Consider the following 70,886-nt stretch of genomic DNA (forward strand, 5'->3'; position numbering starts at 1 on the left):
CACCAAGTCACCAACTATAACATGTTCTATCCATTTTCTTTATTTATCTAATAAATAGACGTACAAGGTCCTGGGTTCAATTTTCAGCATAAAACCAAATAAACAACAACAAAAACCTAACAGAACTTCAGTGAACAAGTTAAAGAACAAATTCGATGGATTGAAAGACAAAAAGCAAAAGACCAAATGATTTAGTTTGAAATCGGTTCTTACAGAATGTCTGTCATTGATCATTCCAGACACAATGGATAAATTTAGCTCACTGCACCTCTTAGAGGTATTCTCTTTGTTCAATTTCTATTAACTTTTGGATAATCCCAGCTTTCATTTGCCCATTCTTGTTAATTTTGCCAATGACACCCTTCTATGGCTACCTGGAACTAACCCCTTAACAGCCTGGCACATAAGAACACAGGCCAAGTCGGGCAGTGGTGGCACACACCTTTAATCACAGCACTTGGGAGGCAGAGGCAGGTGGATTTCTGAGTTCGAGGCCAGCCTGGTCTACAAAGTGAGTTCCAGGACAGCCAGGGCTACACAGGCTAAACCCTGTCTCGAAAAACAACAACAACAACAAAAATCTGAGGCTGCTTATTTTATTAAGTTTGTATTTTGTTCTTTCTAACCTGTTCTTTATCTTGTTCACTGAAATTCTCTTAGGTTGTTTTTACTGTTGTTTATTTATTTTTGTGCTGACAATTGACCCAGGTCTTTGAATATCTTATGCATGCTAGGTGTGCATTCTACCACCAAGTCACACCTCAGTCTGCCCCCTCCACTGAAGGTATGTGTGTGTATGTGTGTGTGTTCCAAATTGTCAAAACCACAATCCGAGTGATGTTATGAGGACGTCAGTTCTTTTGAGGATTCAGACCCTTCACTAAGCACCCACGTGGGGGAGTGTCCTGAAGCCATAGTCCTGATACAGTGGAACAACTTAACCGCAGCTTCGAGGGTGTCTAGCCACTAAGGAGCGTCCTGACCTTCAAAACACGGACACCAAGACACGGCTGGAGCTTCCCTGGTTCCTTTGTATCTAACTTGCCGTCTGTAGATGACTATTCACCATGCCTGACAACCTGAGGTTCATCCCTGGGACCACAGAGCAAGAAGAGAGAACAGATTCCTGACACTTGTCCTCTGACCTCCACTCGGACACTGTGGTATATGCTCTATGGGTGTGAGTGCATGCACACACAAACACGTGAGGGAGGGAGGGAGGGAGGGAGGGAGGGAGGGAGGGAGGGAGGGAGAGGGAAGGAGAAATGGGCGAGGGATAGGGAGGGATAGGGGAGGAGGGAGGGAGGAAATGGCTCTTTAAGCAACAGCTCTAACTCACAGTTTAGTCGGCTGCAATTAGAGGCTCTAGAGGAAGATATGAAAAGGCCACAGGGACTTGCTCATGTTCCTCGGTTGGCTTGGCGGATGCCTTCTGAGGCTTTTACCAGCTTATTTCTTTTCCAGAGCCCTGTCATTCTCTTGTCTGGTCATCTTGGATGTCTGATACCCAGCTGTGAGCTTTCTTATTTACCTTCCTCAGTGTTTCTGACCTCATCATTTTAACCCTAACTTAAAATACTTTAAATTTTACTTTTATTTATTTATTTATTTATTTATTTATTTATTGTGCGCACATGCGGATGTTCAAGGTCATTGGTAGCTATGCAAAACCATGTCTAAAAGCAGAAAAGAGAGGCCATTGAGAGCACTTGATGTTCTTTCAGAGGGCCTAGGTTTGGTTCCCAGCATCTGCATGACCACCTGAGACTCCAGTTCCAGGGGATCAGACACAGTTTTCTGCTTTCCTCAGACACACATGCAGGCAAAACACCCATACACATAAAACACTAATTTTAATTTTTTAAAAAAGAAAGAAGAAAGAATAAATGAAAGAAAGAACGAAGAGAAGAAAGAAAGAAAGAAAAAGAAAGAAAGAAAGAAAGAAAGAAAGAAAGAAAGAAAGAAAGAAAGAAAGAAAGAAAGAATTGTCATGACATGAATCAGATAATTTCTAGTGTTCATATCCCCCCGGAGCCCTTTCTGAGCCCACATGCTCCAGCAGATGCAGATCAGGTGGTCAAATGCCTGTGCTTTTAGATTACTTCTCTGGATAAAACCTCAGAAAACTGAGTGTGCTTGCATATGCCTATAGTCCCAATACTTCTGAGGCAGAGGGTGGGGTGGGATTGGGGGAAGAGGAGCGAGAATTACATGCAGGATTAGATATATAGTGAGCTCAAGGTCAGCCTGGAATACAAGGTGAGAACTTATCTGAAAAAAATATTTTTAGACCCTGATTCATATAGGATGTATCATCCCTAGGGAGTATTTGCAGCTAGGTGTGATGGTGAATGCCTGTGATCCCAGGACTCAAGAGATTGAGGCCTGTGGGTGTCTCTGAGTTCCACATCAGACTGGGTACAGAGTGATTTCCCATTGCAATGAAATGAAAGAGGTGTCTGAAGACAGGAGGTCAGTGCTAAATCTTTCAATAGTCAGGAAGAGAGAGAGAGAGAGAGAGATACTAGAGACCCTTAGGTCTGTCTCCTTCTAGCTAATTCTCCTGCATGGCGAAGTCTTGTGGTGTCTGACACACACTGCAAATGTTGAGTGCTTTGTGAGTCAGTCTGTCACAAGATATCGCCTCGAATTTCTGTGATAAGCTTCCCTTTATGTTGGTGTTACTAATTCCCAACCCAGTGTTGAGGACTACCGTCATTAAAACCCGGATGCAGAGAAGCTGTGAGGGGTGACTCACATTTGCAATCCTGCAACTCAGGAGTCTGAGGCAGGAGGATTGCCAGGAATTTGAAGACAGCCTGGGCTATAGAGAGAGATCCTGTTTTAAACCAACAACAGGTGGCTGGCTGGTGAGATGGATCAGCAGGTAAAGGCGCCGGCTAATCTGAGTTTGATCCCCAGGACTAAGAGCATAGAGGAGAGAACCAACAAACTTGTGTTGTCACACATGTGTGTCCACACACACACACACACACACATCCACACGCACGCATGCACACCCAGAGTCAATTTAAATGATAATAGTGTAATGATAATAATGACCTAGTAAAATGTCTCAGTGAATGAAGGCACTTATCACATTACTGACAATTTGACTTTCATTGCTAAGCCCCAGAAAAAGAGAACTGGCTCCCAAAAGTTGTTCTCTGACCTACACACACACGGTGACACACACTCACACTTGTGTAAGTAAACAACACACACACACAAATTCAGTTTCCAGCTACCCTCACAACAGCTCACAACCACCTGTAAACCCATTTCCAGAGGGGATCCAACATCTTCTTCTGGCCTCTGTAGGCATCAGAAACACAAGTGGTGCACAGACATACATATAGGCAAAATACCCAGATATATAAAATAAAAATTAAATTTAAAAGCGAACATTCTGTTTTGCCTTTTATTTTCATAGTAGTAATTTAAGAAATTGGTACACTCTTAATCATTACACACTTTACAACTGAACAACCTGACCTCTGAGAAAAGAAAGCCATCTCTTGTAAAACAGGTTTTTTAAATGTCCAAACCAGGTTTGTCGTCCTTTATGACAGTACAATCTGTGTTCCTGTTGCTCCGATAACTTGATGGTCCATGTCTGCAAAGCCTTCCCACTGGGAAGAATTCTCTGCCCAACAATAAACGGGTTCTTCCCTGGGAAAGCCTCAGTCCCCTATAAATGCCTAGGTTCCAGGAAGCAGGGAGGTCTAAGCTGGTCCCTGACCCCCTTGGATCTAGTAGAAGTGCCTTGGCCCCCCCAGACTGCTGGAGCCTCAGTGTACATGAGTAGATGGGTCTCCCCAAGATTAGTGCTGCTTGCTGACTAGTTAGTTCTTTCTGGGAAGGGGTGACTCAGAAGGAAACTGCCTTGAAAGGCCAGACCTCTGCCTGCCTCATCTATACTCCCCAGTGAGATGTGGAGGCAGGGAGGGGCTGGGCCACACAGCAGTCCTGCTGTGGGGCAGAGGCAGGAGGGGTGACTTGACATGAGGCGGGCATGTTTGCAGGTAATTTGGAGGGAATTGGCCTAAAACTACCTCTTTTCAGGCCATTAAGTAGACTATAGGGCTCCCTTAAATATTATCTCCATTAGTCTCAAAATTCAGGGTGACTCCACTTTTCCCAAGGACAGGCACAGGCAACCTGTGGTAGAGCCCCTAAGGTTAGTGAAGATTACAAACTCCTACAGTGTAGTACAGTCTTGTCTAATTTCCCCCAGGCCAACAAGGAGGCAGTGTGTGTGTGACTGGCATCTGTTTGCAGGGTAGGGACCTGTGGCTGCCACAGGGAAATGAGTGGGCAGGAAGCAGGTGAAAGGTCCCTCTTCAGCTTAGCCTCCACCTGAACCCATGAGGTCAGCAAGCAGACTGTGGGCTAGGCAGGCAGAGCCACAATGACTGACTCTTTCCCAAAAGCGGTGGAGGGCAGAGGTCTTGCCCTGGTCACAAGTGACTCAAAGACTGAGTTTCCTGTTCTGGGGATTCTTTGAAGTGTCTCTAGGCGGGTGGGGACACCAATTCCTGTCTTCATAAATTTTGCTTTTATTTTTATGTATCTTTTCACATTTACTTCTTTATTTGTGTGTGTGGGTGTTAGATGGCTCACACAAGTGGCTCACATTCAGAGCTCCGAGGACTGCTTCTTGGGTTTGGCTCTCCTCTTGAATCTGGCTCTGAGGATCAGCCTCAGGTGGTCAGGATTGCCTGTCAAATACCTTTACCGTCTCAGCCATTTCACCACCTGAGGTTTGTTTGTTTTTTTATTGACACACTGTCTCCCTGCACAGCCCTAGCTGTTCTGAAACTCACAAGAGATCCTCCTACACCTGCCTCTCAGGGACACCAGTTTTAACCAGATTCTTGTCGGGTAGCCTTGGCTGGTATAGAACTTACTACAAGGACCAGGCTAGCCTCAAACCTGCTGAGCCCTCTCTTGCTTCTGTCTCCCTGAGTGCTGAGATAACCAACAGGTGCCACTGCACCAGGCTATCAGCTTTGCTTTTAAGCAGGGTTTGTTTTTGTTTTAAGATGGGGTTTATCTTGGCTTGCAGGTTCACGGGGATAGAGTCCATCTCTAGTGGGAAAGGGTATGGAAATGTCAGTGTGAGAAAGCGCGGCAGCAGGAGTAGGCTGGTCATATTTGTCCACACAGGAAGTAGAGCTCAGTGCTTAAAAGGCAGTGATGCTGATGCTTTGCATTAGGAAACCTGAGGTCACGGGTGAGGGGACGAGGAAGGGAGTGAGTGCCAGGAGTGGCCTGTGATATCCTGTTCTGATGTCATGTCACCATGTGCCCATTAGACAGCAAGCAATGTAAGAGTGGCTTTCTAACACTGCCCACAGCCACCTCTTAATTTTCACAATCTGGGTGTCCACAGGCTTAAGTGGAACAAGCCAAATGCTGCCCTCGGGTGTGCTCAGAGTTCTAGGGGCTGCACTAAAGGTACAAAGCAAATATCACCTGGCTCTCTCTCTCTGATCCCAAACTACTGATAGAAGTGGTGAGATATTTCCAGAATGCTTGGACACAGAGAACAGTTACGACATCTGTGCTATGAGGCTTCACCTCTGACCTGTAGCCCTAGGTGGCTGAGAGGTTGATATGAGCCCCACCCAGGACTCTGACTTTCTCATTAAGGCCACTGGAATCCAAAGCATGTCATAGTGAGAACATTTGACAACTAAGACTCAGACTAGTACTGCCGTGTAGCTAGGATGCTGGCTGGGACCATCTGACTACTGAGAAGGTGTGCCTTGGTATGCCAGCCTTGGAAATGAGGGTGGGGCTCAGACTGTTCCAGATGCAGGTGCCCTTAGGCACTGGCCACACAAAGCAGAGGTTCTTGACCCATGGAGGGGCTCAGCTGCTAAGGTTTTGTTGTTGCTGCTGGTTTCCCCCTGCCCCAAGTTTGGTGGGGCAGACCTGTAATGCCAGCATTAAGAAACTGAGGCAGGGGGATTAGTATTAGTTCAAGGGACAGCTGGAAAAAAAACAAAAACAAAAAGAAAAGAGAAAAAAAAGAGAAAGAGAGAAAAGAAAAAAGAAAGACTAAAACCGTGGGACAGTTTAAAATAATCAAACCATTAAAATAAATAAATAAATAAATAAATACGAATAAATAAATCACTAAATCTAGACTTAAAAAAAAAAAAAAACAAAAACAAAAACATCGTAACCATGCAAATGTAAGATATCCAAGACTCGTAAACCAAGTGCTTTTGTCCCTGGGTGAGTCAGCTCCTGTGCCAACCGTTCTTTCTCAGTGGATAGCTTCAGTGGATAACTGATAGCCTCTCACTACTGTATGAGTCGAGCATCTCCCTTTTTTTTCTTTTAAGATTTATTTATTTAATGCATGAGTGCTTTATCTATATGTACACCTGTGTGCCAGAAGTGGGCACCAGATCCCATTATAGAGCTGTGAGCCACCATGTGGTCACTGGGAATTGAACTCAGGACCGCTGGAAGGGCAGCCAGGGCTCTTAACTGCTAAGCCACCTCTCCACCCAACATCATCATTTTTAAATCACTATTTTTCTTCTGGCAATGCTCTCATGTTTAGTTGTTCTTTTTAAATTACACTTGTGTGTGTGTGTTATAGAGCATTTGTGGAAGTCAGAAGATAACACAACTTCATTCTTTCTCCTACCACTTGGGGTGTGGGCATAGACCTCAGGTTGTCAGGCTCGGCAGCAAGCGGCTTTACCTACTGAGTCATTCCATCCACCACCACCTCCCCTTTTGTTATTAAAGACAAGGTCTTACTCTGTGACTCCGGCTGGCCTGGGATTGGGGAAGATCCTCCTTGCCTCAATCTCTCTGGGTTCTGGGATTGCAGGTGCAAACCACTATGCCCCGCCTTCCTCCTTTCAATTTCCAAATAAATACCAAATAAATGTCACTTCTTCCGGGAAGTCTTTGCTGACCCGGAGCAAGGGTTGGCTTTTCTCCATGTGTTAGCACAGATCCCAGGAGATGTGTAATTGTTTGTCTCTTGGCCCTTCATTAGACCATAAGCCTTGGGGGCAGTGGTTGAGTCTTGCTGTGGCCTCCACCCAGCACACATCGATGCTCACTGGATGTTTATGGGATGCATGTGTTAGGGACACTGCTGCTGCTTCCCCTTCCTCCTTAATAGTTGACCTGGGGTTCAAACCACCTGCCAGGGAAGACATAACAGCTGCCCTAGGTCTAGAGATATAACTCAGGGGTACAGCTCTTATCTAGCATTCAGAAAGCCATAGGTGCAATCATCAGGAATAGGGAGAGGTTGCCTCTTGCAGAGGAAAGCCTTAAAGCCCAAAGAGGACCTTAGAAATGGCTCACTGGCTAAGTGCACCTGTGGAAGCAAACGACCTGAGTTCAACTCCCTGAGATCCCAGAAAAAGCCTGTTAAAACAACATCTGGACAGCTGGAAACTGAGACGAATGGTGTTGTGTTTTATAAAAAGATAAGAGAAGCCAGGAATATGTTTGGTGGAGGCACGGTAATGGTGTGGGGGAAGGGGGTGCCTCTGTAGGGGGCCCATGCTAAAGCATCCCTCCCCCCCCCACCCCCGTGAGGTACCAGCCAGATGACAAATAGAGTTTATTCAGGGAATGGAGAGGGGAGTTGAGGAAGGAGAGAGACAGAGACAGAGACAGAGAGGAAGAGAGCACACCTGGCTATTGCCAGGTAACTGTGGAGTGGAGCCTAGATGAAATACCAACAGATGGGCTTCCTTTGTCTATACAGCCCTGAGTTCTGTGCCTACTGAGGGTCTCTACCATGGAGAAGGGGCAGTAAGTTCAGGACAGGATCCCATTGGATTTGGTTTGTCAGTTTGTCCTGTGCCAAGTTACCCGGCATGTAAGTGTGTGCACAGACATGACGTCCTTGAAGTAGGGACTAGAGAGACGCTGGTGGCCAGTGTGTTTGTGTGTGTGCACTTACATGCCCTTCATGCATCTGTGCCATAGTGTCCCTGTGTCCCGGCTGTGGAAATGAGGAAGGGCAGAGGGGGTGAGGAAACATTCTCCGTGTAGCCCTAGCTGTCCTGGAACTTGTTCCATAGACCAGGCTGGCCTTGAACTCAGAGATCCAGCAGCCTCTGCCTGGGACCCAAGGACATCGTGCAACTTGCCAGAGAAAATGGCAATAATTTGTCACCCTGGTTTGATTTAATTTAACTGAACTTAACTTTATGTATGTATGTTACTGAGGCAGGAGCTGGCTGAATAGCTCAGGCAGATCTTGAATTCACAGTCCTCTTGCCTCATCTGCCTCAGTGAGCTGTCCCAACCTGCCTGCAGACCTGCTGTGACCATTTGAACGTCACAGATGTGACTTGAATCACATTTGCTCTGTCATGTCCTGTGGATCCTGAAATCTGTGCTTAGGGTGTGGCATGCAGGCCGGAACACTGAAGAAGAGCACAGGTTGGGCCTATCCTTATTCCCAGTGTCACAGTGACCAAATCCAGTTTGCCCCCGCCCCTCTATTTTTAGGCATAGGCATTAGGAGGGCCTTTATGGCGTCAGTGCTTTGTTTGAAAAACAAAACGAACATAACCTTGGCTTGATTAGGTAGTTGGAGCAGACAGCTAAGTAAGTGTGTCCTAACAACTTGGCCTTTTTATAAATTATATATTATTTATTTATTTATTTAACTTTTAAAAAAAGATTTATTTATTTTATGTATATGAGTACACTGTGGCTGTCTTCAGACATACCACAAGAGGGCGCCAGATCACATTATAGATGTTTGTGAGCCACCATGTAGTTGCTGAGAATGGAACTCAGGACCTCTGGAAGAGCAGTCAGTGCTCTTAACCACTGAGCCATCTCTCCAGCCCTATATTTTTATTTTTAAAGACATTTAGAGTGGGGTGTGGAACTTATATTGTCAGGCTTAGTAGCAAACACCTTTCCTGCTGAGCCATCTTGCCAGCCCCAGTTATATATGTATAATATATATATATATATATATATCCTTTGTTTTTTCTTGTTTTTGTTTGATGCAGGGTCTTATGTTACAGTGTTACAGCATTACAGTGCTACATTAACACTGGCAGGCCTGGAACTCACAGAGATCTGCCTGTCTCTGTCTCCTGATTACTGGGACTGAAGTTGTGTGTTGCCACACTTGGCCTTTATTTTGTTCAGAAGTTACCAAAGTGGCTTACATAGCACAGCATCTGTGATTGTTGGGCATGGAACACTTCTTGGGCTTTGTGATCAGATTGGAGGACCCTGTCACACTCAGTTCTTCTTCCACATTGATTTTTCTGGCTGAAAAAAATTCAGTTTGGGGGGCGGGGAGGGGGGAGGAGCGGCACTGGGAGTAATTTAGTGCCATCTACTGTAGAAATAGTGAATTACTGTAGCTCACTGACGATAGCAGGTAGGAATAAAGAAGTCCCAGTTGGTGACTTGGAGAGTGTTAGTCAATAGTTTGGAAGTCTTGTCTGTCTATCATCCATCCATCCATCCATCCATCCATCCATCCATCCATCCATCTATCATCTATTTTATTTTTAGCCACCAGGGAAGACACTTCCAGCTCCGCTCCTCCTTGATTCTCTATGCCCTGTGATTAGAGCATATGGTGTCTTCGGCAATAGGGTCTTACCATCTAGTCCTGGTGGGAAACTAAGAGCAATGGAAACTTCCTGTAGTGCTTTGAGGGCCCCAGTCAGCAATTCATAGGGAGGCAGCCCACCCCTGGTGCTGGGATTCTCATTTAATAACATGACTCCCTGGAGCAGTTTCATCCCAGAGTACCTCTGTTCAAACCCTCTTTTAAAAAGCTCTTTATTTTTAATTAGGGTACCAAGTGTCAAATTTCCTTATAGCCCTTTTAAAAAAGATTTATTTATCATGTATACAACAGGCCAGAAGAGGGCACCAGATCTGATTATAGATGTTTGTGAGCTACACCATGTGGTTGCTGGGATTTGAACTCAGGACCTCTGGAAGAGCAATCAGTGCTTTTAACTACTGAGCCATCTCACCAGCCCCCAAACTATTCTTTAAACTGTACCAACGTGAGGCATTGATGGGGCCCCGTAAACCATGTGGTCTGGCCATACAAAATGAAATTCAGAGAGGTTTCTAAATGCCCAGGAAACATGAGGACCACTGTCCTGTGGTGGTCTGTACACCGCACAGAAGCCCATTCACTCACAGTTGTGTAAACGGAGATGGCTAGGGTTTACCCAGAGCCCCCTCCCCACCAAGAACCTGTTTACATAAGGAGTTACTGCAGTACTAAGAAGTTCCAGAAGGGGGCAGCCTACTCTCAGCCCCACCATGGGTTTGTATATAACTACCTAAAGCCAATTTGTTAGCTTCCCTCCTTTCCCCTCCTAATCTCCTCCTCTCTCCTTCTCCTCCTTCCACTCCTCCTCCTTTCTTTCTTCCTCCCCCTCTTCCTCTTCCTCTTCTTCCTTTTCCTCTCCCTCTTTGAGATAGATTCTTCTATGGGGCCCTGGCTGGTCTTGAACTTTTTTTCAACATTAGTTCCATTTTAAAAGCAAAACAAGGGCTGGTGAGATGGCTCAGTGGGTAAGAGCACCCGACTGCTCTTCCGAAGGTCCAGAGTTCAAATCCCAGCAACCACATGGTGGCTCACAACCATCCGTAACGAGATCTGGTGCCCTCTTCTGGAGTGTCTGAAGACAGCTACAGTGTACTTACATATAATAAATAAATAAATCTAAAAAAAAACAAAAACAAAAAAAAACATTTCTTTGTTTTTATTTTACATGTGTGCGGATTTGCCTGCATTATATGCATGTATGGTGCCCTCTGAGGTAAGAAGAAGGCACTAGATCCCCTGGAGCTGGAGTTATAGACATCTATGAGCTGCCATGGGGTTGCTAGGAACCAAATGTCGGTGCTCTAGATTAGCATCAAGTACTCTTTTTTAAAAAACTATTTCCTAAAATTTTATTTTATATATGTGAGGACAGTGTCACTTTCTTCAGCCACACCAGAAGAGGGCATCAGATCCCATTATAGATGGTTATGAGCCACCATGTGATTGCTGGGAACTGAACTCAGGACCTCTGGAAGAACAGCCAGTGCTCTTAACCTCTAAGCCATCTCTCCAGCCCCTGCAACAAGTACTCTTTTTAAAAATTATTTATTTATTCGTGTGTGTGTTTCTGTGTGTATGTCACTGCACAGGTGGAGGTCAGAGTTCAGCTTGTAGAAGTCAGTTCTCTCCTTTCACCTCATGGGTCCTGGGAGCGGAACTTAGGTCACCAGGCCTGGGGGTAAGTGCCTTTACCCTCTGACCGGCCTCACCAGCCCAGGACCCAGTGCTCTTAACTACTGAGCCATGCCTCTTTTCAGTTTACTGTATCCAGTTATACTAATCCAAGTTAAAAGTGAATCCCCAAAAGTGGATCACACTATACAACCTGTGAGGTTTTAAAACTTGTGACAAGGGACAGAAAGGAAATCCTACTAATTGTCACAAGATCCTCACTGAAACTTCAGAAAGCCACAGCATTAAAAAAAAAAAAAAAAAAAAAAAAAAAAAAACCTCACGAACCTTCAACTTAGACTTCACGCTTGGACAATCCAGTCACTGTCAGGAGCTGTCATGTCATGTACTGCACATCCTGCAGCTAAATTACTTCTCCTTGTTCCACAGGCTCATTTATGGTGCCATCACAGGCAAATACCTTCTTAAACGCCTCCACTAGTGCCTTTTTTACTGTAGCTGTCCATGTTCCATGGGCAGCAGTAGTATGGGTCTTCCTGTCCTTTCTCGCCTGGCTTCTTCCATGGATGCCCTCAGTGCCATTAGGAACAGTCATCACTTCCCTTGCATCAGTGAAGGGATCAAAAGACCAAGAGTCCCAGGGGGACCTAGTGCTGGTTACTCCCCTGCTGTTGACAGAGAGACTCTCTAAGGTCTAGTTCAAGGGCTCTGGGAAGTCTGTAGGTACCTTTCACTGCAGATCTCTGTTCCACCCGAGGTGATCTACCGTACAGCTCTATGACATACTGAATTAATGGGAACCGATGAGAATTAATGGGGACTAGAGGTCAAAGAGTGGAGGTTCTGAATGGTGGACATGCAATCCTTTTCCTCCGTGGACGTGGCCTATGGGAGGTGGCTCCTGGAGGAGCGGGGACTGGGCCAGGATAGGGTGGGAAGGGCACGACGTTGAGTCTGGGGAAGTAGGGAAGTGATGGACGCAGCAGAGTACTTGAGAGTGGCTCAGCTGTTGGATGGCCTCAAGCTTCTCAAAAATTAAATTAAATTAAAACTAACTTTTCATTTGGGGGGGGGGAGCACATGTGTGAAGATCAGAGGACAATTTGCAGAAGTGGCTACTTTCTTCCACTGTGATCCCAGAGACCAAACTCATATCCTCAGACTTGGCCGAAAGCCTCTGTCTTTAGTCATTAAGCCATCTTGCCAGCTTGGGTCACTTGAACTTCTGATCCTCCTGCCTCTGTCTCCCAAAAGCTGCCCTTATAGGTACTTACTGCAATGCCAGAGTGTTTGTGTTGAAAGTTAAAACATCTGTGCTTTTATTTTACTTTCTAGAATCTATTGATTATTGTTTTTATTAGGGTGGCGGGGATGTGTGTCACGTTGCCTGTGTGGAGATAAAAGAACAGCTCTGTGGAGTTGGTTCTCTTCTTTCATGGTATGTGGATTCTGCAGTTCAAACTCAGGTTGTTGGGCTTGCCCAGCAAGCGTTTTTACCTGCTGATCAGTCTTATGCCAGGTGTTTCCTTTACAAATTGCTGTTCCTTGTGTTGTGTTAACAAAGGTCTCTCGTAGACTAGAGAGATGGCTGAGAGGTCAAGAGCACTGGCTGTTCTTTCAGAGGTCCTGAGTTCAATTCCCAGCAACCACTTGGTAGCTCATAAATATCCGTAATGAGATCTGGTGCCCTCTTCTGGTGTGTAGGCAGAACACTTTGTACACAGTAAATAAGTAAATCTTTCCAAACAAAACAAAAACTAACAAAGGTCTCTGTCACCTTTGTTTCCAAGAAGATGTGCCTCAGAATGCCCGTCCATGGTCACACAGCTGATAGTGGAGAGAACTGTGGGCTCTGGCCAGACCTTCTGTCTAGCAAGTTCAGGACGTTCTGTGAAGGAGAGCCTCTCTGAGATCAGGCTCAAGGACTCTGGAAAGTCTGCACTCTGTTCCATCCCATGTGATCTACCCAATAGCTTCTCGGTGTGCTAAATTAATGAGAACTATATTTACAAACCACATAGGCTCTTCCTGAAGCTAGGGAAAGGGGCAGCTCAGGGTAATTGCTGAATTTCTGCATCCGGTTGCCATAGCAACTGGACGGAGGGAATTGAAAATCTTCAACAACACTCGTCTTTGCAATAATACCATCTTAGTCATAGTTCTATTGTTGTGAAGAGGCACAACATGCCCATAACTTATAAAGAAAAGGACTTAACTGGGAGCTTGCTTACAGTCTCAGAGGTTTAGTCCATTATCATCATGGTGGGGAGCATGGTGGCCTGCAGGCAGACATGGTGGTGCTAGAGCAGTTTTTGAGAGCTTTACATCCTGATCTGTGGATGCAGAGAGAAAGAAGTGCTGGGTCTGGTGTAGGCTATTTGTTTTTTGTTGGTGTTTTGGTTTTTTAAAAGATTTATTTATTTATTTATTTAATGTGCACGAGTGCTCTGTTATGTATAGCTCTTCTGCATGCCAGAAGATGACATCAGATTCCAGTATAGACAGTTTTTTGTTTGTTTGTTTTGTTTTGTTTTTTGAGACGGTTTCTCTGTGTAGCCCTGGCTATCCTGGAACTCACTTTGTAGACCAGGCTGGCCTCTGCCTCCTGAGTGCTGGGATTAAAGATGTGCGCCACCACGCCTGGCTTCCAGTATAGATAGTTGTGAGTCACCACATGATTGTTGAAAATTGAAGTCAGGACCGCTGGAAGAGCAGACAGTGCTCTTAACCCCTGAGCCGTGGTGTAGGCTATTTGAAATCTCAAAGTCCAACCCCACACCACACTTCCTCCAACAAGACCACACCTCCTAAGTCTTCTAATCCGTCTCAAGCAGTGCCACTCCCTGATGACTAAGCAAGCATTCAGATATCTGAGCCTATGGGGGACCATGCATATTCAACCCACCACAAATACTATCCTTTCTTAGGGTTCCACTTCCTGCACCATTGCCCATCTCTTTAAAGTAATCAATTTTGTACCTGGGAAACATTAGAACTCTTCACCAAGTGGGGTGTGGCACTGTAAAACCAGCATTCAGGAGGTGGGGCTAGGAGGATTGCTTTATGTTACAGGCCAACCTGGGCTACAGTCGTAAATACCAAGTCGGCCAAAGTTGCACGTCAAGACCCTCACTGAAACAAAACAGACGCATTAGCACGAGTTCTCTCCCTTCCGCCTCTAGCCCCTGGTTAGATTGCGCTCCTTGGCTCCTGGTCCCTCGGAATTGAGTGTGGCACATGGAAGCGTTGCAGAGTTCTTCCATGTATGACGGGCTGTGGATAGCGAGGACCATCGCTCTCCGGACTGCATAACCCAACGCAAGCGTCAAAAGAAGTGTTTATCTGTTCCCTGCATTGTGCTGAGTGAAGGTGGGGCACTTGGATTGTTTAAGGAGCCGTGTGTGGTAGGGGGAGAATGGATATTTTAAGACCGATAAGCAACAATTAAATATCAGCTCTGTCACTATGAGCATGGATTTTAGCAAAAGTTTATGTTTATGTTTTGAGACAGTCTCACCTTGTAGCCCAGGCTGGCCTCAAACTCATGGCAATTCCTGGCTCAGTCTCCAAGTTTTGGGGTACAAGTGTGAACCACCATACTAAGCTGATTAAAAAAAAAAAACATATTGGTTCATTGTGAATTTTTACATCATGCAGCCGAGTCTCACCCTCTTGTACCTGCCCTACACCTTTGCAACCTCCCTCTCAACAGAAAGAAAAATCTTGTTGAGGAAGCTGTAGTGTGTCACAGTGTGTCCACAGTATACCCTGTAGTCCACACTTCTTTGCTCACAAATGCTCATTGCAATGAGTCATTGGTCTGGTGCAAGGCCTCTGGCTTCTGCTACTCTATCAATACTGGGACCTCACTTGGACTCCTCTCCTATCCTGTTGGTGCTCTGTGTCATGGAGATCCTGTATTGGATCTGTAGGACCAGCCCCTTCCTGCACTCCAGCAGTTCATCCATGGGGTAGGTGATGGGGTGGGCCAATGCAAAGCCCTGGATCTGGGCCTAAGAGGTATCAGAGCTGGGCAGCCCACTGGCTCTCCCATTCTCATGCCCTTGGGCCTGGCTCACTGGCTCCTCTCTCCCCCTGAGCAGGCAAGGTGCAAGGCCCCATCTCCTGAGTACTGTAGCTGGCTAGGGCTCGGGTCAGCTCTCCCACAATGCCCAGGTGAGGGGTGTGGCCAGTTCTGCACGGCCCTCGGATATCAATATGTTCCTGAGGCAGCAGCCCAGACCAGGGACATCTGCCTGGCCTTTGGTGGTGACAAACCCATGTTGCTGAGGGCCTCAGACCTAGATGTGGCTCCTGGTGGTGACAACACAGGTTAGGATCCCATCCTGGTCCAGGTGGCATCCTTGGCTACTCACATCAGGCTGTCCCTCACTACCCTCGAGTCTCCAGCTCTGCCCCTCTTCATTGTGCCTACATGCTTCTATTTCTCTTTCTCTTCCATTTCTTCATCACTCAATTGCTCCTCTTAGTGGCACCCAGAGTCTCTGAGCATCTGGGGTCATCTCAGGAGTGGTCTCAGGAGTGCTAGGTCCCACTTGTGCATTATGGCACCAGGCGGGGGTCATCTTGGGCATGGTCTGTCCTCCCAAGCCTGCATGGCACTGGACTGGTGGTCATCTCATGCTAGCTCCATGTCTGGGCTAGTCTGGTGGCCGTCTCAGGCTGACTCCTTGCCTGACCCACCCAAATGGCCCCTTGCAAGGGTCCTCTGTCCCAGGCTTACCCGGGAGCCCTCTGGTCCCAGGTAGGGTTCTTCTAGTCTCTGGCTTGTTCCCTGTCCTGGAAGTCTATCCAGGCCTATCTGGAACAGGACTGGTGGTCATCTCGGCGAGTCCCCTGCGCATGCAGGACTGGTTGTCATCGTCTTGGGCTTGCCTTTTACAGGGAATGTTAGGTTACTAATCGAATCATTCAGATGCTCATAAGTCAGAACAGAGTGTAGCTTCTCTCCTCCTGCTGCCACCTACTGATGCACATGTGACACAGCAGCCACACCTGCAACACTCTGGAGGCAGGGGTGAAGCTGCTTTCAAAGCACACCCTCCCTCCCCCGACATAACATCTATCTGAATGGCAAAGATCAAATGACCAACCTAACTCTGTGAAATGGCTGGAAATAGGCAGAGCTGCTGGAACGGGACGCTCGGGAGCTTCCTGTACGACTCTGGGAAGCACGTTAGCACTTTTCTATAAGATCAACCATAGGTTTACCACGTCCCTCATCAATTCCTCTCTGGTCTAAGAGAAATGATCACTTCGTTCATACAGGAATCTTTATTTGAGCGAATAGAGCGTCTCTATTCATAACTGTCTCACACTAGAAGCAAACCAAATGTCCTGATGATGAGAGAATGTGAGAGAATGGATAACCAATGGTACATCTGTACACTGGATGCTACTCAACAAGAATGAGCAGGTGCAATAGAAAGTGTGAGTGAGCGTGCACACACACACACACACACACACACACGGGCAGAGACAGAAAGACAGAGAATTTTTAAAACCCAGCCAATCCTGGTGCCACACGCCATTAATCCCAGCCCTTAGGAGGCAGAGGCAGGTGGATCTCTGACTTTGAGACCAGCCTGGTTTATATAATGAGTTCCAGGACAGCCAGGACTTCATAGAGAGAAAGACCTTGTCTCAGCAAGCAAGCAAACAAACAATAACAAAAACCTTTCCTTGCCTGGGTATGGTGGCTCAGACACATCACCCCAACAGGTGGGAGACCCAGGCAAGAGAACTACCTTGCCTCCAGGGATATGAAATGAAACCATGGATTTTTTATTTTTTGGTTTTTCTGCTGTTGGTTGTTGTTGTTGTTTATTGGTGTTTAAATCCTTTCTCAGTTTCTTTATCTATAAAATGACTATGCCTTTTTCATCATAGCTGCTGGGTGGATGGACTATGCCCATTGGATTCTGGGTGAATGGTTAGCCATCTCCCTGGATTCCCGGTCTGGTCTCATTGCTCTATATGGCCCCAGAATACCCTTTTATTTTGTTGAGTCTCACATCTCCCCTCAAAACTGAGAGCTGTCAATTAGATTAGCTCAGATACTGCCTGCTCTGACAACCTCAACGGCTCTCCTTGCTTTATGAAAACCCTACTCATGTCTGCATAATTCTTGATGTTTTTAGAGCACTTTTAAAAATATGCCTCCTTCATTTGTTACTGCATCCAGGATTTAATATATGCTATCACGGTGAGAGCCAGACTTCAGAATAACGGACAAAACCCACAAGACCGTTGAGGGCATGGTCTGGCCAAGCAGGGGGTGCCTATACACTTGTACGGATGACCAACTGCATCCGGCTGCTACAGAGGCTTCATCTGCTCACGAGCCTTGTCCTCCTGGCCAGGACATGTATGTGAGGGCCTTATTCCCATGCCAGTCCTCAGGGGGACTGTGGCAGAGCCACCAGGCCCTCAGTGGGCTTGTCACAAACCCCCCTCCCTGAACTGACTCCGGATGCTGGGGCCCACAGAGGCCTCCTCTGCTGCAGGTGAGGAACAGTGAGGGATTCTTTTCAAACCACTTCCTGGATCTGCTTCGGGTCTTGGTTAAGTTCTCGATTTCTTTGGTTGGAAGGCAAACATGACAGCCTCTGAGTTTCCATGCTGTGGATGCGACATCCTTTTCTCCTTCGTTCTGTATGTGTAGCTGGCAGAAGGAGACCAGGACATTTATTCCCATCTTCTCCTCCTCCTCTTCCTTTCTCCGCCCCCACACCAACCCCTGACAGAGGTTGACTTTTCTGTAAAGCAAGGAGTGTGTTGTAGCAAAGATTCCTGGGCTAGGCTGTCAGACTCTCGTCACTTTTATTTTATTTTAATGGAATTTATTGCAAACAGGGTCTCACTCTGGGTCCCACGCTAGCCTACAACTTACTGTGTGGCCTATGCTGGGATGATTACAGATATGACTGGAGGCCTGAGAGGGTGGCACTGTCGCATCTCTAAGCCACAGCTGCCACTTCCTGGCATGTGGAACTACAGCCTCCCCTGGAGCCTCTGGGCTGCACTTCAGCACACCTAAGGGAAGGTAATGCTGTGCGTGGTACAGCTTCAGGCTCCAGGTGCCCAGGAGGGACAGGGCTGAGGCAAGGAAAGCACGAGAGGATTGGAAGCAGGATGGCATCTGGAGGGGGAGGGGCTGAGTGGTTGGAGTAGGAACCACCAATACCAGTGACACTGGCTGGATTGATCAGAGGCACCTGATTGGGCAAGGATGAGACAAAGCCCTGGGGCTTGAAGGAGGGTTGGAGAAGTAAGTTTACCTAAGACTATCTCTCTCTGGTGACTGAAATCTATTCTCTCCTCCTTCCTTCCCAACATCCATGCCTTCTAAGCCTTCATACCAGGTCACTTCTTTTCCTTTACTCAAAAAACACAGGAGGCCACAGTGCCCTGTAACCTGACAGGAGAGGACAGCTTGGCTTTAGCAGGTAGAATGGACATTACAAACTTGGGTACTCATTACAAACTTGGGGACAAATTGTATCTCCAGCCCTTTCTTTTTCTTCTTTATTTATTTCTTCCTCCCTTGCTTTCGTTCAAGGCAAGATCCCACTAAGTTACTCAATTCTACTCTTGAGCTTCCTCTGTAGCCCAGTCAGGCCTTGAACTCACGATTCCCCAACTTCAGCCTCACAAGTAGCTGAGATTATAGATCTGACCCATCAGGTCTTCCCCTGGTTCCAATGACATGTTGTGACCTGACCTAGACGGCCTTCCCTTTCCTGCCTTCAGACACCCTTTGAAGTAGTAAGTCCCCACAGTAGCATGCTCCCAGGCCAGGGCATGCAGTGAGCAGAGAGGGACCTGCTCCGGGGCCTTGGTCCCACACTACAGCAAGCGCACTTTGTATTCCTTTGCTTCTGAGCTCTAGGCGAGAGGCAGGACTGGGGGTAAAGGATAAACTTTTAAAACTCAGTTAATGTCAGGGCCACCCAGGAAAGAGAAAAGTCTAAAAGTCTAATCTGTTCGCTCTCTCTCTCTCTCTCTCTCTCTCCCTCTCTCCTCTCCTCTCCTCTCCTCTCCTCTCCTCTCCTCTCCTCTCCTCTCCTCTCCTCTCCTCTCCTCTCCTCTCCTCTCCTCTCCTCTCCTCTCCTCTCCTCTCCTCTCCTCTTTCTCCTCTTGATATCTCTCTCTCTCTCTCTCTCTCTCTCATTTATTTTGTTGTTTGTTTTGTTTTGCGACAGGGTTGCTCTGTGTAGCCCTGGCTGTCCTGGAACTCTGCTGGGATTAAAGGCATGTGCCACCACCTCCTGGCTTTTGATGTAGTTCTTTTGGGGCCTGGTTGGGAATGGTTGGAGATAATAGCAAGAGAATATGGGCAGGCAGGCAGACCTTTAAGGAGGCTCCTGATGCTTCCTCTGCCCCTGCGGTGAAGGAAAGGGCATCTCAGTGGGGGTCCCATGCAGAGGACCTGTAGCCACCTTGAAGCAGCTGCCACAGTCTTGGTCTTGAATCCAGACTCTAGACACATTCCGTGCCACCAAACAGACTTCACAGAGATGGAAGTCATGCACATCTGGGTGAAGCAGGGTACAGCTTGCAGTCTATTCTGTAGTGCAGTGTAGTGTAGTATAGTTCAGGGTGTCAGGGTAGGGACATGGAGTAGGATGATAAGTCATGGGGCTGGGTGCCTGGGTCCTGGCGTTGCATACCTATGTGGTCTGATCTCTGACCCTCTCCTCCTCAATGTCTGGTGGAAGCAGATAACCTCTTGACTTTGGGGTACTTGGGGAGAGGGTAGCCTATGGTAACCTGCCTGTTGTTTTTCACTCACACCTACTCCTACCGCCATCTAGTCTGCCCTAAAAGACTTGCAGTTCCTCTCCCTTACTTTTGTTTTGTTTGAAACATGGGCTCAGCCTGTAACTAAGGCTCTCCTGGAAGTCCCCGTGTGGCCCAGGGTACATTCAACTCGAGGCTACCATCCTGTCTTAGCCTTCCAGTATCAGGATTATAGGACTTGATCACCATGCCTGACACTCTTTCTGGTTTTGTCTTCTCTCTTCTGGCAGCACTCTAAGATACCTCACCTCAAGATCCCTTAGTGTAGGGTGAAGCTGAGTGTAGGATAGTGTAATGCAGTGTAGTGAGTGTAGTGTAGTCCAGTGCAGTGCAGTGCAGTATAGTGTACTGTAGTACAGTGTGCTATCAGGCAGAGCAGTATACTGTAGTACAGTGCAGTGTAGTGTCGTACAGTGAGTGCAATGCTGTACTGCAGTGTAATGTAGTATGGTATAGTGCAGTATACTGTAGCGTAGTGCACTATAGTATAGTATACTGTAATGCAGTGCAAAGCAGTGTACTGTAGGGTAGTGCAGTGTATTGTAGTGTACTGTAGTGCAGTGCAGTACAGTGCAGTAGGATGAATCTTATCAGTCCAATAGACCTGCAGTTGTGTAACAGTTCTGTGCAGGTTCTTGGCTGCTTCTGAGAGTTTGCCACCCATCTCCTGTCTTCCTCCACTCTACTGTGTGAGAGTCATCTCCATGCTCCCCTTTCTGGTGATACCGCACACACTCCCCTACACTTCCTGGCTTCTTACCTCACCCTGGCCTTGCCTCAGCAGGCCAGAGCTATTCCATCGTTATTGCAACTGCAGAGCCTCCCTCTCCTTTCACTGAGTCTCTGTGCTTTCTCCACTGACACTCAACACCAATTGCATGTCTGTACTCTGAAGTGTGGTTCCATTTTCTCCAGCCTCTCCACTTCTTGCTTGAGTGGATAGGTTAGTACAGGTGTCCTTTCAGATAAGAGGACAGATGTTCCAAAGTAGGTCAGCTGGATATGGCCAGCTGGATCTGAAACAGCAGAAACGCTGAATTGGGTGATGGCCCTGAAGGTTCCATTTGGTTCCTGGTGGTATCTAGAGATACATAGCCCAGGGGCGTCGGTTACACTGGACCAAGGCTGAGGTCTGGGCAATGGACTGGCTTCAAGTTCAGCTCAGAAATGACCACGGGCTGATCCTCTCTCCAGCTTTTAGCACTTAGGTTCCACTGCCCCCCACTCCACCCCCCCTCCCCGAGTTAGAGAGATGCGAGCTTCCTGACCCACCCTATGGATTGTGGAGTTGAGGTGATTCTCACTGACAGGTACTAAGGGAAAGGGTGCCATGGTAAGAACTACCAGTTCCTTGCTTATGTTACAGTTGGAATGCGTGTTATTAGAGTGTAAAAGAGTTACAAGGCCAGGAACACTACGAATAAGAGATAACAAAGCTTTTAGCTAGGTGTGCACCAAGCAGATCTGATGAGAAATGAGTAGGGAGGAGATGGTAAGGAGAAAGCCCAGTGTTAGAGGGATGGCTAGCAAACTCCTGTGGGACCTCTTCCTCTTCCTCCTTCTCCTCTTTTTTTGGGGGGTGGGGATATGGTAGTAGGGTACAGGGTATCATGTATCCTAGGCTAGCCTTGAACTCGCTGTGTAGCTGACATTGGCTTTGGACTCCCTGATTTCCCTGCCTCCACCTCCCAACTGGTGAAAGTATAGCCATGTACCACCATGCCAGGCTTGAACATGATCAGGATCTCCAAACAGCACTACAAAGACAGCTAGTTCTTTCTTGTGGTGAGTTACCCTATGCGGGTCTGGATATGTGTGGCCTGTATTGACTAGATGGAGATGAGATGCTCATTTCTCTCTGATCATAACATCGAAAATATCTACAGATACAGATATAGCACAGCTGATAGAGGCCTTGTCTAGGATGCATGGAGTGGCTCTGAGTTCAATTTCTAGTTACCACAAAGCCGGACGTGGTGGAGCACGCCTGGATCCCCAAATATGAGAGGCAGAACTAGGAGCAACAGAGTCCAAAGTCATCCTTAGCTACATAGGGAGCTTGAAGCCAGTCTGGGATACCTGGGGTCCTGTCTCAAAAGAGGGGGCTAGGTATCTCCCATAGAGAATCACTGCTCTGGGCATTGTTGTGAGTCTCTTTCCTATGCCATTTTGATGGCCTCTGGCTAAGCCATCCAATGTGATTATTTTAATGAATAGTTTGATAGCAAATTACATTTGTAGCCAACAAGCCCTGGAGAGATAAGGCAGAAACACTCCTCAGTGAGTCCTGGTCTTGGTCCTGCTCACTCGTTAGGCATTTCTCTGTGTGTGTCATTCATTCATTCATTCATTCATTCATTCATTTTGTCCTTATGCTCTGTCTTATACTCTGGCCCCAGTTCATTTCCTTCTCAGCGAATTTGGCTCTTGCTGCCCAGCCGTGCCTCTATGTCAGAGCTCACCTTGCTCTGCATGCTGGTTAGTAGTTTGTTCTCTGTCCACTAGACTCGAAGGGCCATGACTGCCCAGTCAAAGACCATCCTCTCCATTTCGTTCCCAGCCTGTCAGGAACATGTGAGGTTCTTAGTATACTAAGCCCAGTGAACATGTAACAGAAGGAAGTAAACATGGTGTTTACTGTGGGTCAGAATTAAACAAAGACTTATGTCTTAGTCAGGGTTTCTATTCCTGCACAAAACATCATGACCAAGAAGCAAGTTGGGGAGGAAAGGATTTATCCAGCTTATAGTTCCACATTGCTGTTCATCACCAAAGGAAGTCAGGACAGGAACTCAAGCAGGTCAGGAAGCAGGAGCTGATGCAGAGGCCATGGAGGGATGTTACTTACTGGCTTGCTTCCCCTGGCTTGCCCAGCTTGCTTTCTTATAGACCCCAAGACTACCAGCCCAGAGATGATACCACCCACAACGGCCCTACCCCCTTGATCACTAATTGAGAAAATGCCCCATAGCTGGATCTGGTGGAGGCATTTCCCCAACTGAAGCTCCTTTCTCTGTGATAACTCCAGCCTGTGTCAAGTTGACACACAAAGGCAGCCAGCACAGCTTATGACTTTGCAGTAGCCTTTGCCTGGGCTTATTAACAGTTTATGCTGCAGTCAGGAACTTTACACATGTTCATTCATTAATTACAAAGGAAACTCATGAGACAGAATTCATCCCTTTTTTAAGATGAGGAAATGAGGGCCCCTCTCAGCAAGAAGAATTGGGGGAGCAAGTGGACCCAAGACTATCTCTTGGTGACTAGAGTCTACCCTCCCCACCCCTCTCTCCAACCCAATATGCACTGTTTATATCCAGTGACATGGGTGGCGATGTAGTAAGAAGCCCAGACATCCACATGACTGCAGGCTCTGGTTTAGTCTGCCTTATGTTGCCTTTTTCCCTTTACACCCAGAAACCTGTATATTGTCTCTTTTCACATAAGGAATAATCATTTAATGGGTTGGGACCAGAAAGATGGCTTTATTGTTATGTTACAATTTAGATCAGTTTATCTTTCTTTCTTTGAGGGGTCCTGCAGAGCTATGGAAACTGTCAGATTATACAAAATCTTGTCTCTAATTACATCCTTTTAAAAAGGTGCTTTTAGATTTATTTTAGTTTTATGTTTCTGAGTATTTGCCTGTATGAATGTGCACCATGTTTGTGCCTAGTACCTGTAGCAATCAGAAGGTGTCAAACACCCTCGATTCGGAGCGACAGATGGTTGTGGACCAGCATGTTGGTGCTGGGAACCAAATCCAGGCCCTCGATAAGAGCAACAAGTGCTCTTAACTGCAGATCAGGATGTAAAGCTCTCAGGTACTGCTCCAGAGCCATGCCTGTCTGCTTCCCATTACGATGATAATGAACTAACTCTCTAAAACTATATGCATGACCCCCACCCCAGTTAAATGCTTTCTTTTATACATATGTCTTTGGTCATGGTGTCTCTTTACAGAAATAGTAGCTAAATAAGCCACCATATTCTCTCTCTCTCTCTCTCTCTCTCTCTCTCTCTCTCTCTCTCTCTCTGTATAGAAAAGGTAGTAAGAAGGATTGGAACAGCAAGATGGTTCATCAGGTAAAGACACTTGTTGTCAATCCTGATGACTTTAGTTTATTTAGTCCCTACATAGAGAAAGAATGAACTCCCAAAATTTGTTCTCTGACCGCCACATGAGTGCTGTGGTATGAGCATGCATGAGTGCACAGGACATACACACACACACACACACACACACACACACACACAGAGAGAGAGAGAGAGAGAGAGAGAGAGAGAGAGAGAGTAAACAAATGTAAAAAAGGAGGGAGAAAGAAGAAAAAGGAAAAGAAGTTGTTTAAGAGATGGGAGAGATGGCTCAGAGGCTAAGAGCACTGGATGCACTTCCAGAGGTCCTGAGTTCAAGTCTCAGTAACCACAAGGCTTACAACCATTTATAATGTAATCTGGTGCCTTCTGGCCTGCACACATACATATAGGCATAATACTGTATAAGAAAGAATGAAAGACCAAAAAAAAAAGAAAGAAAGAATGAAAGAAAGAAAGAAAGAAAGAAAGAAAGGAAGAAAGGAAGGAAGGAAGAAAGAAAGAAAGAGAGAAAGAAAGAGAGAAAGAGGTGGGAGTGTAGCTCAGTTGGTAGAGTGCTTGCTTAGCATGTTCAACAGCCCAGGTTTTGATTTCTATACAATATAAACCAAGCACAATGATACAGACGTGTATCCTCAGCACCCAAGGAACAGGAAGATCAGAAGTTCAGGGTTATCCTCAACTATGTAGCGTACTTAACTACCAGCCTGGGATACATGAGACCCTGTCTCAAAAAACACATACTACTACTACTACTACTACTACTACTACTACTACTAATAATAATAATAATAAAGCAAGACAAAAACATTAAGTAAAATAAGCCAGAATCAGAAATACAAATACCTATATAGTTTTCTCTCCTATGCAGATCTAGGCTAAATGTATATGTGTGTCTATATATAGGATACTTTGTATCCTAACTTAACAAATTCTAAAACTGACCATGCACACATCTCTTTTGTGGAACAGACCCAGAGTATCTGCTTTAGACAGGCATGTTCCTGCATGCCTGTAATCATTGCACTTTGGGGAGGCTGAGGCAGAAGGATTGCCAAGTTTAAGGTTGTTTTCTTCCTTTGTCTTTTGTGGCATTGGATCCCACAGGCTAGGCAAGCACCCTTCCACAGCATCTCCAAATCTCTTCTCTCTCTCTTTTTGTTTTGTTTGTTTTGGTTTTTTGAGACAGAGTTTCTCTGGCTATCCTGGAACTAGCTGTGTAGACTAGGCTGGCCTCAAATACTCAGAGATCTGCCTGGCTCCTGAGTGTTGGGATTAAAGGCATGAACCACCATAGCCTGGCTCTTCTCACTTTTTATTTTGAGACAGGATTGCTATCTTAGCTAGGGTTTCCATCGCTGTAAAGACACACCATGACCTGTAAGGGTTTATGATTCACTAAAAAAGGATACCCTGGATTCAAATAGTATATAAATGCAAAGAGGGTTTTGTTCTGTAGAAGTCCAGCATGTTGGGTTCTCTTATTACCAAGATAGAAAGACAACCAAGTGAGCTTGCAGGCTCGATTTAAAGCACATTAGGGAATTCTGGGGCAGATGGGCTTTATCTTAGGCTACCTAGGCATTCCGGAACCATTATCAGGGCCTGGGGGCTGGAGCCTGCGTTTTTCCTAGTAACTGACTTGCCTGGGCCTGTCAAGTTCTTAGGTCTAGTGCCCTAGACTGTCAGCTTGAAGCCTGTCATGGAGTCAGTCTAGCCTTTTCATTTCCCTCTTCATATTTGGGCCACCTCGAATCCTAGAGATGTATCTATGGACTAGTATTGTTGTTTGGGAATAAATCCGTTCCTTAACAAACCTAACTAAAACATTGATTATGTAAGGGGACCACAAGGCAAAGTTAATGTATTTTTTTTGTCTTGTAGTCTCTGACTAGAAACAATATTTCTGTTGTACCTAAGGCTGTACAGAGTCCTCTCTGCTGGAGGAACATCAAGCCTCGGCCTCTTCTGTTCTGTAGGATAACTTCTGCCAGGGAGGGCAGGGAATCCTGCAGGACTGTGATAGGCTTTTTCATCTCCTGTATATCTGTATCTATCGCCATCCGTAGGGCCTTGTAATTTTTATCTTGGAGTATTAGGACTGAGGCTCCTACATTAGCAGCTCTGACCAGCCTTATGTCAAGGAGAGAACCTAGTAACACAGCAGAAATGGCCACCCTTTTAACTCCACTGTTTGGAGTTTTGGCTGGTTGAAGATATCCTCCCCAGAGTAATAAGTCATTCTGGGTACAAGCTGTGCTAGAACATAAAAGTCCTCAGCCATATTTACAACCAGGCCATGGATGCACGGAGAAAGCCCCGAGGTATAAGCCCACTAAGCATCCTTGGGGGCAGCACGTATCCTGCAACAGTAGGGGGTACAGTGTGGTTGCAGAGGGTACCTTGTTTCCAATGCAGAGTCCCTGTCCGGTAACCAACAGTTCTGTTCAATTCCCAGCAACCGCATGCTGGCTCACAACCATCTGTAATGAGATCCAACACCCTCTTCTGGTGTGTCTGAGGACAGCTACAGTGTACTCACATACATAAAATAAATAAAATCTTTTTTAAAAATTAAAAAAAAATCCCTAGCTCTTTCACACACAAAGAAGCCAAGACTTCAGTTAGCCGTGCATTTTATCTTGTGCATTATTTCTTACCCAAAGCAGGCTTCTCAGAAGGAATAGCGTTAGATCTAATGCATAAGTCCTGTAGTTTCAATATTGGTACTTGGAGGGTCTGAATGATAAACTTTCATTCATTCATGAATTAATCCACTCCCTTAAAATTATTTGTTGAAGACTCAAAATATATCAGGTGATGATAATAAAAAGTCAGAGAAGGAAACAAACCATGAATATTTGATATGCAGAGGAAAGGCAAGCAGATACACACCATAAACATCACAGGATATAAATTACCATTTCAAAATGACATAGTGTGGAAATACTGGACTAAACAAAACCAAAAACCAGCTGGGCAAACTCCAAACTCTTCATCTCCATGTCTAAAGTCAAAGCATTCTTCAGATTTCCAACTCCTTTCATCTTTGTTGACTGCAACAAACTTTTCTCTCGGGCTGGTTCCACTCCCTGTTAGCAGGCTCTCTTTGGCAGATATCTCACGCTCTGGAATCTCGAACATCTTGGGGTCTCCAAGATAATTTCAACTTTACAACTTTTGTTCCAATGTCTAAGATCCACACAAGATCATCTGGGTTCCTCCAAAGGGTTTAGGTCACATCTTCAGCTCTGCCCTCTGTAGCACTCTAGGCTCTGGTTGACCTCACTCCACTGCTGCTGTTGTTCTTGGTGATCATCCCATGGTACTGGCATCTCCAATATGCTGGGGTCTTTCGCTGCAAGTAGGCTTCACCAACAGCCTCTCATAGGCTCCTTTTATGGAGCAAAGCCTTAACTTTTTTGCATGGCCCCTTCAGTCCTGGGTCATCAACTGCAGCTGAGGCTGCACCTTCACCAATGGCCTTCTGTGGCTTCTCACAGTGCTAAGCCTTAGCTATTCCCATGACTCCTTTATGCCTTCAGAACCAGTATCACCTGAGTGACTCTTTCATACTACCAAGTACAGCTGCAGCACAAGGTACAACCTTGGCTCTCACCTCAGTGATGCTGGTCTCCTCCTCCTCCTCCTCCTTCTTCTTCTTCTGTTTTTTGTTTTTTTGTTTTTCAAGACATGGTTTCTCTGTGTAGCACTGGCTGTCCTGGAACTCACTCTGTAGACCAGGCTGGCCTCGAACTCAGAAATCCGCCTGCCTCTGCCTCCCGAGTGCTGGGATTAAAGGCGTGCGCCACCACGCCCGGCTTTTGGTCTCTTCTTAATCACCACTAATTTCTTAGCTCCAGCTAACCAGCATTAGTTGTCCCTGCAGCCTCTTCTATTCTTGACTCTAAAACCAGAGACACATGGCCTCAACTGTTGAGTTCTGCTGCTTGCTGGGGCTGGAACATGATCCCTTTGTTCTATTACATTATCATTAGCTTTCTGCTTTCCAGCTCCTTCATTGCCTAAGCTTGGCTGTCCTGGAACTTGCCCTGTGAACTCACCTTGAACTCAGATCTGTATGCCTCTGCCTCCTGAGTTCTGGGATTAAAGGCGTGTACTACTGTGTCTGGACCTAAATTACTCTCTTCTTGGAACTTGTGCCAGGCTGGCCTCGAACTCAGAGATCTGCTTGCCTCCATCTCCTGGGATTAAAGGTGTGCACCACCATGCCTCGGCCTAAGTTTATCATGGCCACTATTCTGCATGATCCAGAAAAAGCCTGTGTCTTCCAGCTTCAAGATCTGGATCACACTGTGCTCTCCAGTTCTGGATTGTAGTTCATTTCACATTAAAAGTCCAAATGAAAACAATAACCAAGTCCCTTGTTCAAAATGGAAAAGCATAGACAATAAGCTTAGCAGGGTGGGTTCTTGCTTCGAGATCACTACTTTCTTAATCTGTTTATCTTCTTGAAGACAGGACACTGCTTCATTCTATTTCCTGCTGCCCCTTTATTCTTTGAGCCACACATTTTGCATTTTTTTTCCTTTCTATGCTTACTCTGCTTCATCAAAAAGCTCCTTTTAAGAGCAAACTAGAGGACAATTCTATGCTGGACTTTTCTGAGGCTTCCTTTGTCAATTCAATTAATTGAAATCTCTTTACCTTAGCTTCAGGCAGACACTTCAGACAAGGGCAAAAAGCAGCCACATTCTTCGCCAAAATATCACAAGAACAGTTTCTAGGCCACATACTAAAATTCTTCGCCACTGAAACCTCTTGGGTCGAAGGTCTACACAATCAAGTCACCCTCAGCAGCACCATCTTCCACATTCCTACTAGGATGGTCCATTAAGCATTCCACTGCTTCCCAAATCCGAAGTCCTAAAATCCACATTCCTCCAAACAAAAACATGGTCAGGCCTATCACAGCAGTACCCCAGTTCATGGTACCAACTTCTGTCTTAGTTAAGGTTTCCATTGCTGTGAAGACATACCATGACCAAGGCAACTCTTATAAAGCCAACATTTAATTGAGACTAGCTTACAGATTGGGAGGTTCAATTCATTATCATCCAGGCAGGAGGATGGTAACATCCAGGCAGATGTGGGACTGGAGGAACCAAAATTTCTATACCTTGATCCAAAGACAGACAGGAGAAGACTGGCCCTCATGTGGCTAGGAGGAGGGTCTCAAAGCCCACTTCCTCAGTGACACACTTCTGCTGACAAGGCCACACCTACTACAATAAAGCTATACCTCCTAATAGTGCCACTCCCTGGGCCAAGCATATACAAAACACCACAATTGTTGTGTTCCTATTACCTCAACCTCTGGGGTAGCTGAGATTACTTACAATCCTGCACCACCTAGTGTGGCCTAATTCTGTCTTTTCTTTCTTTCTTTCTTTCTTTCTTTCTTTCTTTCTTTCTTTCTTTCTTTCTGTCTGTCTCTCTGTCTGTCTTTGCTTGCTTATTTATTTATTTATTTATTTATTTATTTATTTATTTATTTATTTGAGATAGGTTTAACTGTGCATCCCTGGCTGGATTGGAGCTTGCTATGTAGTCCAGACTGGCCTTGAGCTCACAGAGATCATTCTAGCTCCGCCTTCTGAGTGTTTGGATTAATGGCTGTCCTATTTAGAGTTATTATTGCTGTGATGAAACACCATGAACAAAAGCATATTGGGGAGGAAAGGGTTTATTTGGCTTATACTTCACACTGTGGTTCATCATTGAAGGAAGTTGGAACAGGAACTCAAGCAGGGCTGGAATCTGGAGGCAGGAGCTGACTGATGCAGAGGCCATGGGGAGGTGCCATGATCTTCATGGCTTGCTCAGCTTACTTTCTTATAGAACCCAGGACCACCTGCCCAGGGATGGCATCACCCACAGTAGGCTGGGGCCTCCCAACCACTAAGCAAATGCTCTACAGCCTGATCTTAGAGAGTCATTTTATCATTTTCTCAATTGATGTTTCCTTGGTTCAGATGGGGGGGGGTGCCCACGACAGAGTCTGGTACCAAGGGTAGAGTTAACTTCTGTCAAGTTGACATCAAACTAGCCAACACAAAGGCCATAATTTTGGGTTCTTGAAATGGATCTTAGTGCCAGCAGATCATCCAACTTTATTTATTTTATGTGTGTAGGTGTTTTTCTACATGCATATCTGTGCAGCATGTTCATGCAGTGCCTGTAGAACCCAGAAGAAGGCAATGAAGCACCTGTTACAACCTGACAGTTGTAAGCTGCCATGTGGGCGCTAGGAATTGAAGCAGGGTCCTATGGAAGAGCAACCGTGCTCTTAATCACTGAGCCATCTTTCCAGCCCCAGATCACTAAGCGTCTATTATTTATTCCTGAGATTGTCAGATTTTTTTTTCTTTTAAAAAGTATTCAGTGTAAGAATTGTCAGTTGTTTGTTTTCTTTCTACTCGGCTCTGTTTTCTATCTACTCGGCCTCCTCAAATAAATTGCCCGAAGGCAATAACTCTTCTCTTGCTTTCCCAGAGAGTTGCTTTATGAAAGCTGACAATAGTAACAAAGCTGAAATAGAAAGTGTTTTCTAGGCAGCAGATGAGCGTGTGTGTGTGTGTGTGTGTGTGTGTGTGTGTGTGTGTGTGCTCAGCCCTACTTCCCTGTAAAGGAAGACTGCAAGCAGGGCAAGACTAGGGTCTTTTCCTTCAGGAGCCAGTAGCCTGTTTGTCTTCTCTGGGTAGCAGTATAAAGAAATGGTGAGGGTTGTTGAATAGGTAGGGCTTGATGGAGTGTCCCACCTCTCTTGCCCAGGACTGGAAGCACTCCAAGAGGCCATGCAATAATAGTTCATTACCCTGGTGTTTGCGCTCCTTTTCCTCAGATGAAACCAGGAGAAACTCGAAGGTGCACGAGACAGGGTACAGCGGAGGTCCTCTTCAGTTGGGTCCTTGAAGAACACAAATCTCGCTCCACCTCACCATCTGCTCATCTGCTTACTTTTCAGCCTGAGTGGCGTCTCATCGGGGCGGAACAGAGCGTAGTGCCAAGGACGGAGCTCTATTGACTCCAGGACCCCAAACCAGCTCTTCCAGAGCCCCGCCTCCAAACACCCAGCCCCGCCCCTAGTAGTAGACCCCGCCCACTACCCCGCCCCCTCCCGGAGCGGACTGGGGCTCTTATTGCCTACCCCGGTTCGGGAGCCTCCACGCGGAGAGGCTCCCGCCGCCCAGAGCTGCGGCCTCCGCATGGCATGGAGGAACGGCTCTCACCCCCACCGGAGTCCGGGCTGCTCTCGCCGCTGCTGCAGGGAGGCGGAGCGGCTGCCGCTCCAGAGCCCGGAGCCCGGCAACACCCGGGACATGAGACCGCGGCGCAGCGGTACAGCGCCCGCCTGCTGCAGGCCGGCTACGAGCCGGAGAGGTGACGCCCAGGGCAAGGCGCGCGGGCGCATCCGGGGCGGGCGGCAGAGAAGGGCGCGGCAACGCCGGGAGACCGGGTAGCGCTGCTGGGGAGGCCAGGGGCAGGTCCCCTCTACTGCCATTGCACTTCCCCAGACGCAGTTAGACTGTCATACACCTGATTCTTGGCTGGCGGATGCAGGCGGGCACTGTGCAAACAGTTCAGTGCCGCGTTACTCCGGGGAGCTGGGGAGAGGGCGCAGGTTGTAATATCGCTCCCTAACATTTTATCTAAGATCCGACCTATACTACACACTCAGCGACGCTTGGTACAAGTGGCTCCGACCTCTGGGGTACAAAAAGTGCTTGTTGGAGTCCCGGTCCAACGTTGCTTTCTCCTCAGCTTTCTTCTTCCTACAACTGTATTCAATAGGTGTGGGTGTCCGGATTGAGTGTCTCCCTAGGACCAGGGGAAGGTACTTGCACTTCCTCACCAGGCACTGAGATCCAGTGAGGCTGCTGCTGTTCACTCCTTGGAAAGACTTGTACCCCAATGCAGGGGTTCTGGAAGGCAATGAATGAGGGTCGCTGGAGAAAGAGTTGGGGCAGTGAACTGGGCCTCAAGGGAACGAGCTGAAAAAAGAGACAGCGGCTAATCTCTGGATTGTATCGCAGTTTGAAATGCAATCCTACTGTCCTTCCGGTCCAGGGGATTTGGACTTCTTTCTCTACCCCATCTGCTGGTGCTCAGCAGCTTGGGGAGGTGACCTGGCAGCTGGGCTTTGAGGGGAGGGTGGTCTGGGGAATTAGCCAGGTAGTTCTTCTGCCCAGGGTCTGGCCGCTTATGTAAGAACTTTTAACGGCTTTAGGGGCTACGAAGCCCAGCCCCTCCTGCCGTTGCTGGCTGTCTCTTTAGAACTGACTTAGGCTTAAGCAACCTGCCATCCGTTTTTCTATAATAGAAATCTAGGTTGGAGGGCTTGGGGTTTTAGAGAGGTGCCACTATATGGGAGGAAGCGGGCCACGGCACTTGTGAGCACGAAGGAAACTAGAACTGTAGAATCTCAGAGTTCAGGCGGGTGCATCTCTTTTTCAGATGTACTGCTGCATCAAAGGGACAGTGCCAACCCCACACTTCCCGCCCCCACTTAGGCTCAGAATGGCCTGTGTAAACTTGGACCCCAGCCAGGCCAGTATAAAATCCAAAACCTGCCGGCTAAGACCTCCATCTGCCTCCACCAACCTGAAGTTGTAGGAAGAGGCAAGGGTTCTCTGAGAAGCTTGAGTCCAGCACCGTTACTGGTCTCTCTGGCTTGAACTTGGGTGAGCCCTGCCCACTTATCCCGGTTTAACAATGCTAATGTTGTCTTTACCTTTTCCCCCCTAAAAGTGTTGTTTTGAAATCTTGTTCCTCTAAACAACCTCAGATCAGATAGAGTCCTCTGGGCTGCTTGCCTGAACTTTAGTGCCCTGGTGGACACTATTCCCCTATTCCCCTGAGCAGCTGCCTTGGGCCTGCCCCCTGCCCTTGAAGCTGTGAGGAGGGGAGTCTCAGGGGACCAGCTGCCCTTCCTTGCGTTAAAGAGGCCCACTGGTTGCCTGGTGTCTCCTCCCTATGGAGGAAGCAGCTGGGGAATTGCAGGAAGAGGGAGGGGGGAAGCCAGGGGGATGGATTAAGTCTCTAGAAAAGGACAGCCTAACTCAGCCTTGAGCCCAGCAGCTTAGAGTAATGAAGAGCTCTGACATAGGTCAAAGCAGGAGGGAGAATGGGGCCCTGAAGTCTGTAATCACTGGCAAGGTGACCCTCCCCATAGCTGCCAGTCTCCTCTCTTGGGACCCAAAGTCCTAGGCTGAGGCAGATGACACATTAAAGTTGCCTGAGGTGATGGGGTCTAGCTGTTCTGGGCACCACCAGCCTTGGCTGAACCAGAGCCAGTCTTGACTCATGATGTAGGGAATAGTGACCCATAGTAGGCTCCTTAGAAACCCAGAGAGACCACTGGGACAGGCCATGCTCAGAGCCTATTATTGATATGGTGGCTATTTCTTCTGTGTCCAGGAAGGGTGGTTCAGAATAACCAGGGTGTGTCTTCTGGCTAGTCTCGCTGTTCTGACTATAAGTAACAAGCAAGAGGTTCTAGTGCTGGCTCCCCATCTGGCCTGGGCTTCTAGAATGAAGCCCTGAGGGTTGGAGAACCCGAGAGGATCCCTGGCAAGCAGATACCAATCCCTGCTTTGCCAAGGACTCCGACACTCTCCTTCCTTTCCCATGCTCCAGGGTCTTCGGGGCTCACACCAGGCCCTATCCTTTGGGCTCCACTGGTGCCCACCTCCCAAGAGCCAAGAAGACATCTGTAAATCCTCTGTAATGCTGAGCTCCATGGGAGACTTGCCTTTCCCTTTGCACATGCATGGAATAGCCTCTGTTTTCCTGGCAGAGTCCCGGGGGTACCATTGGGGAGGTTGGGCACCCCAGAGAGCCTGGTGACTTGGAAGCCAAGGCTCCCCTGGGCCTGGCTGTCACCACACTGTGAGAGGTAAACAAACCCAGCCTTCCTGGGATGGGGAGAAAAGGAGACACAGCAGCTCTCAAGGCAGGGAGGGAGAAGAGTGTCCCCAGGACACCTGGTTTTCTCCCCAAATGTGTGGGAACGTCAGGAGGGCAGGCTAGTGGCTGGGGGAAAGGGTAATGGTCTGGGATAACCCTTCTGGCCACCTCCACCTTTCTCCACGTGTGAATGGGTTTGCTACCTAATCTTCTTGTCTCTCAGATTGAAATCTAGGTCTTGCTAGTTGCTCAGAACTGGCCACTTAGGTTCTCCTAAAGGGAAAAAACTTTAAAATTGCCTGCTTCTGTCCTTGTTTGTATGTATACTTGTTTATGCCACTGCCCCAAACCTTTGAGTTTTCCCCAGTTTTTAACCTGACATTATTATCCCTACTCAAAACAAATGTTCTTCTTTAGACTCCTTCCTGGTCTCTAGATCTTTCAGGAGCTGAGAATGAAGGCTCTTCCCTCCCTCCCTCCACTCCCCTTCTCTCTCTGTGTGTGTGTGTGTGTGTGTGTGTGTGTGTGTGTGTAGTCTGGGACTGGGAATAGCCCTTCCCCTTCTGCACCTATGCATGAGGAGGGCCAATAACTGCCAATTAATAGATTGTAGAATATATGTGCTCATTTATGAAAAATGCTTTGAGGATGGCAGATGACTCTAAGGCTTCTCAAATGTCAAGCATTGCTGAAAGAAAGAAAGAAAGAAAGAAAGAAAGAAAGAAAGAAAGAAAGAAAGAAAGAAAGAAGGAGAGAGAGATAGAGAGAGAGAGATAGAGAGAGAGAGGGAGAGGGAGAGGGAGAGGGAGAGAGAGAGAGAGAGAGAGAGAGAGAGAGAGAGAGAGAGAGAGAGAGAAATGCTTGTGCCTTAGGAATTGCGTGGGGTCCGGGCAAGAATAGTGATCCAAGGCCCATCTCCTGTGTGTTGGGGAATTTTGAGTTCAGACTGATATTTCAGAGCTCTGGGGCTTTTATTAGAGTTGGGAGAATAATTACTGGAAAAAGACAGGGCCATGTTAGAGGTACCCCTAGGGGAGGTAATGGGAGACTAAGGGGCACAGTGGCCTAAGGAATCTTAGGGGTGAGCCCTGTGAGGTCCACTGCTGGGGTTCCGGGGAGCACGTTGAAGAGCAGCGAAGGGGGCGTGTCTACGCTTGGCTCTTTCTCTGGTCACACATCCTGCCCTCAACCCCCGGCCTGGTCGCCAGAGTCGAGGTGCCATTGCGGGTGATCGGGGCGTGAGTGCAGCAGTGGCAGCAGGGCGAGCCGGGCAGGGCCTTTGTGCGACGAGGGGCGGAGGCAGAGATCCCCGAAGGAGGGGCTGGAGGAGAGGGCGGCGCCCGGGGCCTCCCTCCGTAGCCGCAGCCCCCGCCCCCGGCCCACAGCGGCAGCTTGGCCTCGGTGCGCGTCAGCAGCAGCGGCGGCGGCGGAGGCAGTGGCAGCGGGGCGGCCCGCGCGGGTGTTTATGTCGGGTCGCGGTGTCTCCCAGCAGCATGGCGGACTACCTGATCAGCGGCGGCACCGGCTACGTTCCCGAGGATGGGCTCACCGCGCAGCAGCTCTTCGCCAACGCGGATGGCCTCACCTACAAGTAAGCGCCGAGATTAGCCCTACCTGGGTGAGCACGCCGCCGCCTGGCGGCCCCTGGCCCCCGCCCCGCACGTGCACGGCTGCTCCTCGCTGACGCCCGAATGCCCTCGCCCAATAAGAGTGACTTGGGGCCAGTGGGGGCTGGGCAAGGGAAGGAAGGAGGCTTGCACCGAGAATAGAGAGGGACGTGGCACAGCGACATCACTGCCCAGGGAGCCTTGACTGATAACTGGCTAAAATCCGAGGCCAGCCTGCCCCCTTGTTATTCTCCTGGGTGTCTTGGCCATCCTGGAGAGGCCTTGGGACATGTAGGAAAACGAGAAGTGGCTATTCTAGGGGGTCTTTAACCACATGATCCATGCCTCACCGTGAAAGCAGGGAGGTCCCAGGATCCCATCTCAGGCAGCTGGTTGAATAATAATCCCCAGGAAGGGGCCCATTTGGCAGTAATGTGGCCCTTGTCTCTCCATATCTAGTCCAGCCCCCCCCCCTTCCACTTGTGCGGCTTCCTGCCCATAGGTTGGGACTGATGCCCTCCATGAATATTCTGTGCCAACCTTTCAAGCCCACTCCACGTGGCCTTTTGGAGAAAGGTAGAGACTTACCTGTCTGCCTCAAGCTTAGTTTGCATTTTCCTGTGGGCCCTCGGCCAGTTCTCCCTGCAGGCCTGGCACTAGCTGTGTCTCCTGGCTGCAGGACGACATCCCTGCCAGGAAGGAGCATCAGAACCCTCGATTAGGGCAGAGTAGCTGCTGGAGAGTCAATAGCATCTGTGGCCTGTCACCTGTCATCTCTACCCTGGCTCATAAATAGTCCTGTTTGTCTGTCAGCTTTCCGGTTGTTCTGAGGAGGGCGCCCTCCTGCCGACCCACGGGTGAAGGGTGATTTTTATCTAGAAAATGCCAATGGGCCCAGACTCGGGTGTTTCTTCTCTGGCCTCTAAGTGTACCACAGAAGGAAATAGGCTGCCAGGGGAGGTCAAGGTGGGGTAAAAGTTCTTTGCTGCCTTGGTGGTCTTTGATGACTAAAAGGGGCTCTATCTTTGATAGGAGTTTTACTGCACTCCTAGGGAAGTTTGAAGGCGAACCATTAAATTTTCTTTTAGGCCTGGTGGCAAGTTAGTCACAGCACTCCTATCTGCCCTGTGGCTTTTGTTTCCTACATGAGAAGTGCCTCCTGCTTTGCCTAGCTGGGCTCAGAGTGTATTTGAACTTGGGTCGTTTGCTTCTGAGTGTGTCCATCTAGGCTCACTGTGACTTCGGGTAGACTGTGCCCGTAGCATCCCTGGCCTTGTGGCAGTGTATACCTAGAATTACCATGCAGGCCTGCTCTTTCTTCCTAGGCTGCACTTGACTGTTAACCTCACTCACGCTGACAGCTGCTATGCTCTGGCAGGTCCTAATTGTTAGGACTTCTGGCTGTCCTTCCCATGTATGTTGGTTGCTCCTGCCCCAGTGCCTGCTCTGTCAGAACATGTCCTGAGCTCAGGTCTCTGGGGTCCCTCCAGCTGCTTTGAACCTTGTGTGACTCAGCAGCCCCAGCCTTGGGCTGTGCTGGGCTGTGCTTGGGTCATGTTGCATTGCAAACTCATTTTCAGATTCTGTGTTTTCTTTTCTCTCTTGCAGTGCTGAGAATCCAACCCAGAACCTCGTACACAATAGGCAAAGCTTTATTACTAAGTTAACCTAGAACCTTGTACACAATAGGCAAAGCTTTATTACTAAGTTACAATAGGCAATGCTTTATTACTAAGTTACATCCTTAACCCGGATTCTCTGTTGTTCTGCTATTGTTTTGTTCTTCTGAAGCAGGATCTTGTAGCACAAACTGGCTTCAACCCCAATCCTTCTGTCTCTACCTCCCTAAGTACTGGGATTATAGAGATGAGCCCCCCCCCCCTGCAGTGTAGCTTCTGTTTTTTGTGTTGAGTTATTCTTTGCTTTTGTTAGGACTAAGGATTTTTTTTTTTTCTGAGACAGGGTCTCTTTATATACTATTGGCTGGCCTGGAACCCACTCTCTATAGACTAGCCTGGCCTCAAACTCACAGAGATCCCTTTGCCTCTGTGTGAATGCTGGATGCTGGGATTAAAGGTATGCACCACCACACCTGTCAAGACAGAAATCTCAAGCCAGGCACGGTGGCACATACCTGTAATCTCAGCACTCTGAGCCAAGAAGATGAATTCAAGGTCATTTTAGATGACAGTAAAATACAGGTTTCATAATCACATCACTTGAAGCAAGAGGTTGAGTTCAGTATTATCCCTGGCTATATAGCAGATAACCCGGCCCATCTGGGTTACACGAGACCTATCTATAAAACTAACTAACTAAAAACAACAGACTGAGAAGTCCTCAGAGGTGTGCATTGTATGTACTGTGTGTGACCATATAGGAAACTTCTATGTCCTTTCACAAACTGGGTGGTCTCCAGATCTGTAGACCCTCCATCTGCCATATTTTGGCTATAGTTCCTGAGGTTGAAGCTACATTATGGGGGTTGTGGTGGTGGTGAGGAAGACCTCTCATGGGACCACAGGGTCAGTGGATTCCATCCTTTCTGCTCCTCTACCCCCCGCCCCCTGCTGCCAACCCTAGGATAGCAGACCCCAATGCTTTTGGACACCCTACCCACTGGTCACTCTCATTCTGTCTTTCCAGCGACTTCCTGATCCTCCCAGGATTCATAGACTTCATAGCTGATGAAGTGGTAAGTGCCTCTTCCTTTGGCTCAGGGAAGGGGCTGACTTCTTGTTCCAGGGAAGGTTGTGGGAGAGGCTTGCCTTGGGAATGCTCTTTTGCCTATTACCCTTATTGTTGTGGGAGGGACAGGCACACAGTCAAGGGCAGAGGCACCTGGGGTTGGGGGAGATCCTGGTGAGTCTTGAGTGGCAGCCTCTGAGTTTAGAGGATGCTCTGTCACTGAAGAAGTTGGAGGGTTGGCTCAGAAAAAGGTCCTGTGAGGAGACGGTTTGGGCGTGGCTGCTTTATTATATAGACAATAAGGATTAGCTGTTGTCTGAAATGCTGAGCCAGGGCTATGCTCTAAAATTATGATCACTTTGAATACAGTGTTCAGTGATTGGGCACTGACCCATAATGGACAAGAACTGGCAAGAGGGGTTGAGGGGGTAGGACTGGGCTGGGGGGATGGTCAGGGAGGACTTTGGACTGATACAGAGGAACACAATGCTTTCCTTTCCATGAGGGGCTAGCACTGAGCCAAATCGACGAATAATTAGAAGGCTGAGAAGAGTAGAGACGATGGTGTAAGACGATTCAGGGAACGGCAGCCATCTGTCTTGAACTCATGCCTCCTTAAAAGACCCATGGCTGTGGTTATTTCTGTTTATTCTTTCCACCCTCACAAAAGGCCTGAGAGCCTGCACGTGCACAGCCCTAGATCACTTATATATTAAGGAAACTCAGGTTTAGCCTGTGTGTACAAAGCTGACCCAGACAAGATTTTTAGGGGGTGGGGGAAATTTGGGCTATTCTGGTTGTTCCCTTTTGATAGCAATCAGGAAGGCTTCTTGTTTTAGCCACTTAGTTTAACAAAGTTTATTGCACATCCTGGGCTGGGCATCCTGGTTCTATGCCAAACTCTGGTCTGACTGCTAGGAAGAGAGGGACTAGAAAGATATCTGCCTAGTCATGAGGGATCTCCTTGTCCTATGCTGGCTGCTTGGGGCCTGACAGGAGAGGAGGCAGTGTGATTAGGTGTGGGCCCAGAGCTCTGCTCGCATGTCCTGCAGGGGCCTGTGAGTCTGAAAGGTTTCATTTAGAGTTTGTTTGGAGAATTTGGGGGCTAGATTAGTATTTATCAGCCTGATTCTCAGAAGGGTCCAGGGTCTAGCCATGTACAAACAGACAACCCACAAATGTATTTAGGAGAAATGTCTCTTATTCAAAATACTCAAGACCAAAATGCTTGCAGATTTGTAGACTTGATTTTTGGGGAATATTTGCATATATATAGTGTGAAATCAGGAACGGGTCAAAATCTAAACCAAAATTAATTTACATTGTATATCCATCTTACACGCTGCCTGAGGGTAATGTCATAGAGTATTTTTCCTGCATTTGAAGGTGACTTGTCACTCGAGGTCAGGTGTGGAACATTGCACTTGTGATCCTGTCTGTACTCAAAATACTTTAGCTTGTAAAGCATTTGGATTTGGGATCTTTCGAGTAAGGATGTGCGTCCTGTGTTAACAATCCTGATCTTTTTCTTGAGCTCCAGACCTTTAGCCATTTATGTTCCTACCTGGCTTGTAGGTGCCTCCCTGGGCCTACCTTTCTCACCAGCCCTTGTTATCTAGAATCCAATTCACCCTGTTCCTGGTGTTACTTGGCCTTGGTCTCCCCTCCCCTCTCTCTTTCCTTCTTCATTACATCTCCTTTTTACTATTCTCTTTAGTCTCGTATAATCCAGACTGGCCTGGAATTCAGTATTAGCCAAGGCTAACCTTGAACTCCTAATCTTCCTGCCTCATCTTGGGATTATGGGCCTGGTGCTCTTTGTGGCTTTCATTTCAACTGAAGTGACCTTGTCCATGTGCCTCACATCCACTTTCTTTTCAAGTGGAATGGTCAGTTCCCCAAGAGCTGTACTGCTCACTGCTGGGCCGCAAAGCCTGGCCTATGCAGGATATAGATGCTGGCGAATGTTTGTCCAGTGGATAAAATCCTTCAATGGACCGTGCATCTATCCTTAGGACCTGACATCAGCCCTGACCCGGAAGATCACACTGAAGACACCATTGATCTCGTCTCCCATGGATACCGTGACAGAGGCTGATATGGCCATTGCAATGGCTGTGAGTCGCTTGCCTGGGTGGGGATGAACAGGAACGGGGTGTGCAGAGGGAAGAGGAGGCTAGCCTTTGCTCTTACCATACCTCCCTTCTATACCAGCTCATGGGAGGAATTGGTTTCATTCACCACAACTGTACCCCAGAGTTCCAGGCCAATGAAGTACGGAAGGTCAAGGCAAGTACTGGACTCACCCTCAAAAACATGCAGTCTACTTGATCCTCTAACTGATGTGGGACCTAGGTTCCCTTCCTTACAATGAAATATGGGCTTAGCTCCCCATTTTCCCATTGGTTCTCACCGTATTGAGGACTCTCACTTTTCAATGGCCTATCAGGGTCCCCTGTGTCCCTGGTGGCCAGGCTATGTGACACCTTTGGGTTTCTTGCAGCTCTTTTCTTCTTCTGTCTACAGAAGTTTGAGCAAGGCTTCATCACAGACCCTGTGGTCCTGAGCCCTTCACATACTGTGGGTGATGTTCTGGAGGCCAAGATACAGCATGGCTTCTCTGGTATCCCCATCACCGCGACGGGCACCATGGGGAGCAAGCTGGTGGGCATCGTCACCTCCCGAGACATTGACTTCCTTGCTGAGAAGGACCACACCACCCTCCTCAGTGAGGTGCCTGCAGGGCAGGGAAGGCAGAGCTGCATCACAGAGGGAACTCCACCCCCGGGGGCCCCAGACTGGTGCCTGTGACCAGGGACCATAGGGAGGCCTGGCTCCGTCTCTCTCACCTGCCAACCTGCAGGCAAATGTTCCTGGCCCCACAGGTGATGACTCCGAGGGTCGAGCTGGTGGTGGCTCCAGCAGGTGTGACATTGAAAGAAGCAAATGAGATCTTGCAGCGCAGCAAGAAAGGTACTAGGGAGTAGACACCCCAGCTTCCTGTACAGCAGAATTTCCATTATTCCTCAGCTCTTGTATTGGCCCAATAATGTCTTGGAGAAAACGTGAATAACCCTAGGCAGTCTGAAGCAGGTTCCCCGATACTCCACTACCTGCTTACAGAAGCCCAGTCCTAATTCAGTGTCTTCCCAGTGTTTTTCCAAACTAGTCCTGAGAGGTGCTTGTCATAGTAAAAGAGCTTTCCAGTCTTAGAAGTCTGGGAAAGGACTGAGGAAGAGGGAAGTTCCAGGACAGCCAAAACTTCATATGGGGGGGGGAGGGGGGACCCTGTGTCAAAAACCAAAAGAAAGAAGAAAATTACCCATTGACTTCTCAGAGTCTTTGAAAAGTCCCGCAATTAAATATATCCGAAAGAGCGACTGTTTGTATGACGTACGTTAAGTTCCTGTGGGCTGTTGCTTCCCAGGTCCCCGGTGGAGAGTTCTTAGGATTTGCTTTGGGCAGAGAGGATCCATGTTCCTCCCTCAGGGCAGTCTCACATTAAGACCTTGTCTGGGTACTTTGTACAGTGACGTGCTCCAGCAAGTGAAAAGTTGCCAGGGTTCAGGGGCTGCCTGTCCCACCAAACCAGCCTGGGCAGGAAGGAAGAGCCTTAGGAACTCGCTTGCTTGGGAAGGCTCTTTGCTTCCTGATCTTTGGAAAGAGGTCCAGGTCCTGGGTGGGTGCTGTCACCTAGTGGCTAACTTAGGTACTTCAGGGGTCTCTCGTACTATTTCCTTCTGGTTCTTCTACCCACTACCCTGCTTCTCTCTCCTCCTGGTCAGGGAAGCTGCCCATAGTCAACGATCAAGATGAGCTGGTAGCCATCATTGCGCGCACAGACCTGAAGAAGAACAGAGACTACCCTCTGGCCTCCAAGGACTCCCACAAACAGCTGTTGTGTGGGGCAGCTGTGGGCACCCGTGAGGATGACAAATACCGCCTGGACCTGCTCACTCAGGCCGGCGCTGACGTCATAGTACTAGTAAGGAGGTGGCGGGTTCCCTGCATCAGGCTTGTGAGGCTCATTCACCTCTATTAAGCCTTTACTCCCCACTTTGCTCTCTTTCTGCTTCTCTGGTATCAGAACTAGGCTAATTGTAGAGCCCAGAACAAACCATGGCCCTCCCTCCAAGGCTTTCTCCTCACATACAAGCTCATTTACCCTGATAATTACAACTCACACTCACTGAGAGGCCCCATTTGCCCAGCACTGAGCTCAGCTTTATACAGGCTCACTTGTTTCGCTCAGTGTTTAACTTAGTTAGCAGCAGCTCTCTGAGTGCTGGTCCCTAACTCCCGTGAGGGGACTTGGCTGTTTAGCTTGAGCTTTTTTGTCCCTGCTAACAGGATTCATCCCAGGGGAATTCAGTGTATCAGATCGCCATGGTGCACTATATCAAGCAGAAGTACCCCCATCTCCAGGTGATTGGGGGAAATGGTGAGTGTGGAGTGGCCCCCCTCAGCCCCCCAGAACTCCTAGGTGATGACATTCTTCCAGGCATGGGGGATAAGGGGTAGGATGGGCATTGGTGAACATTTAGGCTGGGGGAGATATACTAAGATCCCAGGACATTCCTGGGCAGGATGGGGACACTGTCCTCACATTCCTCTGTCGGCTTCCTCCATCCCCAGTGGTGACAGCAGCCCAGGCCAAGAACTTGATTGATGCTGGTGTGGACGGGCTTCGTGTGGGCATGGGCTGTGGTTCCATCTGCATCACCCAGGAAGGTGGGTATCCGCAGGAGGAGGAGGAAGGGCTGCCATTTAGAACCACTCTGGCCTCTTCTTCTATAGATACATGAGTATCTGCCCCACTAGGCGATTCTCAGGAGCGGGGATCTGGTGTGTGCTTTACCCTGTCTTGGCATAGTTGTGGGAAGAGGCAGGTATAGGCAGACGAGGACATGTGGCTTTTGGGAGTGGACCAACCTGCTTTTCGGACTGGTGGTGGGGACGCTGTTGGTACCACCCTCTAAGGTTAGTGTGACACTTTCTAGTGTGTGTGTGTGTGTGTGTGGTGGAAGATAGCTGAGGGTTTGGATCCCATTTGTGACCAGATCATGCCAGTGGTGTGAAAGAAACAAGTCTCTGAACATCCAGGGATTCCATAGACCCACATTGCCCCAGCCCCCAGGTGAGGTTGAGAGCAAAGCCGTATTCCAAAGGAGGCCATAGGAACCCAGCTCTGGTATTAGCTGCTAATGCAAAGGACTTCTTTACAGGAAGCCATGCCTCCACAGCGGCTGGTGCTAGAGACCGCCAGTCTTGAGGTCATGCGTCTGATGGCTCGCACTGATCCCCTGATCCATATCCTTTATGGTCCTGCTAGTTAGTGGTGGGTGACCTAGGAACCTAAAATGACTTTCTCCTGCCTTAGGCCTCAGAAACACCATCTTCACCATCCTTTCTCCATTGGCGGGGATAGATACAAGGAGAAGACCACTGATCCATCTCTGTCCCTTACATCCCCCTTTCCCCAGTGATGGCCTGTGGCCGACCCCAGGGGACTGCTGTCTACAAGGTGGCCGAGTACGCCCGGCGTTTTGGGGTGCCGGTAATAGCGGATGGTGGCATCCAGACCGTGGGCCATGTGGTCAAAGCCCTGGCACTTGGAGCCTCTACAGGTGAGGGGAACACTTGGTATTGAGGACTAGAAGCCAGAGGGGCAGTCAGACTCCTGTGTGGAGCAGGAGGCATTTAGCCCTCAACCTTGATCTCTGCAGTGATGATGGGCTCCCTCCTGGCTGCCACCACGGAGGCACCTGGTGAATACTTCTTCTCAGATGGGGTGAGGCTGAAGAAGTACCGGGGCATGGGTTCTCTGGATGCCATGGAGAAGAGCAGCAGCAGCCAGAAAAGATACTTCAGGTTTGTCTTTGTTTCCTTGGACTCCCCCATGGCCTTGACTTCAGATGGATACCTGAGACCGCATTCCCAAGTTGTGGAGACTCACAGACATGCAAAGTGGCAGATGTAGCCTGACCTGACCAGAGACCCGGATACATTGTTTCTCTTGTAGCCTAGTATGTGGCGGAGGCTGCTGTGGGGATCCTTCTGGGCGGTATTCTATCTGTACCTTGGAGAGGCAGGGTTGGGTACTTGGAGCCTCTGGCTGCTCAGCTTAGCCTCCCCACCTTCCATGCAGCGAGGGGGATAAGGTGAAGATCGCACAAGGTGTCTCAGGCTCCATCCAGGATAAAGGCTCCATTCAGAAGTTTGTGCCCTACCTCATAGCAGGGATCCAGCATGGCTGCCAGGATATTGGGGCCCAAAGCCTGTCTGTCCTGCGGTGAGTGTTGCAACTTGAAAGGGCAGCAGAGGGTCCTGGGAGGTTTTCCTCTTTCCTCTTCTCTTTCTCTTTTCTTTATTTTTTTGGGGGGCGAGGAAGGGGGTGTTTCTGACTTATTCACCTGTCCACCTCTCAGATCCATGATGTACTCAGGAGAGCTCAAGTTTGAGAAGCGGACCATGTCGGCCCAGATTGAGGGTGGCGTGCACGGCCTACACTCGTAAGTGGGTAGCCTCCTCACCATGGCTGACTGGTACTGGGTTGGACAGGTTCAAAGGCTAAGCTGAGGTTCCAGGGGCCACATGGCCTCTCTTGTTACCCTGTCTACAGGGCCCAGTCCACCCTGGAACCTAGTCATGGAGCCTCGTGTAGGCTGGCTGTTCCCCTCCCTCCCTCCCTTCGGGTAGCTTCCAGGACAAGGCACGGGAGGTGTGGCCGCTAGCCCTACCCGGGCTCCTAGCTCGTGCTTGCTCAAGAAGCTTGGTGGCTGGTAGTAGGGCTGCTGGTGTTGGGCTCTTGCTGGTGGTGGCCCCAGGCAGGCAGGCAGGCAGGCAGAAAATGGGGGCATGGACCCTCTGGTGGGGAAACGGGCAGAGAGACAGATGCCAGGCCTGATGCCGGTGTGACTGTGGGTTGGGGGCCGAGCTCATTGGCAGCAGTAGTTGTAGGCATGCAGCCCGCCCTGGTCGAGAGGACCCATCTCCCTAATCATAGGCGGGCATCTAACCTGTGTCTCTTTCTGCCCCACCCTCCCATAGCTATACCTTTCTGCCGTGTAAGTAACTGCGCTGCCGGGGCCAGGCGTAGAATAGAGCAGGGGCAGTCTGGGTGGGCCGTGGGCTGGGAGAATGGGGATTGGGTGGGGAGTAGTGCTGGAGCCTAATCAGGAGACATGGACCCAGATGGGCCCTTCTGGTCCTCACTCCCAGCATCATGGTGGAGGAGGCCAATCATGGACCCTCATCCAACCATGGCCCCTCAACCAATCAAAACACGAACCTCATTGTGGGGTACCAAGAGATGCCTGTGGTTACAGGCCTGGGGCTACCCCATTGTGAAGGGCCCGAGACTATGGGGGGGCATGGTGGAAACAGGGTACCAAAGGTTGAGCTAGTTGAAGTCTGCTCCGTGAGGATGGCTGTGCTTGCCTGAGCTGTCTCCCCCTCCTGGCCACCAAGGACGATCCACTCAGGTGTGGCATCGGCAGGAAGGAGCACAGGTTCCTTTAGCACTGGCATGGTTTTTCATGCAGCCTTGGCCAGAGGAAGACAGAGGTCCAGGGCCACCTCTGCCTCCTCCAGCCCCCTGGCTGAGAGGCAAGCTCTGCAGCCCCTTGCCCTATTCCCAAACCCGGGGGACCATGGGCAAGAGGATGCTGGGAAGAGAGTAGAGGCCACACATCTTCTCTTAGCCCTGTCTTCTTTGTCTTCACAGTTACGAGAAGCGGCTGTACTGAGGACAGCAGCAGCGGCCAAGGCAGTGGAGGGGGCGAACCCCGGGCCCCCCCTCTAGGAACAGCCTCCCTCCAGAACTGAGTGGTCCATAGATTTGCACTACGGGTTCCCCAGCTCCTTTCCAGGGAGAGGAGTGGAGTCCCTGAGGGGCCACAGGCCCCTCTCCTGGGCAACCCCACAGAGTCAGGTAGCCCCCACCCCCGTGCCAGGCTGCCCCTTAAGATCTTCTGGGTTCACCCTCCTTCAGTTCCCTGAGCCCAGTCAGCCTTGGCTCTCAGGCCCTGTGCCTGCCTCAGGTCTTTTTCACTGCAGCCTGCTCTGGCCCAATGTCCAACTCTGACCCCTGGGGAAGGTAGCCCCTCCTGGCTTCTCCTATAGGGCACCTCTCTCTCTCTCTCTCTCTCTCTCTCTCTCTCTCTCTCTCTCTCTCTCTCTCTCTCTCTCTCTCTCGCTGCCCCCTTCCTTCCAGGAAATGGTGCTCTCCTGACCCTGCCTCTGGCCCGTCCCTGGCGTGCTATCCTCTCAGCCATGTGGCACTGTGGGTTCTGGACCTAGGCCAGGGGGAGGTCTCTGCCCCCTTCCTCTGGCTTGAGGCTCCCATGGGGTCTGCTCCTCGGCTGACTTCCCCATCTCTGAGCCCGGGGAGGGCCTGCTGATGACCACCTGCCCTTCATTCCTGACTCACCACCATCCCCAAGTGTCCCACCCCTGCCCTCTCTTCTCAGCTGCAGTTGAAGGCTTTAACTTTGCACACTTTGGGGTCACAATTATGTCATTGTATATTAAATAATCTGAATAAATCAAGCAGTTATCAATGCCTCTGGGATCCTGTTTCTGTCCTTTGCCCTCGGGGTGGCTGGCCCCTGTCCTGGTTGTGCCTGGGAGTCCCATCAGGGCCTGGCCTCTACAGGAAGATGTGGGGATGCCACACTTGAGGGACTTACTGAGGTGGGTGGGGCATGTGATGGGATGACTCCCAGGCCTGAGCCCAATGACCAGCAGTTCCCGAAACTGTCACTATCACAGGAGGAGTCAATTCGGCTCCCACTGCAACCTTAAACATGTGGGAGTATGGAGTAGAGGTGACTCTGACCACTCAAGGCCTGCAACCTCACCAGCTGGGACTCCCCTGTGTGTACAAGGCAGATGGGTGAGCTACCACTGTTTACTGTGATTCAAGACTGTCTGCAGCCTCCATCTCCCTGCTGAACAGACTTTGCTGTCTGTAGGCTTCTGAACTCCTAGAAAGACATTCACATTGCTTTCCCATGCTGCTGTGGAGGTTGGCAGTGGTTGCCAAGCTGTCCTGCTTTGGCATAGTCATCACTCAGATGGTCAGAGAGGAAGATAACCTGGGAATGCCCCAGTGGCAGGGAAGATCAAAGGGTAGGAAAGATTCTTCTGATTTGTGGTAATGCTCCAGTGACTACCAAGTGGGGTTCCATAGGGCTCTGTTGACACACTATGATAATGGCTGCTCTCACCCAGGCCCAACGTGGAGTAAGCCTTTTGGCTATGGGCTTCATATTGCTGAACTCTGAGTCTACACCAGGTTTTTACTAAAGTGTCTTCCAACTTTGTGCAACTCAATCTTCAGGATTGGGAAGGAAATTTGGCTTCCAAGTTGTTGGCGGAGTTCAGAGGTGCTTCAGGAACTGTATGGAGAGTCCCTGAAGGCCTTGTCCCAGAGTCTGTGGCTCTGGTGGCACCTAACAGAGGTGACCTAGCTGGTGGGAGGATGCTTTGATCCCATAAGGTGGTAAACGATGAGGGGATGCAGCCCCTAATTGAGGGCACCCTGCAGGGGCATCATGCATGGCCCATTGCATTGTGGGAAAGGGATCTGACCTTTTAGACAAATATCAAGCCAGCTCTTTCTGAATCGAGCTGTTGAGTGGATCAAAGGGAGAGTTTCCCCTTGAATTAGATCTCATTGGCCAACAGCTGACATTAGAATAGGTTACTTTGCAAGTTAGTGAGCCCCAATGATCTGGAGTTTATTAGCATTGGCTGACCTTTCTAGAGGAAGTTCTAGCTCAGTAGGTGTCTTAGTCTCTTCTCCTTGCTGTGATGAAATACTTTCAGCTTAAGGGGGAAAAGGTTTGTCTCGGCTCACAATTCCAGGGTTGCATTGTCTTAGTCAGGGTTTCTATTCCTTTATAAAACATCATGACCAAGAAGCAAATTGGGGAGGAAAGGGTTTATTCAGCTTATACTTTCCACATTGCTGTTCATCACCAAAGGAAGTCAAGACTGGAACTCAGGCGGGTCAGGAGTTGAGGCAGAGGCCATGGAGGGATGTTCCTTACTGGCTTGCTTCCCCTGATTTGCTCAGTTTGTTTTCTTATAGAACCCAAGACTACCAGCTCAGGAATGGCACCATCCACAATGGGCCCTCCCCGATTGATCACTAATTGAGAAAATGCCTTACAGCTGGATCCCATGGAGGCATTTCCTCAATGGAGGCTCTTTTCTCTGTGATAACTTCAGCTTGTGTCAAGTTGACACACAAAACCAGCCAATACATCCATCAAGGTGGAGAAATCAAAGCAGAAAGGTCTTGAAGGTCAAAGAAGAGAGTGGTAAGAGACCACAAGCCTATGGAATGTTGCCACCCACAGTGGGCAGGCAGATCTTCTCACCTCAATTAACTTAATTAAGATAAGTCTCCCACAGACATGCCCAGGGGTCCATCTCCCAAGTGAGTCTATATCCCATAAAGTAGACAAATAGCTAAAACATCACAATAGGTGCGATTCAGGCTATTCCAGGGAGTGGACTGAGCCTAGGACTCTGAATAGACAGAGTCCCCAGCTTCTGATACTTAGCAAACTTTGAGAATTGTTATGGAGAAAATTATTCTTCCAATGGCACGATTTCTGAGACTCATCTCATCCCTTCAAAGTCACATCATCTTCAACTCTTCCTGTCTTTCTGACTCATGTGGACTTTATACACTTTAGCTTCCTTTTCAAAGGCCCATGGTAGTGTGTGCTATAGAAAACGATTTCAGATAACTCAGCACTTATCCCATGACCTCATGACCAAAGGATCCTGTGAGAGAATGCCTAGGGGGGGTGGGGGATAACCCAGATGACATGCTCACTCTGACTGTAAACTCATCCACTGTGGTCAATATGCAAGTGGAACAGATGCTCTGGGAAGGAAGGTCATAATAAGTAAATGTGCAGAAGCAGCTGGGAGCGGTGCCTGGTCAGCAGAACTCCGTTCCCATCAGGAGTCCAGCTTGGTTGGCATGGTGCAGTGTAACCTCCCCCCCACCCCCCTAGCCTGAAACCTGGCTGAACAGGTTTCACTGTTAGCATGAAGAGAGCATCGGGGGGTGGAGTCTGCCGCCCTATCATTCTGCCACTCCCACTGCTACTGCCTGCCGCCTAGCTGTTCCTGAGCTATCGCGTGGTCACCTGAAACTGGGCTCCAAGGATGATTTGGCGAGGATGGGCCCCTTCCCCTTCTTCATAAACCAGTGTCTGGGAATAGTAAAATTGAACCTTGATCAGGACATTTGGAAGAAGCACTGCTGGTTTGGAGCTCCATGGAAGAAAATAATTAAAGGAAATTCGTACTGGAGAAGGTCGGTATGGGCTAAGTTGAAACAGCGTTAAACCTGCGCGCTAATTCACTTAGGTTCAGCAGTGAGGTTTATCAGGGGCTAGGAACGTAACAGGCAGTTAGCCGTAGCTCCCAGAAGCTACATTTTTAGGCGTGAGAAAAGAAAGGGTTTAATAAAAGGGATTTAATAATCAGGCGGATGGCCGCAGTTAGAAACTGCATCATGCGGGAGGAAATTGTCCCAGAAACAGAGAGAAATTTCAGGGGTGCCCCGCTTTGTTCTCTCTGGGCTTTACAGCAGAAGTTCTCTGCCCTTTTTGTGTCTTTGTCTAATGTCTGGTGCACCAATCTGTTCACATGTTCAATTCATGTAAGTTCATGTCCAGTCTGAATGAATGAATGTTCTATGTTTTATGTTGAATAATAAAGATGGCTAAAAAACTTTATCTGGTGGTTCATCAAAGCCGAGAGCAGCCATACGCTTCAACCAGGAAACAGGCACACAGCAGGAGGGCCCCTGCTGGAGAAACTGTTCCTTACAGGAAAAAGGAGAGTCTACAGCCTCTTAGTTTTGGGGTAAAAAAGCTGATAAATGGTTTTTTCCTAGAGGGTTCTCTACATTTGTGATTAATGTGTTTGGCAAATGATAAAGTGCTTTTTATTCTATGATTGTAGCTAGAAAAATTAATATTCTCTGATTGGTCTAAATGTAACAGCTTCATTTGTTTGTTTTTTTTTTATTGGTAATGTGCTCTGCGTGTTTTCACAATCAGCTCATAAGTTATTGGTTAAGATTAAATAATTGTTACATTGCTAACAGATGGTTAGCCTTAAAATTGATAACTCAGATTTAGAGTCCTTCCAACATGTGGCATAAGGCAGGCCAAGAGGCTGGGTCTCTAAAGATATTTCTAGTTGAGATAATAATTAATGTGATTCTTATCCTAGGAAGTAGAATTAAAGATAAGATTTAAAGCAATGTCTCTTTAATGAAGCATTAAAGCTTGCATGTATTCATAGGTATTAATTGGCAGCCAAACTTCATAATATGATAATAATGCTTCTAATATTAAATTTTTTTTTGTTGTTTTTTGTTTTTTTTTTGGTTTTTCGAGACAGGGTTTCTCTGTGTAGCCCTGGCTGTCCTGGAACTCACTCTATAGACCAGGCTATCCTGGAACTCAGAAATCCTCCTGCCTCTGCCTCCCGAGTGCTGGGATTAAAGGCGTGCGCCACCACGCCCGGCTTCTAATATTAATTCTATAAGTGATAATTGTTTTAAAATTGGGTTTTACTTTCCCAAAGTTAATGTTACAAAAGAAACTAAGTAATTCTTTACAGATCTGGCCAGATGCTGTTTTAATAAAGTTCAAATTCATAGTTTAAAAAAAGTCAATCAGACTGTAAAATTTATCAAGGCATTACAATCTGGTGTGCCTACCTTTTATATAGTTATTATAGATCCAAAAGTTTGTTTCTTCTTTTCTCTGTCCTTTGCATCTTAATGATTGTAAAGGTTTTGCTTCTAGTGAGTTTGTAATAACTAAAATATTTTGCCTCTAGAATGGCTAAATATTGATCTACATTATGTGAGAAATTTTTATCATTTCTGCTTCTATGCAAGAAGCCAAGAGTTTTAATCTTTCAGTGTATATTGTTTCCTAAGTGGAAAATATTTTATTAGCCAATGCTTCTCAAAGGAAGTTTACTTTAAATCCTTGCTCTCACCCAAAAGATTCAGAGGCAATATCTTTATTTCTTAGGGTTTTAGTTTACTACAGAAGATTTTGCAGAAAATAAAGAAAGCTTTTATAATTGTTATTATTTATAATCAATGGTAATTAAATATTAGCTGTGCCCAAAACAATTCTTTGGCAAGAAAAAACATTATTGTAAAGTCATTTTTCTCATCCTCCCAGCCGATGGTTGGCCCATGTGGAGCCAGCTATGTGCTGGCTGCTGTGGGGCGGGACCTTGAGACACACAGTTTCCCGGAGCTATAGTGGTGCGAGAGGCTGCCAAAAGGCGGGCAGCTTTACACCTTTGCCCCATGAGCCTCCACATGTCCCAACCAGAGTAGCCATATTGTTCTCACTAAGACCCGGAGTGGGTTTTCTGGCCTACAATAGATTGGGCTGCCTTCAGCCTCTTCTGTCTGAGAAGAAGCAGAGGGCAGACGGCCAAGGTGGAGGTGGTTTTTACCTCAAAACACAGTTTCAACATCCTATTAGAATCATTGTGGTACTAATAAAGAATTATAAAGTATATTCATGTATTTTTTAAAAACCTATAACAAAAACTGTGTCTAAAAAACCTGACTAAGTGTATGTTCCTTGTTCAATACAGCAACTTATTTGGTTATTACAAAATATTAATAATTGACCTATTACATACCATCATTTTAAATAGATTGACAATCAATATCCCAAAGATAAGTTAAAAATTGTTTTTATACATGCTTTTGTATCTTCTATAAATTCATGCATGCATACATCCCAATTATTGTGTTTGGAAACAACCCCTATATGAGAAGTAAGTACATGTGAATTAGATCACATGCTTATTCTTTTGAGTTTCCCCCTGTTTCAGCACAGATAATCTAGTTGTGTGCTGTAGATGGTGTTTTAAAATGCTGAACAATCAAACAATTTGTATATTAATAATCAATGTTATATCTCAGAGCTCATAATTGCTTAAGATTGTTCGTCCCTCAGATGCTATTAATTCTCAAATTTGCAATTGCTTATGCATATACAACTCATAGAAAAAATGCTGTCCTTTTAAGAAGGCAGTTTTTAGACATTTATTAAATTGTTCTAGATTGCCTGGACATCTTAAAACAATGCCATGCTAGATTTATATCTCAGGCAGCTTATAGGTCATACATATAAGATAGATTGGATATATGACCTCGTTCTTTGTATATTCAAAACAGTTATGGTTTAAGATAATATTTTAGTATTCTTAAAAATTGTGCATGTATAATTCTTTCCTTTTAGTGTCCTCAGTTACTACTTGTTTCCACATAATAGTGTTAATTCTTGAGGACTTTTACTTAATAAATTGCTACAAATAATGCTCTTATTTCTAGTTAATAAATAAATAAATTATGCACATGTGACTCTTAATAACTTTTCAAGCTTTCTAGTTACAACCACTCCTTAAGAGAAACAATTAAAAGTACAATTAGTCACTGCCCCTTTTTACATGAATACAGTCAAGTATTTAAAATGTTTTGTCAACAAGTTATTAATTCTAAGGATTAGATATTGTGAAACTTTAAAACTTTAACTTCTTAAAAGACAAAGAAGGGGGAAAATATATCCCTGTGCATACTATTTAGTGCATTCCCGTGCACACTATTTAAATCATACTTTTATTTTTGAATTTTGAAATTTAGATCTCAAAGAATTTAATAAATGCTTTATAGTATCTTAAAAGGATCTACTTATTGGCTTATGATTTGATCCTAAACAGCTACCTTATTAGGGAAGGGAAAAACATAGGTTCTCTCCACAGAACGCTGCAAAAGTATGATGGTTAATTCATGTGACCAGCTGGCAGGTGAGTTGACTCAGTGCCCTGATTGAAGTGACTAAGAAACTAAATTGGGTACATGTTTTAGACCCATCCTTGCCTACCAATTTTTCCAGTTTAGACTAGCTTCTAGCCTTTTAACTTTATGGCAAAAGAACATCAGAGACTGTATATTCTGACTTAGTGAGATTAGTCATTTAATAGAGTCATAATGATTTTTCTCTTTTCTTCAGTGTGACCAGTTATTCTAACTCAATCTTAGACTGGTCTAATATTTAGTCCGATATTAGAGATTCCTATTGTAGATAACTAAAACTCTTAATTACTTAGCAAAGTGAATTCAAAGCACAGCCTCCACTTCCAGAGAATCTCTGGCTATTTTACTAATTCTAAAAACCGGCTCCCCCACAAGGAGGCTGGAGACTGAGCTTGAGCCTTGCTACTTTGTAACTGAATAAAGTACCTGGACTTCCCCAAAAGAAGCTTTATATTGTTACCTTTTCATTGTCTGGATCTTGTTTTCCAAGCAGGTCAATCAACACCCTTCAGCCTGACTGCAGCGGGCATGCATCCCCGCCCCCCAAGAGTGTGCAGGTGGCAGCTACTAATCTTCATTCTAAAGACATTCCAGCACATATTGTGGCTTTCGGTCTGATTTGAGATTAAGGTTGGCTATTAGGGTTAGGAAGGCAGAAATTCCAGATATTAGAAGAATATGGTTTTTATTCTGATAAGACGGGTTTAGTCCCTTAGCTGGTCTCCGGTTTTCCACCCTTCCTGTTATTGCAAGGTCCCCTTGGTTCCTCAGGCTGTGGAAATATTAGGGATGAGGAAGGTGACCTCCGGCTCCTAATATAGCCTAAGAGCCACAAATGGTGGTGTTACTAGTGACATAATTCTTGTAGAGGCCTTGCTGAATCTGAGGTTGACAATTCTCCCTTGGGAGCTACACAGTACTCAGAACTGTGCATGCTGATTCGTGATAATACGAATACAGTATGGGCATCAGCGTGGATGAAGGCAATGCACTGCAGAGGAAGGTCCAACTTGACCATTTCTGAGGTCCCTGAGAGATACACCTGGTTTGGATGGAGGTTGGTATCTAGTTCCAGTTACAACCAAAAATATCTTTCTAAGGCTCTGCCTCCCCTCCCCAAAAGATACCATGAGTCATGATTGTGGGTCATGACAGCACCCACGAGAGGAATCGGGTCAATACTCCCCCAGCCATGGTTAAAGCCCACTCATGCAAAAATGAGGAAATCATTTGATCACCTCAGTTAAGCGTGGCCTTATTAAGCTTAATTCAAAGGGGGGGAGGGGAGGTTGGAGACCATACCATGAAAAGGGCAAGCCCTTCACAGCCTCCCACCCTAACAAGCCAAATGGCCTTGTGCTACGGAGCCAGTCGTCACCCCATCCTCTCTGTTCCCTGCCTGTCATCCAAGGCTGTTGAGGAGGAGGATCCACGTACTCTCCTTCAGTGTTATCACACTATAGTGCCTTTCAAAATCATACAGTTAGTCTTCGCCAGTGTTCCAACGCCCTAGAAAGACCATGTAGCCCACTACTTGGTATTCAGTAAAAATTCAACTAGGAAGTTACCTATTCAGTAACTAATTAGCATTATAAAGACAGAGCCAACAGCTCAGGGCTAGTCTACAAGATGTTTACTAGGATGGAAAAGACAGACTTGTCCAAATAGGGTTTTCCATGAGAAAGGAAATCCCACTGAGACAGGTTTCTTCATTAGGCCCTAAAAATTCAGGCAGAACTATAGAGCATAAATAAATTTTATGCCTCAGCCCAGCCTTTTCTTTTTTATATTAACAACAAGGAGGAGATGTAACCTCCCCCCTCCCCAGCCTGAAACCTGGCTGAACAGGTTTCACTGTTAGCATGAAGAGAGCATCGGGGGTGAAGGCTGCCACCCTATCATTCTGCCACTCCCACTGCTACTGCCTGCCGCCTAGCTGTTCCTGAGCTATCACGTGGTCACCTGAAACTGGACTCCAAGGATGATTTGGTGGTAATGGGCCCCTTCCCCTTCTTCATAAACCAGTGTCTGGGAATAGTAAAATTGAACCTTGATCAGACAGTTGTCTTGGTTTCATCTTTCTCGCGCCACCTAGTTCCCTCTTCTCTTCCAGATTCCAAGATGCCTCCCAGACTAGGACCCAGACATGTGGGCCACTGGCTGGCCACAACAGAGTGCAGGTGTTTCTCTCTGGCACTCTCTGGTGCTGTGTGGCCTAGGGTGCCTATCACCTTGCTTTCATAAATATGGCCTGTCAAAGACCAGTCTGTGTTGTGATAGCTCCCTTGATCCTCCCAATGTGGTCAACAGCATTGGTGTGAAGGTGTAGCTACTCAGGGAGAGACCAGGGACCACCAATGGGCAGCTAGCCAGTGCCCCAGGTCTGCACAGTAGCACCAGTCTGAGCAACCTGAACTAGGCCCCAGCGTGGCCATGGAAAATGTAGGCCAGGCAGGCCTGTTGGTTTTAGGCCTTGGCTGCTGGTCTCATCCCTAGCAACAACAGAAAGATAAGTCGGGGTGGGAGGCCCAGGTGAATAGATCAGGAGAGTCATACTGCTATCGCTTCAATCAGGAGCATTTTGGCCATCTTTCTGGTGCACTATGGGGACACATGGAAGAGATACATTAGGCAATCTCTCTCTCTCTCTCTCTCTCTCTCTCTCTCTCTCTCTCTCTCTCTCTCTCTCTCTGTTTTTCAAGACAGGGTTTCTCTGTATAGCCCTGGCTGTCCTGGAGCTCACTTTGTAGACCAGGCTGGCCTCGAACTCAGAAATCCGCCTGCCTCTGCCTCCCAAGTGCTGGGATTAAAGGTGTGCGCCACCATGCCCGGCCTTGGGCAATCTCTTGTTTCTGCTCTTCCCTGACAACCCCTCCCCGCCACCCACAAGAATAGGGAACAGGAGACTTCAAATAGGCATGACCCAGGAGTTCAGAAGAGGTCTTGGCTAACTTTCCCCTGAGGGTCATTTCAACTTAGGTTGCCCTATTGTCAATCAAGGATAACCCAGCCCAGAAAGGAGAATGACCAGCTGCCATTAATCCCTTTCCCAGTGGGAAAGGGGATCCAAAGACAGGAAGGGACTCAGCCATGGGCGTATAGGGACAGGTCCTTCCACTGCTCTTAGACTGAGTCTTGGTTCTTTTAAATTCCCTTCTTCTGACTGGTGAGGTCTAGAATCTGAGCCTGCCCTCCAGGACTCAGACCATTGGAAGACCACTGCTTCTTACCTCTCCACACCCACAGTGACCCCTCTGCCCTCTACCTGGAGAGTTTGACAGCAGAGCCTTGTTTGAAAAGTACAGACAGCTGCTGTATAGCAGGGCCCTTCACCTGCAAGGTGTGCATGAATTATTATCCCAGTCTTGTCTTCCTTCTAGCTCAGCTTATGGTGGAATATGGGGGTGCCTTAGTTCCCAGCCTTCTGCTCTGTCCTCAGCTTCTGAGCCTCTGTCTGGCACTGTTAGCTCCAGCTCAACTAGAGGTGGGCAGAAGCATCTGCACAGAAAAGACGGTGTTTGTCCAGGACAGATAGAAGTCAGACTCTTGTTCACTTCAGAGCTCAGTTTCCTTACTAGTGATAATGGCAGGGAAAGAGAAGCACCTTCATTGGGGGCAAACAGCTTTCTGTCTCCTGACCCCAAATCTCAGATAATCCACCTTGACCTTCACCTTTCACACAGGTTTCTCTCGAGGTAGGGAGAGGGCTGGGGGTATCCCAGGCAGCAATCACCTGGAAGCCATGTCCCCACCTCTGGTGTCTGCTGCGTCTCTAAGGGGTGAGGCAGAATGAACTAAGCTTCAGCGGTTCATCTGGCCACTGTCTTGTTGGAAAAGGAAGATTCACGTTAAGGAAAAAGAAGTCAAGTGTATTAGGTTACCAGGAACTGAATGGCTTGGAAGGAGGACAGAGTCAGAAGGCGAATATAAAGACCTTGCTGTGACCTCAACCGTCCGCCTGCCTCCCACTTCCAACCCTAGCATCTTCATACTGGCTGCACGCTCCTAGTCACGCAGGCTGGTGAAAAGCAAAATGCAAGTCTGCACTGCGGATTCCGCACTACAGAAAATCAATTAAGGGGAGGGACTTCCTCCAGACCCCATACCGTGGGTACGTGGGTCCGCTTCCTCTCGCTGTTGGGAAGGACATGACTTCCACCCTCCCTGTAGTCCACAGAGGCCAAGTCCTTTGCATGCCTCTGGTCCCTGAGAAAGGTCTGGGGACAAAGGAGTAAAGAACTTTTCTATGGAGAGGTGGGGTAGAGTAGAATAGGAGACTTTCCTCCCTCGGGATGGGACTCCCGAGTCTGGGTGCTTCAGAAGCAGTGTAGTGGCTCTGAATCCAGCAGATGGCGCCAAAACCCACCGACTGCTGGGAGCCCAGGGAACCAGAGTGGTGACGTTTCCTAGGCAACAGACAGCGTTTCTAAAAGCCCGGCCCTTGACAACCATTCCCATAGAAAATTTGGCTTCTGAAGGACAGGAAGAGCACAGAGAGCAAAATAATCTCGCAATAAAGCTAGCTGTGGCTGCCCAGAAGAGCGAGGGAAAAAAAAAAAAAAACCTCTTTTAATACGATTGTTTATTACTCTCCACCAGTGCCTGCTAGGGTGTCATAGCCTCAGCTACCATACAAATCAGTATCGCAGAGTCCTTTATTATGGCTGGGAGAATGGGATTCAGAGAGAGAAAGTAGCTTCCAAGGGCCAGCTGGTTGTGGCTACTCCCTTCTGGGGAGTGGCAGTACGAAGTATCCAAGCAGTAATAAGGTAGCTGGCAGTGGGGTTTGTTGGCAAACCAGAGCAAAGCAGTGCAGAGGGTATGTAAAGGTTAAATAAACCCAATCAAGTTCTGTCTGCTGGCATGAATTAGGGTCCTCTACTCAGGGTCTTTGCTGCTGTGGGTGGGTCTTCCTTACATCAAAGAAGCCACTGACGTGGGAGTTAGGTATTCCAGGTGTTATGTGACATCTCCCAGATAGTACAGTTCTCCAAGAAGGGCACAAAGATGGAGCCTACAGATGTCTATGGAGAGAAGAGAGGGCCAGTTAGGTCTCGGGGAACTGTACAGAGGAGAGAAGCAGATGCAAACGAGTCGGGAGACAGATACAGTGTATCCAAGTCAATTCAGTCATCTGCTCTGTCTTTGCCCCAGTCCTCCTCTCATGACCCTCTCTCTATCTCCCACTTTTTTTTTTTTTTTTTTTTTTTTGGTTTTTCGAGACAGGGTTTCTCTGTGTAGCCCTGGCTGTCCTGGCACTCACTTTGTAGACCAGGCTGGCCTCGAACTCAGAAATCCGCCTGCCTCTGCCTCCCAAGTGCTGGGATTAAAGGCGTGTGCCACCACGCCCGGCTTCTATCTCCCACTTACTGAGCTTAAACTCCATGGATTGTTCAATTCTCTAGAGAAACAAAACCAGTTATCTATGTATCTATGTGTCTATCTATCCGCTCTCTAAATTTCTATCCAGAAAGATGGGGAGATAGACCTAGAGTCAGAACTATCATAAAGAACTGATTTCCATGATTATAGGGATGGGAGGAAAATATAAGGTGCAGGCGGCAGTCTGGATATCCATCCAGAGTGTTGATTATTTGGGGCCAAAGTCCCGAAGTAGGAGACCTGTGTCTTAGCTGGACAAGAGAGCACATTATTACTAGCCTTTGTTGTTGTTGCTCTATTTAGGCTCCTCTGAGATTCCATGATGCCCACCCAGCTCTCAGCTTGGCTCATTCTGTGGAAACACCACTACATACAAAACTAGGATTTTTTTTTTTCTCAGAATAATCTGGGTACTCCAAGGACACACTGAGATGTATAATTCTCCCAGACACCCTGCTTCTTTCTTGCTCCCCCATGCATATTTAACCCATTAGCATTCCCTCTTGGCACGGCCTCCATAGGTAGCCTTTTGGGCCACTTCTAGTCTCTTCTAACAGCTAAGCCACGGCTGTCCCCTCCCTGCATTGTGGCAATGGGCCCCGTCTCCCCAGTTCCCACTATTCCCTCCTTCTAGAGTCTCCTGAGAGCAGAAATTGGGTGATCCTTTCGAGATGTAAGTTGGAGCAAGTGAAGGCCCGCTAGTGGTTTTCTTGGGCTCAAACTAAAAGCCAGGATCTTTCCTGTGACCTTCAAGACCCATTGTGATCTGACTTTCCTACGTGTCAGACCTAGTTAACTATTGCTTCTTTCTCACCCTGTGGTGCATCCTCTCTGGCCTCCTTGTGATCCCATGCTCCCTCACACCTTTTTAAAAAAGTTCTCCCACATATCCCTCTCTTGTCTACTCCCCTCCCTTCCTGCAGGTGTCTAGGGCCATCTTGATAGACCTTCTAACATGCACACTAGCAGTTTAACCACTCCCCTCCCTACCCATCAGCTCCTTCTGCTTCATTGCCTTCTAGAAAATACCACAAACACATTCCGTTTCGATATATGCGGTCTGCTTCCCTCATATGACTGACTGTGTGTGTCTGTGTGTGTGTATGTATGTATGTATCAGATGAGGAATAGGCTTCGTATGTTTATTCACGTACTTATAAGTGATAGTGACTGTCACTCATAATGAACATATGAAGCCTATTCCTCACCTGATACTTATTAGCAGGTTTAGCAATGCTGAGGGTACAGAGATGGACAGAGCACACATTCCGTTGAAGAACTCAGCACCTAGCAGGAGAGATCAGCTTCGACTTGTGATGGTGAGCAGTTCAGGACCATGTAACGATGATGATGCAAATACCAGTAGTACCGATGGGGCTTTGCTCTATGCTGGAATTGTGTACGAGCGTTATGACATCATAAAACCCTGTGAAGTGGAGAATATGACTTCTCTTCTAGAGGAGGAGACAGGCTCAGAGAGGCTAAGTCATTTGCCCAAGGCAATCTAGCTGCTCAGCCAGAGCTAAGGCTGTGTCCTCATTCCCGTGCCCCAGCCCCAAAGTCCCTTCTCCCACTCTCCCAAGGGAAGCCAAGAGGGTGCAGTGCAGAGATAGATTAGAGAGAGAGAGAGAGAGAGAGAGAGAGAGAGAGAGAGAGAGAGAGAAAGGGAGGGGAGGGGAGGAGAGGAGAGGGGAGGGGAGAGGAGAGGGGAGAGGGGAGAGAGGGGAGAGGGGAGAGGAGGGGAGAGGAGGGGAGAGGGGAGAGAGAGAGATTGAGAGAGAGAGAGGAGAGAAGAGAGAGGGGAGAGGGGAGAGAGAGGGAGGGAGAGAGAGAGAGAGAGAGAGAGAGAGAGAGAGAGAGAGAGAGAGAGAGAGAGAGAGAGGATTCCTCATGTGGAGCAGCAGAGAGAATGTGTCCAGTCACTGTCAGGCTCCTGCCTGTAGCCTGGGCCTGATTGGGCTCCCCCTGGACACCAGCCTTCTTGCCACACCCCCACCTTTGGCACAGCTTTGACTCCACAAGGATCCCTTTTGGGGCCTGGTCATGCATATAACCACAGGCTGACAGTTCAGTGTGCCAGGGCAGCCAAGGGTGAGGTCACAGGCTGAGCACTCTGTCCCCAGCCCCTCCCTTCTCTCACCACAGGCTCAGTTTTTGCTCTGCTGGCTGTAGAAATCCCCAGCAGCTTTAGCCCAGCAGGCATGGGTTTCTCCCTGGCAAGGTCTAAGTGTGCCAGCCTCCTGTTGCTGTGGTAACAAGTTACAACTGCATAGTTTAGGACAACATAAACTTACTATCTTCCTGTGGTGTGGGTCAGAAGTCTAGGATTTATCCTTCCAGGAGCCTGCCCTCTAGGGTCTCCAGGGAGAACCCATTCCTTTGCACTGAGAACTCTGGAGATTGCCTAAGGTCTCAAGACTCATGGGCTCATCTCATCCCTTCAAAGCCAGAGCCCAGCATCTTCAACTCTTCCAGTCTTTCTGACCCATTTGGACTTTACACTCCAGTTTCCTTTTCAAAGGCCCATGGTAGTGTTCCCATCTCCCAATTTACAACATATCTGCCAATGTCCCCTTTGTCATCTTGGACACCATGAGTTCCAGGAGTCAGGATGCAAACATTTTCCGAGGGCCATTACTTGGCTTGCCACAGCTGTCTAGGATGCTCACCTTCATAAAAGGAGAGAGGCTGTTTATAGGATGCTTGACAAAAGCTAAACAATGTGGACGCCATCTGTTTCATTATCCTTATGAGGCTTTGTGTGGACAACCTCCCCCCCCCGACCCCCATGCATATGGACCCTATTACCTCTAATAGCATATACCCCAAGGTCTCATTGACAGATTGGAAACCAGTCTTTCCTGGGCAGCTTTGTCTAACCTGAAAGTTCTCAAGGTAAGACAGAGGGCCGTGTCTCACTTCTAGAGTCCCTGGCATAGGGCAGGACAGAAGAGGCACTCAGGCCACCGCAGGCTGGAAGCAGGTACGTTGGGCACATGGGTGTCTTTTAGAGGGTCTGTGAATCTTTTTTGCGTGCAACCCTTTTGTGTATGTATCTATTTTTTGAGGATGAATGGAACCCCACCATTAGGGGCTCAAAAAAAAAAAAAAACAAACCCTGGTTTTGTTGAGTTGTTAGAGTCCCAGCCTAGTGTGCACAAGGCTCTTGGTCTGATCCTAAGCATAACACAGAACTGGTTATACAATCTCAGACACGGGGATCAGATTCCAGTCCAAGGTCATCCTTGGCTACGTAGTAAGTTCGAGGCCAGCCTGGCATAAATGTGACCCTGCTTCAAAAGGAAAAGAGACAGGGGGAGGAGGACAGAAGAGACCCTGATCGGGGGGACAGTTTTTCCTGGGAAAGGGGCCTCCTTATCTTGGCCAGCTTGTCACCGAGGTCATTCTGTGGGAAAGGGAGTAAAAAGGGTATGGGCTGTTTCTAATGTGCTCATCTGGTTTTGATTGGCCCACGGGGCAGCAGAGATTCCTGGGATTGGCTGAAGACAGAGTTGGTCAGCAGGGTGGCCGGATATCTGTAAGAAGAGAGAAATGGTTATAATCGTGCCACTGCTCTAACTAAATCTGCTCACACCAGGCTGTGCAACAATCAGGGGCATCACTTCCTGGCGTGCACATCTGAGTGCGCCAGTGCCATCTTCACCTCTCTACCGAGCTTTCTGGTGATGCTGAGAATATGGGGGCCCATAAACCATACACCGAACACAAAGCATTGGAGGACTAGAGCCGTATTCACGTAATCCTCCTTATCTGCAATTCTTCAGTGGTGCAGTGTATGTCTGCACAGCGTATGTCTCTCTACAGTCTCTGGCCCCACCTTCACTCTCTGGTGCTGGCCCAGAGGGCCTGAGCGGCAGCATCTGTTCATATCCTCATTCCTGATCAAGTCTGGTCCCTTGGGATAGAAATGGGCGCTCCTTGCTTCTGAGTTTCCATGTTCATGTCTGCCCCGGATCTCTGTGGCTGTCCCACCCTGCGTGCCTTTCCTGCTAACACTCAAAGCCCTGGCTTCACTCTATCAGCTGTAGCCAGACTAACACAAGGGCGGAGTGCTCTCCACAGCTTTGTCAGGGTGGGACCGGAAGCCAGCTCTTCCCCTTCCTACAGAACCCTGCTTCAAAAACGGTACTGGGATTTTAGAATTTGAGAGTTGGATGGAGGGGATTTTGTTTTGTAGAACAGGAGGTGCATTTTGAGCCATTGGGCATTTGAGCCAAAAGCATTTTGTGCTTAGCCCCTTTCCCTGAGCCCTGAGCCCTGGATTTACCAAGGGTTTGTCCAGTATCCCCTGTAGATACCTGACTTAGGTCACAACTGTGGGGTGGGTGGGGGTGGGCAAGTAGAGAGCAAATAGAAACAGACAAAACACACTGGGCTTTCTATCTCTTCTGGGGAGGGATATCAATGCCCCCAGCATCCATATCATTGCTAGGGAAATGCATTGTTTACATAATGAGGGCACTAGACCCAGTGGCTGCAGGCCTGTTTCCCCAGCTCCTTGGGAGGGTGAGATGGAAGGATTGCAAATGTCTTGCTGGGCAACTTGGTGAGGCACTGTCTCAAAAATTCAAAGAGGGATAGGGATACTGATTGGTGGTAAAGCACTTGCCTAGCATGTACAAGGATCTAAGTTTAATCCTCAGGAGGAGGAGGGAGAGGAGGAAGAAGAGGAGGGGGAGGAGGAAGAGAAGGGGGAGAAGGAGGAGAAGGAAGAAGACCAACTTTAATGAAGTCCTCAGATTCAGATGAAAAGTGAGATGAGCAGAGAGATCAAGTCAGGACTAGAGATTTCTCATGAGCCTTCCTCCCCACACCACCTCTTGAAATCAGGAGAAAAGTGGCTTGCAGAGAACCAGAGTACAGGATACTGAGGGACAGGGAAGTGGCTTCCTCCAGCCATGGACATCCTAACCAGGCCCCTTGTGGGTGAGAACCTGGTAACTCCATTATCATCTACCCTCCTTCCCTTGTCTGTAGGGACAGGGTCTGCGCCTGTCTTTGGTCTCTGAGGATCTGAGGGATTGGGGTCATATGCAAGGGGGAAGGGGGTGGGGGATGAGGCTGGGCAGCAGGTCTGTCCTCTCCTGCTGTGGGAAATGGAAAGCAGCGGAGTGGTGGTCAACAGTGGAAAGCCTCCAGGCTGTCAGATGCTCACGCATGCCTGAGACCTGCTCCACAAACAGTTTCTATGGAAAGAGAGGCTCAGATCAGAAGCTCCGGTGCCACCTTCCACCTACCGACTCCTTCCCCTTTATTCTCTGCTTGGGTGGTTCATGGCTCTGAGGCAGGGTACGAGCAACCATAGGGACAGGTAGGACACCTCAGCTCTCTGTAGAAAGGCAATGTCCTTTCTTCCAGGGACACGAGAATCAAGGCCACTCTCCCTGGGGCCTGGTCTGCCCTAAAAAAATTGTAAACAGATTAGCCTTGCAGATGAAACAGCTCTGCCACCTACCAGTCTGTTTACCTGTCCTGCTGGGGAGAGGGTACCATGTAGCCCATCCTCTGACAGAGAGCTTTCTCCGTTCACCATGTCATCATTTACCTGGCCCTAGCCCCTCCTAGCAACCCCCCTCCCTCTTCGACTCACTGTCCCAAATTCCTCCATCCTTCATTCCCACAAGGGCCAGCGTTCTCTCTCTCTCTCTCTCTCTCTCTCTCTCTCTCTCTCTCTCTCTCTCTCTCTCTCTCTCTCTCTCTCTCTCTCTCCTTCACTCTCCTCCCCACCTCTCCTCTCAGTTTCAGAGACTGAAGCAGAGTCTTGTACATATACTTGTGCCGCCAGCTCTTACACAGCCATTTCTTTGTGCCACAACTGTCATAGTGGTCTGGCTATGCTAATTTGTGGGAGAATTACTATTATGCAAAATAGGAATCTTATGCTCTTTAGTGACTGAAGACAGGCACTAGAGACCCCCAAAGGCATTTTAGGGCAACCATCTTTGTCAAAAGAGTAAACTCAGATCTTTTGTATCCTACAAAGTGAATGTATCAAGTAGACCTCTTTCTTTTGCCCAGTTCACACCTTAATCTCCAGAAGATAAAGACTGAGACACGGACAGCAGGATTCTCTTGAGAAGTAGCTCAGGACCAGAGTACTCACCAGATTAGAAGGGCACGGGAGTGAATATGAACGGGACCAGCCCTAGTTCTCTAAGTCCCTTTGCTAACCATTATACTTGCCCCTCACCCCAGTTTTCTTCACCTTTCTTGATAACGGGCCCTGGGCTATGGGAGCCTGGGAGGAGGCAGACCCTGGGGATGGGCTGATGGGCTACTGTCCTACACCTGCCTGCTCTCCATCCTTCTGCTAGGAGCTCTTCCACCTTGTCCTCACATCCTCAGCTTCCAAGGACCAAGCCAAACTCCTCTACACTCAGTCAACATGGTCATGAGCCCCACAAGCTTCCCCAAGAAGTAACAGGTCTAGTAGATTCCTAAAAGGTGGCCTTACTCATTAAGAAGTGGAAATCCTGTTCTGGTTAGTTTGATGTCAACTTGACACAAACTAGAATCATCAGAGGGGAGGGTGTCTCAATTAAAAAAAAAGATTGGGGTGTAGGGCTCACTGGGAAGCATAGTAAAGCTGGCCTTGGTAGTGTGGGTTGTGGGTGAGCCAGCCCCAAGAGTGTGAGCACAGGAGAGTTGGCCCTGCTACTTTGTCCTGTGGCCCTGCTACTTTGTTTGTCCTGTGGAAAGGGAAAGATGTTTCTCTTACCTTTGCCCCTCAACACCTATGGCAGGTGGGAGAGCTGGCCTCAAGGGCATTAGAGCAGGAGATAATGCCCCTTGCTAGCAGCAGCAGTATTAGGTAAGCTAGCTGGGGCAGTGCTGGAGAGCCCACCCTAGTGGTGTGGGTGCTGGAGAGCTGGTGGGCTGACCAGCTCAGCTACCAGTCAGGCCCAGATCCAGGGCTTTGAGTTACCTCAACTCAACTTGTACCCCATCTATGAACTGCTGGAGTGAGGGAAGGGGACAGTCCTGCAGATCCAAAGCTGCAGGATCTCCATGACACAGGGCAACAACAGGATATCTGTGAGGATCCAGTATTGATGGTGCAGCAGAAGCCAGAAGCCTCGAACCAGGCCAGTGATTCATTTCAATGATCATTTGCAAATAAAGAAGTGTGGCAAAAGGAACTCACTGTGACACATTACAGCTTCCACAATGAGATTTTTAATTTTTTTTGCGGGGGGGGGTGGTTGCAAGGTCAGAGAGTGGGTATGAAGGGACTGGAGATGAGTGGGACTGGTGTGCATGATGTAAAATTCACAAAGAATCAATAAAAAGTTAAATAATAAAAGACTAGTGTTGTAGGCAAGCCTGAAGGGCATTTTCTTAATTAGTGATTAATGTGGGAGGGCCCAGGCCATTGTGGGTGGTGCCCCCTTGGGCTGGCGGTCCTGGGTTCTATAAGAAAGTAGACTGAGACTGAGCAAGCCAGGAAGAGCAAGCTGGTAAGCAGTACCCTTCCATGGCCTTTGCATCAGCTCCTGCCTCCAGCCCTGCTTGGGTTCCTGCTCCCACTGCTTTTTGATGATGAACTGTTATATGGAACTGTAAATTAAATAAACCCTTTCCTCTCCAGTTGCATTTGGTTGTTTTTTTTCTTTTTCATCACAGCAATAGTAACCCTAACTAAGACAAATCCCAGCGTTGACCTCTGATCACACACACACACACACACACACACACACACACACACACACACACATTTGAAAGGAGATGAGGCCACTTGTCCAACACTGTTCAGGTAAACTAAAAGGATATGCACAACTATGACAGTGTTATATGATAAAGAAACTATGATGTTGGGGATGGAGATATTGTGCTTAAGAACATTTGCTGCCCCTGCAGAGGATCCAGGATTGGCTCTCAGCACCCCATATGACAGCTCACTCCTATTCCAGGAGATCAAATGTCCTCTTCTGGTCTCTGTGGGCTCCTGTACTAAAGTAGTTCACATAAACTCATGCAGGCTCACAGACATACACATAAATAAAAAATAAAATAAATAAACCTTTTTTTAAAAAATTACATGTAAGCCAGAAAGTTGGCAAAAAAAAATGCAAAGAAGAGGTCAAAATTACCCATGATCATAACAAGCTCAGATAATTATTGCTGTGACTATGGTATATTTCTGGGTGTAGGCACACTATAGCAAAATTGTGGTTCTTTTGTATATACTTTTATGTCTCCTCTTTGTTTGGCTTCTCTACAACTTGAGAAACCAACACTATAACAGAATTGTGTCCTTTCTATTTCCCTAAGATGTTATTTGTAACAATTGTATTAGGGGTGTGCCTTAGTTTACTTAGTTATTTCCCTATTGTTAGATCTGAAACAGTATCCAACGTCCTGCTTTTAGAAATTGTGCTGTCATTAATATCCTTGTACCCATATTTTTCTTGCATAGCTGCTTTTGACACCCAGTTAACATCTAAAGGATAAATAAGTTATGAAATTTGGTGCATGCCTGTAACCCTAGCATTTTGGAAAAGGCAAGAAGTTCATGAGTTTGGAGCAAGTCTGGGCTACATGGTGACCTCTTGTCTTTAAAAAGTATGAAATTTAAAGCAGTTTCTAGTGTCTGTTGCAAAACAGTACATTTACATTTTTCACTGTTTAAACTTCCCCAGTCATTTACAGAAATGTCCAATTCACCATACACTGTTTTTTTTTTTTTTACTAATAAGAGGTGGGAATTGGATGGTGGGTGTTTAGGAACCACCTGCTTTTTGTCCTGTTTAGGGCACAGGAACAAGTTTTGAAGCAGATGAACAAAACATCCCACTGCCCTAACTGTATTCCATCCAGACATCCGAGTCCTGGTACACAGTACAACTCCACCGTAAGCGCCCATCACAGTAAGTGCTGCCCTCCCACGACTCACTCGGGACTTTGCCCACCACAGAAAAGCTTCCAGTGAAGGGAAGATACCAAAAACTACATCGGAATTTGAAGGCACTGTAGAGCATCTCCTCTTCCAGAGGTCACCATTTAGCACAACCTTGTCTTTTCCTTTTGCAGTTGGACCATGCTTCCTTTTTAGTATTGGCAGGGGTACATACAAATATAGCGAAACCATTAGAGGGTTTGGAAGATGATTAACCTAAAAGCCAAGGAAACCATTCCCTGGAATAACAGAGGTGAGAAAGGCTATGACCTGATGTGGAGGGGACATGGATGTTTGTTTTCTGATGGGGTTAGAGAGACCGCTCAGTGGTTGAAGTCACACAGTAGTTTTGCAGAGGATGGAGCTCAGCTCTGAGCACCCATGGTGGCCTCACAACACCTGGTATCTCTGGTTTCAGAGGAGCACGTCCTTGGCCCCTGCAGTCACCAGCATAAATCCACACTGACATACACATATGCACATAATTATGAAATAAAAAATATAGCTGGGTGTGAAAGTTCATATCTTTAGTGCCAGCACTTAGGAGGCAGAGGCCAGCAGATATCTGTGAATTCAAGGCCAGCCTGGTCACATAGTGAGTTCCAGGCCATTCCAGGACCTTGTCACAAAAATAAACAAATATAAAATCTTTAAAAAAAATAAGCATATATGGTTTTGCCCGTTTACATACACTTGTATGTGATTCCAAAAGTATTAATTTTCCTAATGAGATCTATCTGTTCCATCTAGTCCCTGATTCTATATCTAACCTCTGTAGTTCTATGTATTATAGTTTGGTTATCATTGACTTAACAGCCAATATCCACATATAAGGGAATACATACCATATTTGTCTTGCTGGGTCTGGAATACTGTTATGGAGTTTGAGAGCACTGGGAAAAGACTACCAGACTCAAGTTAGATTATAATGAAGTAAATTTACTAGGAATTCTAGCAGGGCCACAGTCTGTAGCCCAAATGAGGGACGTGCCACTCAGAGGCCTGTGACAGAGGGGCTTTTAAAAGGGGAAACCACAAGATCTCTGCTTTGACCTCAAAATAGTCCTTGAACGTCTACACAGGCAGATTACAGAAGCCAAATCAGCAGCCAGACATAGCATAGCAAGAAGACGGTCACAACTGCAATTCGTGGGTGGGGGTCAAAGAGTTTCAGGGAACTTAGTCTTCCAGAAACTTGAGTCAGAGACAAGTAGCTCCTAGGTACCAAGATAGATGCCAAGCACAAACTAGTTTCTCCAGCCATCACAACGCAGCATTCAGGATGACTTATTTATCTCTAGTTCTATCCATTTACCTGGGAAATTTATGGTTCTCTCTCTCTCTCTCTCTCTCTCTCTCTCTCTCTCTCTCTCTCTCTCTCTCTCTCTCTCTCTCCCTCCCTTTTTTAATAGCTGAGTAATAATCCTGTTGTATAAATATACCACAGTTTCTTTATCCATTCTTCTGTTGAGGGACATTAGGTTGTTTCCAATTTCTGACTATTTATGAAGCAAGCATCCGTGAGCACGGTTGAGCAAGTGTCTCTGTGGTGAGACCACGTGTCCTTTGAGTGGATGCACAAAGTGGATATACTTTGTGTATCACCTGGGCCCTAAGGTAGAGCAGATTCCATCTTCCTGAGAAACCACCATATTGATTTCTGCAGTGGCTGTACAATTTTGCACGCCTATCAACGATGAACGAGTGTTTCTCTCACTTCATACCCTCACCAGCACGAACTGTCACTTGTTTTCTTGATCTTAGCCATTCTGATAGGTATAAAATGAAATCTCAAAGTAGTTTTGATCTGCATTTCCCTGACGGCCAAGGATGTTGAACATTTAAGTGTATCTTAGCAGTCTGACTTTCCCCTGTTTAGAATTCTCTGTTTAGAACTGCTCCCTGTTTGTTTGTTTGTTTTAAATTGGGGGTTTCATTTTCTCGATATCTAGTTTCTTGAGTTCTTTATATATTTTGGATGTGGAGTTGGCGAAAAAAAAAAAAAAAACACTTTCCCATTCTGCAGGCTGCCATTTTGTCCTATTGACAGTGTCCTTTGACTTTCAGAAGCTTCTCGGTTTCATGGGGTCCCATTTATTAATTGTTGGTTTTAGTGCCTGCATTAATGATGTTCTTTTCAGAAAGTCTTTTTTCCAATGTGTTCATGGCTATTCCCCAGTTTATCCTCTATCAGCTCAGTGTATCTGGTTTCATGTTGAGGTCTCTGAACCATTTGGAGTTGAGTTTTGTGTGGGATGATAAGTATGGATGTATTTGGGTTCGTAGCCAAACATAGCCATCCTGTTTCACCAGCACCATTTGTTGAAGATGCTGGGTTTTCCCCCAGTGTTTATTTATGGCTTCTTTACAAAAAAATCAGGTATTCATAAGTATGTAGATTTATGTCTTAGTCTTAAATTCAATTCCATTGATCACCATGTCTGTTTTTGTGGCGATATCATGTTATTTTTATTATGATAGTTCTGTAGTACAACTTGAAATCAGTGATATCTCCTGCAGTTCTTTTATTATTTAGCAGGTTTTAGTTATCTTGGGCTTTTTGTGTCCATATGAGGCTGAAAAATTTCCTTTTAAGTTCTGTAAAAAAATTGTCTTGGGATTTTTATGGGGATTGCATTGAACCTGTAGATTTGTTTTTGAATCTGTAGGTATTTTTACTATATTATTCCTACTTATTGTTTTTTTAAATTTTTAATATTTTTATTACATATTTTCCTCAATTACATTTCCAATGCTATCCCAAAATTCCCCCATACCGCCCCCCCCCACTTCCCTACCCACCCATTCCCATTCTTTTGGCCCTGGCATTCCCCTATATTGAGGCATATAAAGTTTGCAAGTCCAATGGGCCTCTCTTTCCAGTGATGGCCGACTAGGCCATCTTTCGATACATATGCAGCTAGAGACAAGAGCTCCTGGGTACTGGTTAGTTCATCATGTTGTTCCACCAATAGGGTTGCAGATCCCTTTAGCTCCTTGGGTACTTTCTCTAGCTTCTCCATTGGGAGCCCTGTGATACATCCAATAGCTGACTGTGAGCATCCACTCCAGTGTTTGCTAGGCCCCGACATAGTCTCACAAGAGACAGCTATATTTGGGTCCTTTCAGCAAAATCTTGCTAGTGTATGCAATGGTGTCAGCGTTTAGAAGCTGATTATGGGATGGATCCCTGGATACGGCAGTCTCTAGATGGTCCATCCTTTCATATTCCTACTTATTGATGAGCCTGGAAAATCTTTCTATTGTCTGATAACTTCAATTTCTTTCTTCAGTGTATTTAAGTTTTTATTATATAAGTCT

General features: G+C 47.4%; 1 protein-coding gene and 1 non-coding gene across 6 annotated transcripts; one reads left to right on the forward strand and one right to left on the reverse strand.

The window, feature by feature from the left end:
- Nucleotides 1-16,137: 16,137 nt before the first annotated feature.
- LOC115031417 (small nucleolar RNA SNORA17) lies at nucleotides 16,138-16,267 on the reverse strand. The gene has a single exon (XR_003837055.1). It is a non-coding gene; the product is annotated as a small nucleolar RNA SNORA17 (small nucleolar RNA).
- Nucleotides 16,268-31,295: 15,028 nt separating this feature from the next.
- Nucleotides 31,296-46,938, forward strand: Impdh1 (inosine monophosphate dehydrogenase 1). Of its 5 annotated transcripts, none has more exons than XM_085840777.1 (17): nucleotides 31,296-31,552; nucleotides 35,568-35,669; nucleotides 38,332-38,380; nucleotides 40,389-40,490; nucleotides 40,588-40,662; nucleotides 40,900-41,106; nucleotides 41,259-41,346; nucleotides 42,159-42,358; nucleotides 42,724-42,814; nucleotides 43,009-43,104; nucleotides 43,857-44,000; nucleotides 44,100-44,244; nucleotides 44,522-44,665; nucleotides 44,802-44,885; nucleotides 44,996-45,094; nucleotides 45,424-45,440; nucleotides 46,100-46,938. In XM_085840777.1, the coding sequence occupies exons 1-17, from the start codon at nucleotides 31,383-31,385 to the stop codon at nucleotides 46,198-46,200; spliced, it is 1,914 nt and encodes a 637-aa protein (XP_085696903.1). In that variant the 5' UTR covers nucleotides 31,296-31,382; the 3' UTR covers nucleotides 46,201-46,938. The 5 variants fall into 5 exon arrangements, with proteins under 5 accessions (XP_085696903.1, XP_085696905.1, XP_029334865.1 ...); XM_085840778.1 differs by having other exon boundaries at nucleotides 31,299-31,552; nucleotides 35,571-35,669; XM_085840779.1 differs by lacking the exon at nucleotides 44,996-45,094.
- The last annotated feature ends 23,948 nt before the right edge of the window (nucleotides 46,939-70,886 follow it).

The sequence above is a fragment of the Mus caroli genome, unplaced genomic scaffold (assembly GCF_978045245.1).
Source record: "Mus caroli unplaced genomic scaffold, Mus_caroli_1 scaffold_7, whole genome shotgun sequence".
In the NCBI taxonomy this organism is placed as follows: domain Eukaryota; kingdom Metazoa; phylum Chordata; class Mammalia; order Rodentia; family Muridae; genus Mus; species Mus caroli.

Excerpts from the sequence above, each read along its gene's own strand:
- Impdh1 (XM_085840777.1), top strand. The coding sequence starts at position 31,383 with ATGGAGGAACGGCTCTCACCCCCACCGGAGTCCGGGCTGCTCTCGCCG. Across the intron at positions 43,105-43,856 it reads CATCTGCATCACCCAGGAAG|TGATGGCCTGTGGCCGACCC; the intron begins GTGGGTATCCGC and ends CCCTTTCCCCAG. Across the intron at positions 44,666-44,801 it reads CAAAGCCTGTCTGTCCTGCG|ATCCATGATGTACTCAGGAG; the intron begins GTGAGTGTTGCA and ends TCCACCTCTCAG.